The 72,089-nt window shown below is 38.7% G+C and overlaps 3 protein-coding genes and 1 non-coding gene across 5 annotated transcripts; 3 read left to right on the top strand and 1 right to left on the bottom strand.

Annotated features, from left to right (window-relative positions):
* Positions 1-16,099: 16,099 nt before the first annotated feature.
* LOC148861431 (ethylene-responsive transcription factor RAP2-2-like) lies at positions 16,100-17,908 on the top strand. Its single transcript, XM_088984705.1, has 2 exons — positions 16,100-16,671; positions 16,783-17,908. The coding sequence occupies exons 1-2, from the start codon at positions 16,500-16,502 to the stop codon at positions 17,595-17,597; spliced, it is 987 nt and encodes a 328-aa protein (XP_088840831.1). The 5' UTR covers positions 16,100-16,499; the 3' UTR covers positions 17,598-17,908.
* Positions 17,909-35,783: 17,875 nt separating this feature from the next.
* On the top strand, positions 35,784-35,883 carry LOC148861430 (small nucleolar RNA snoR69Y). The gene has a single exon (XR_016096499.1). It is a non-coding gene; the product is annotated as a small nucleolar RNA snoR69Y (small nucleolar RNA).
* A 2,616-nt stretch (positions 35,884-38,499) lies between these two features.
* LOC148861429 (subtilisin-like protease SBT1.5) lies at positions 38,500-41,509 on the top strand. 2 transcript variants are annotated; one of them, XM_088983697.1, is made up of 2 exons: positions 38,500-40,888; positions 40,985-41,509. In XM_088983697.1, the coding sequence occupies exons 1-2, from the start codon at positions 38,968-38,970 to the stop codon at positions 41,353-41,355; spliced, it is 2,292 nt and encodes a 763-aa protein (XP_088839823.1). In that variant the 5' UTR covers positions 38,500-38,967; the 3' UTR covers positions 41,356-41,509. The 2 variants fall into 2 exon arrangements, with proteins under 2 accessions (XP_088839823.1, XP_088839821.1); XM_088983695.1 differs by having other exon boundaries at positions 38,500-41,509.
* A 19,634-nt stretch (positions 41,510-61,143) lies between these two features.
* On the bottom strand, positions 61,144-62,156 carry LOC148861428 (glycine-rich protein). Its single transcript, XM_088941524.1, has one exon. It carries the CDS (start codon positions 61,916-61,918, stop codon positions 61,334-61,336), a length of 585 nt encoding a protein of 194 aa, XP_088797650.1. The 5' UTR covers positions 61,919-62,156; the 3' UTR covers positions 61,144-61,333.
* Positions 62,157-72,089: the final 9,933 nt, after the last annotated feature.

The raw sequence follows: 72,089 nt of genomic DNA, 5'->3' as shown, positions 1-72,089 counted from the left end.
TGTTAAATTTTACGGAAATTAAATCAGAGTGGATCATATTCGGATATCTAACATCCTTAACGGACTCAAATTCAAATTGACCTTTGTGAGACCCAATCGAATCATCATGTCTGATCAAATATAAAAATCATATTAATGGATCAGATTCAGATATACCCCTGATTTGAATCCAATCTGATCCATTTGCATTTCTAACTCGTCGTGTGTGCCTACATGATCCTAATGCCCTTGGAAGGAAAGGTCTTTCTACCTAATGAAGAAATTAAAAGGGTGTTCAGTAGTGTGTAAATATTGTAGATGAGACCGTTTTGGCACTGTACACGATAGGATGTGGTATTCTGTTTTGTGTGGACGATCCCTGTTCACAAAATAGCATGAATAGGGATGGACTACACCCCAATTCATAATTCATAGTATTTTCTCGTGGATGGACCGCACTATGATGTGGACAATTGTGGAAATGATTCAACATAATGTAAGTGCGTTAACAATTTGTGCGAATGATTGTGTAAATTATCTCACAAGTTGTACATGAGATATTTGGAATCAATAGGTATGGTGGGGATAAATCCACACTACACCTGCAGAACACCCCTATAGATGTGGAATCGGTAGGTATGGTTTAGAACCAATATAAACAGTAGTATGGTGTCAATTGATCTTTGCCACAAAGTGTGGTGTAGACCATTTCACGCCCATCGATTTTTCATCCGTATTATAGAACAACCCCTAAAGAAAAGAACTTATCCATCCATTTAACTTGAAACATGAGCGTATAGGGATTGTGTTTGAGCAAGTATAGTAGTAATAGGATAGGTGACCTAGAAAATCCTCCTATTACAAACTTATTTTTTTCACACACAAAAAAAAGAAGGAAATAGGGTAAAAGACTTAAACCTCTCCTAATGTTTCACCTAAAACTGAAACATCCCCTCACTTTTTTAAATTGGACTAAGACCTCCCATATGAGTGTTGTGAGCAGGCAAAAACCTCCCATCCGTTGACTATCCATTCATTTCTATTAGCACATGAAATCATATGCACTTTAAATTTTCTGAAAAATCCAATTTTACCCTTGCAGAAAACTGACTTTGTCTAATGTGGACAAAAACCTCCCCTTTCCTACACCTTCGTTCATAGAAAATGTAAAAGGAAAAACGAGTTAGTGAGGAAGGATGTCCATTGGCATCATCCATAATCACACTGATTAACATTCTATGGATCATGGTTTTCAAAATCGGACCAGACGATTGGATCAGAAAAAACTAAAAACCAGTTAGATGATCGGTTCCGTTTTTCTTTAAAATCGGATTTTTCTCAAAAACCGTTGATTTTGATCAGCAAACCACTGACCTGAATGGTTAGCCGTTCGAACGTTTTTTACCATTTTTTTTAATTTTTTATCAGAATGGACTGACCATTCGATTTGAATGATCGGACCGCTCAACTCGAGAACCAAACCCTTGACCGGTTCATTCTCTGAATCGGTTTTAAAAACCTTACTATGGATATGGATATGCAGCTAATTCGTCAATTTTCTTTAGGCAAAATTTACAAAAACAATCAAAATGTAATCAAACCCATAACATATTCTGACTTCCCATAGATAAAAAACTGATTTTTTTTTCTTTGTGGAAAACCAAAAAAATCACAACAGATTCTGATTTCCCCATATGATTTCTTCATAAAAGAATTGATACCGAACCTATCTATCTTTCGTTAGAAAAGGAACTAATTTTTTTTTTTTTTTGTGGAAAACTAAAAAAGAAATCAAAACAGATTCTGATTTCTCCGTATGATTTCCTTGTAAAAGAACTGATAATTAATCCATCTAACTTTGGTAAGAGAAACCCAACAGTAATATAAACATCAGTTCAAGTTTTCGCTATTCCAATGTTGAAGGTGATGGGGTTTTTTCTCGAAGCTAATTAGACCATTAAATCCCAAATTTAATGCAGGGTTTGTATTAGTCATTTTAATTCTTCTGTTACAGAAAAAAGGTTTATGATTTTGATTTTTGACAGGGGAGGTTCAATTCTTTTACCCAAAGAAATATGACCTCCACATGCATGCCTCTTAGCTCTTACAGTGGGTCCAAGTCAGCAACATTTCGGTTTGGCACGTCCAATGATATTTCCTCGTAGATCCAGGCATTCTGATTGGTTATGTAGCGCGGTTTGTTGTAACCAAGTACCATTGATATTTGATAGAGACAGATAGTCAAGTTTCCCCGACTCCTTTGTTCTATAGGAGCTTCAGTGATGGATCCTTAAGTTTGCTTCTCCCAAAGGATGTCATACTCAAACAAAGAAACGGCACTACTACTATTGCTATTTGGTAATGATAAGGAAGAAAGATTAAAATAAACAAGGTTTTGTGGGGTTGGACTGGACTTCAGCTTGGACCCCATCATCATCTATTGTGTGCGCAAAAATATCTTCATTTGTAAACTTTGAAACCCCCGTCATGACTTTTACAGAAACGTATTGAATTCTCTCACCTAGACTTAGGTGCTACAACTACAAATACCATGTGCTACCTGTTCTTTTCCAAATTTCAACTCTACTCAACCACACCAAACTATCAAATATCAATTAATTAATTGGGGCTTAAATGAATACTTTTTTGGTCCTAGGTTGACCTTAGCCCTCGCTTATATTAGCCTGCCAATTCTTACCCACTAAACAACAATGGTCCAGTGACTCTGTCCATTGACGTGTTTGATTTTGGTAATTTTAATTCCTTATCTAATCTCACGTAATTTATCATTGTTCTGATTTTAGGCTAGTCCAGTCAAAAGAGTTTCCGCCTTTGGGTTCATAATTTGCTATACGGAAGGAATGTGGAAGTGGAACAATGATGAAATGTAGTTGGAGTCCATGAATAGCATGAAAGTGAAATATAGCTAAATTCAATTTCCATGTCTAGTGTAGATGATGAGAAATATACCTACATCCATAAACTAGATTAAATGTAAGGATGGAGCAGCTGGGCCTGGCTGTGATGGGCCTTGTTACTTTCTAAGCCTTACTTTTTTACTTTCATATTGAATGAATGAGATATGGACAAACTCTTTGTTCCATATGTCTCCATGCCAAACTTACTATATTCTACTCCTTTGGTGTAAATAGATTAGGAATCATGTTACATCAGGTTCAGGTTTGGGTTGGGTTGATAAAAGTTAGATTTTAAAAAAGATATTAATGCTGTTTTTTAAAAGTTATATAGGGTCTACGAAAAGTTTATTTTCCCTCGTGGTAAGTGATACTTATTTCTAATGTGGATAAATAACTTTCTCACATAAGGGAAAAATAATAAAATTTCTCTTTTTAATAATGGCTTTTTATGGCTAAAATGGTCATCGACATATTTATCTAGGAAATAAAAGAACTTGGATAAATAACTTTCCGAAAAGTGAACGGAGCTTATGGTTAATGCATATGTCAGATAGACCAATGGTTCAACGATTTAGGTCAAGTTAATGGCCTTTTACTAAAAATTCTGGTTCAACCATCTAGGTCTAATGGTTTAAATGTTCTAAACCACCTGGGTCAATGCTGTTTTAAAAATATTGATTTGAAAAGATGTGACTAGGGATGCAAACAAAATAGATCAGATTTGAATCAGGATATATTCGGATCCGACCCGATTTGAAGGTTCAATAAGGTCCCATGAATGGCTATTTGAATCTGAAGGGTGTTAGGTATTCGAGTTTGATCTAGGAAGAAAATTCATAACAACTTATGTAGAAAAACATAATATATATATATATATATATATATATAGTATTTTTTTCAACTATTTTTATTTTTATAAAAAATTACAAAAAATACAATGTAAATATATACATATAGATCTAGGTTTAATCGAATAGGGTGATCCGAATTCGGTTTCGATCCACAAATGGGTAGAAGCTTATTCGAATCAAACAAAAATAGGACCGAATTCAGATCAGGTCATTATCTGATCTATTTACACCCTTACTAATGACTGTGACTAGTGTTCATGGGCCGGCCCGGCCCCTGGATGGGCTTGAACAGGCTTTTTGGCAAGCAGGCTTAACCTCAGGCCAAAAAACCTGGCTCGCATAAAATTTGAGCCGGGCTCGGGCTCAGGCTTTGCCAAAATAGTCCGGCCTGACCTATAGTTAAACCTAAGTAAAAACCCTATGTGATATCCATTTGAATAATTTTTTTGATTTAAGAAGGTTGTTGATTCACTTGTAGGCCCATTGTTCATTTAAATAGGGGAAAAACATATGAATTAAAATAGATAATATTCATTTGAATAGGGAAAAATTCGAATTTCTTTTATTAGGTTGGGCTTTGGGCTCGAGCTCAGGCTTCGGGCTTTTTATTAGAGCCGGGCTCGGGCCCAAGTTATAGACCCATTGGTCGGACTGGACTCAGGCTCAGGCCTAACATTTTTCTATTAATGAAGAGTAAAAGTCCAACCCAAACCCAATCCGGCCTGACCCATGAAGAGGTATAACCGTCGCCTGTGACCCAACCCGGCTTTTAGGTCTAATCAAGTGATGGCTCCTCCTCGTTTGGGTCGCTATGTAAGGAACCATAAGTCCATAACTCACTTCTTCGGGTGAACCGACTTTTAGCCAAAAAGAAAAAAAAAAAGAAAGAATTATAATCGATAAGGGCAACTTTTTCCCTAAAATCAATAAAAATAACTTTTTCAATATATCAAATAAGGAAAGGAGATATTGTTGATCTCCTTCCTCCTCCCGAACCACCGAACAACGGTGGAAAATCGCGAATTCCAATTTCCAACGCTGGCTCGTTGTGAGGACAGACATTTTATCCAGCAAAATGACACGCCGGAATAAGGCGGAAAGCAGTCGCTACCGCCTACCAGAACGGCTTCCTCATCCACAATTCCATTAACAAAATATTCTTTTACCGAGTCCGGACTCGTTTCATCCGCGCTTCGTCAGTTGTGTAATGCAGCCAAGGGTGCAGCTTCCCCAAAATTACACGTGTGCGCACTCTACAATGAACTCATTTTATGTAAATCTTATATTCAAAAAGTTCAAAACTCAATCAATCATTAATAATATTAATTCCAAAAGTCATCAGTGGATACATTTCTGAGTCTGATACGGAGCGGGATTAAACATTATTAGATAAATTCAATAAATCACTAAATGGATGTTTAGGAATTCGGATTGGACACGATGTCCCTCCACGTGACAAAAATAGGTGAGTTTGTATGCTGTGGTTTCCTGCTTGATGACCCAACCTGTCCTTTTCTTTGTCATCAGCGATGCGAACAATAACAAAGGGGGCCCACCTCGATATGAATGTGCTGAATTCATCATCCCTAGGACGTCGAGAGATACTCAGATACAGCCCACCTAGGTTAATTCTAGACTTTAATCTAAGTCTCGACATGAATGTTTTTAGTCTTGGAGCTAATCCTTGAAATAAAACTGTTTTGGATATCGACTTCGACAATTATCCAAAGTTATTAGCTTCTGACAAATAATAAGGACAGGTTAATTTAAATCTAATTGTTGCATAAAATATTGAAGGCGGCATAGTTATAAATAAATAATGGATTGGTTGATTTATTAGGTGTAAGGTTGGTAGAGGCAGTGACTGAACCTTGTGCATGAAATGGATTTGCGTTGTTTCGGATAACAATCCACAACCAAAGCACTGATGATGCGATAGTACCATTGGAAGATATATAGAACAGTTTTATGTAATGACACAAAGAGTGTATCTTCGTCACAACTTCTAATTTGTTCCTGCCCTTCTCGACCGACATCACCATTCCATGTATATAATACTAGCGAGCATCAGTGCGATGTATGGTAAAATGTGAAGGATTGAATCATTTTATTAATTAATTGATAAAATAATAATTAAAATATGTTATTAATTAATTAAAAGTATTCAAAGATATTGTTAATTAATTTATTATGAATAAATATTTTTTAATAAATTTAATTTTATTAATCATTTGTAATAATTTTAATAATTGTTATTATGTTCATTATTTTTAAATGAAATTTTGATTTACTTTAAATAATTATAAATAATTATAAAAGCTAACATTTTAATTAACTTTGATAATAATTAACAATTATATAGGAATGGTAACGAGGCGGGTTCGGGGCAGGGCACCCCATCCCTATACCCGCCCCATACTCAAGACACTCTACCCCATCCCCACCCCACCGCAATGTCAGGCAAGTTCAAGACAAGGCACCCATTTCTCATTAGGGACGGGGAATCTTCGGATTTTCCCGTCTCATTCTTAGTGTTGGGCAAGTTCAAGGGAATACACCCACTCTTCATCAAGGATGGGGAATCCTTGAATTTTTCTTGCCCCGTCTCTAGTGTTGAGCAAGTTCAAGACAAGCATCCACTCCCTGTCAATCTAATAATCAATTTGATAACAAAAATTAATCAAAATGATATATTGAGTATCAGCCACATGGTATATTTCAAAAATGTAATTTTATTAAATAATTTGTTTTCTTTTTAAATGGTTTACTTAAAAAATTACACTAATTTATCTTATATTTTCTAATATAAATTAATTAATAATTTTGTTTTTTCAATATTATAATAATTTATCTTAATAATTTGTGTAATTATTGGTTCAAATTACAGTTTTCCCTTTCCTATATTCATTTATTTTTAATAACTTTCAATAATTTACAATGGAAATTACATAATTTTTCAATAATTTTCTAAAACCTATCAAATGTAATAAATTTTCCTAAAATTTCCAAAATATTCAAATAATTTTCAATAATCATTTAATACATTTTAAATAAACTTTCAAAAATTTCATATCTTGCAACTTCCAACATTATAATATTTTATTGCATTCGATTATTAACTATAATAATAGCAATAACTAAAATTTTATACTTTTTTATAATTGTTAAATATGATTCTCAATTTTATAGAAAAATTAGTTAAAGAGTTTTCAATTTCTATAAAATGCTGTTAATTAACATTAATATAGTAGTATTTACCCAAAATAATTTAAAAATTCATGATGAGATAATTAATAACAATATTATTTAATTTTTGGTAATTTACTATCCGCACTAATAAGAATGTTTAATTTTTGGAAATTAATAACCATATTTATTAACTTTTGGTGATAAAACTATTTAATGCTCATTGAATATGGGTTGGATTAACTATTAACTGTATTTAAATATTTATTAATTAATATAAATATTTTAAATGAGAGAGAATTGATATAGATTGGGGAGAGAGATTTTAGGAATTTATTGGGGAGTGGGGGTAAAATGATAAGTAATGGCTTTAATGAGATATCTTAGGAGAGAGATTCTAGGGATAGTTTTAGGTAGTTGGTTGGGAATGGTGAAATGGCTCAGTGTGAGTGGTGGTAATGGGAGAGGAGAGAGAAATCAAGGAAAATGCAAGGTGGGGGTAATGGAGCAAGGAGAGGCATGCTGACGTGGACGGTCTTGCTATATATATCTACTAGTGGAGACCCGTGCGATGTACGGGAAAATCTGAAAGGTTGAATAATTTTATTTACTATTAATTAATTGATAAAATAATAATAAAAATGTATTGTTAATTAATTAAAAGTATTCAAAGCTATTGTTAATGTTTAAAATTTTAATAATTATATTTGTATTTAGTGTTGATTTACAGAAAATAATTATTGTTAATTTAATATGAACAAATATTTTTTAATAAGTTTAACTTTACTAACCATTTCTAGTAATTTTAAAAATTGTTATTGATGAGGACAAATTTGGCCCTCCAGTAAAATTGTGACACGTGGCACCTCGTGACAAATAGGAAAACACCCAGCCAACAAACTTACGAAGTTGGTGACCCACCCGGGCACCAGTCTGGCCAACCTAGCGCGACCTGCGCGATCTGCGCGGCTTGCGCGAACTGCGCGGCCTGCGTGAACTGCGCACGGCCTACGCGACCTGGCCGACCTGGACCAGCCTAGCGCATGATCCGACCAAAGCGCCAGCTTGACGACCTGATCTAGACACTAACCCGCCGACTGACACAAGCGCCAGCTTGACGACCTGATCTAGACACTGACCCGCTGACTGACACAGGCGCCAGCTTGACGACCTGATCTAGGCACTGTCCCGCCGACTGACACAGGCGCCGACCTGACGACCTGGCCTAAACACTGACCCGCCGACTGACGCAGGCACCCCTCTGACAACCCGGCCCAGGCGCCGACCTGGCCGCCTGACACAAGCGCCAGCCTGATGACCTTGAGGAGTTCACCGCCGTACCCCGGTTCTGACCGGATGCGACGAGTCTTACCGTTTGGAGGCTTTTCACCCACCTAACCCACGAAGACTCCGGTATATAAAGACCTCACCCCCCAAAGGGGAAGGGGACAGAAAAGAAAGGGAAGTAACCCTGCTCTCTAGCTCTCTCGTATTATCTTCAAAGCTCTCTACAATAAGAGTGCTAACTTAAGCATCGGAGAGCCCCCACTAGGAAAGTACCCCCGGGACATCTGATTCAGTTCTCGCAGGTCCTTCAGCTCCCGCCGCCTACGAAGAGGAGGAAAAGATGCAGTTCTCGGAAGTCCCTCAGCTCCCCCCACCTACAAGGAGGAGGAAGAGATGGAGTTCTCGGAGGTCCCTCAACTCCCGCCACCTACAAGGAGGAGGAAAAGATGGAGTTCTCGGAGGTCCCTTAGCTCCCGCCACCTACAAAGAGGAGGAAAAGATGGAGTTCTCGCATGTCTCTCAGCTCCCGCCACCTACAAAGAGGAGGAAAAGATGAAGTTCTCGCAGGTCCCTCTCCAGCATGGGCAAAAGTAAAAAAAGAGTAGACTACGAGTCGCTCCCAAAAGCCTACGAGCCACATTACTGCTTAAGACCCGGTTGCCTCTCCGGCACGGGCAAATGTCAAAAAAAAAGAGAGTAGACTACGAGTCGCTCCCAAAAGCCTACGGGCCACATTACTACTCAAGACCCGGTCGCTTCTCCAGCACGGGCAAAGTCAAAAAAGAATAGACTACGAGTCGCTCCCAAAGCCTACGAGCCATACTAGTAATTGGATCAGCACTTACTAGCTCATCGACTTACGGGCCAAAAGAAATCTACTCCCTTCGCTGAGTTACTATCAGCTCGGGAGTGGGGGGCTATTGATGAGGACAGATTTGGCCCTCCAGTAAAATTGTGACACGTGGCACCTCGTGACAACTAGGAAAACACCCTGCCAACAAACTTACGAAGTTGGTGACCCACCCGGGCACCAGTCTGGCCGGCATAGCGCGACCTACGCGCGGCCTGTGCGAACTGCGCACGGCCTACGCGACCTGGCCGACCTAGACCAGCCTAGCGCATGATCCGGCCAAAGCGCCAGCTTGACGACCTGATCTAGACACTGACCCGCCGACTGACACAGGAGCCAGCTTGACGACCTGATCTTGACACTGACTCACCGACTGACACAGGCGCCAGCTTGACGACCTGATCTAGGCACTGTCCCGTCGACTGACACAGGCGCCGACCTGACGACCTGGCCTAAACACTGACCCGCCGACTGATGCAAGCACCCCTCTGACAACCCGGCCCAGGCGCCGACCTGGCCGCTTGACACAAGCGCCAGCCTGACGACCTTGAGGAGTTTACCACCATACCCCGGTTCTGACCAGATGCGACGAGTCTTACCGTTTGGAGGCTTTTCACCCACCTAACCCACGAAGACTCTAGTATATAAAGACCTCACCCCCGAAAGGGGAAGGGGATGGAAAAGAAAGGGAAGTAACCCTGCTCTCTAGCTCTCTCGTATTATCTTCAAAGCTCTCTACAATAAGAGTGCTAACTTAAGCATCGGAGAGCCCCCACCGGGAAAGTACCCCCGGGACCTCTGATTCAGTTCTCGCAGGTCCTTCAGCTCCCGCCGCCTACGAAGAGGAGGAAAATATGCAGTTCTCGGAAGTCCCTCATCTCCCCCCACCTACAAGGAGGAGGAAGAGATGGAGTTCTCGGAGGTCCCTCAACTCCCGCCACCTACAAGGAGGAGGAAAAGATGGAGTTCTCGGAGGTCCCTTAGCTCCCGCCACCTACAAAGAGGAGGAAAAGATGGAGTTCTCGCATGTCTCTCAGCTCCCGCCACCTACAAGGAGGAGGAAAAGATGGAGTTCTCGGAGGTCCCTTAGCTCCCGCCACCTACAAAGAGGAGGAAAAGATGGAGTTCTCGCAGGTCTCTCAGCTCCCGCCACCTACAAAGAGGAGGAAAAGATGAAGTTCTCGCAGGTCCCTCATCTCCCGCAGCCTACAAAGGAAAGAAGACCACCTCATGCTAAGGGCAGTCGAATTGCGCCGCACTAGGGAGCTCCAACATTCTCTAAGGCATCGACCGCCCAGTAGGGAGTTCGCCCCCAGGCAGTTCGCCACCAGGGAGTTAGCCTCCAAGGCAGTTTGCCCCCAGGCAGTTCGCCCCAAGGCAGTTCGCCCCCAGGCAGTTCGCCACCAAGGCAGTCGCCCCCAGGCAGTTCGCCACCAGGGAGTTCGCCACCAGGCAGTTCACCCCCAGGCAGTTCGCCCCCAGGCAGTTCTCCACCAAGGCAGTTCGCCACCAGGGAGTTCACCACTAAGGCAGTTCGCCCCCAGGCAGTTCGCCACCAGGGAGTTCGCCACCAAGGCAGTTCGCCCCCAGGCAGTTCGCCACCAGGGAGTTCGCCACCAGGCAGTTCGCCCCCAGGCAGTTCGCCACCAAGGCAGTTCGCCCCCAGGCAGTTCGCCACCAAGGCAGTTCACCCCCATGCAGTTCGCCACCAAGGCAGTTCGCCACCAGGGAGTTCGCCACCAAGTAGCTCATCACTAAGGCACGCCACCACCGGGTCGAATAACGAGGTACTTTGCCAAAAAATTTTACATCACAAAACATTGGTACGTGGCCGAAAACGGTTACGTCAGTTATTATTTTCATTATTTGTAAATGAATTTTTGATTGACTTTAAATAAATAAAAATAATTATAAAAGCTAACATTTTTATTAATTTTACTAACAATTAACAATTATATAGGAATGGCAACAGGGCGGTTTGAGACGGGGGCACCCCATCCTTGTCCCCGTCTCGTAGTCAAGACACTCTACCCCATCCCCACCCCCCATTGTTAGGTGGGTTTAGGGCAAGGCACCCATTCCTCATCAATGATGGAAAATCCTTGAATTTCCCTTTCTCATCCCCAATATTGGTTAGGTTCAAGGCAAGGCACCCACTCCCCGTCAACCGAATATCCAATTTGATGACAAAAATGATCAAAAGGATATACTGAGTATTAAAACACATGGTAAATTTCTAAAAGTACACTAAATTGTCTTTAATTTTCAAAAATATAATTTTATGAAAATTTTGAAAAGTTTATTCAAATTTGTTTTTAAATTGTTATTAATAATTTATTTTCTTTTTAAATGGTTTCCTTACAGAATTACACTAATTTATCTTATATTTTCTAATATAAACTAATCAGTAACTTTCTTGTTCCAATATTATACTAATTTATCTTAATAATTTTTGTAATTATTGGTTCAAATTACAGTTTTCCCTTTCCCTTACTCATTTATATTTAACTATTTACAATTTAAATTACATATTTTTCAATAGTTTTCCAAAATCTATCAAATGTAATAACTTTTCCTAAGATTTCCAAAGTATTCCAATAATTTTCAATAATTATTTAATACATTTTAAATAAACTTTCAAAAATTTTATATATTGTAATTTCCAACATTATAATATTTTATTCCTCGTTCTACATTCGGTTATTAACTATAATAATAACAATAACAAATTTTATACTTTTTTATAATTGTTATATATAATTCTCAATTTTATAGAAAAATTAGTTAAAGAGTTTTCAATTTTTATAAAATATTGTTAATTAACATGAATATAACAGTATTTACCCAAAATATTTTAAAATGTCATGATGAGTTAATTAATAACAATAATTATTATTTTTTGGTAGTTTACTAATAATACTAATAAGAATATTTAATTTTTGGTAATTTAATAACCGTATTTATTAACTTTTGGTAACAAAATTATTTAATACTCATTGAATCTGGGTTGGATTAACTATTAACCGTGTTTAACTATTTATTAATTAATATGAATATTTTAAATGAGAGAAAGTATATATAGATTGGGGAAGAGATTTTAGGAATTTATTTGAGAGTGGGGGTAACATGATACGTAATGGCTTTAATGAGATATTACGAGAGAGATTCTAGGAATATTTTTAGGTGGTTGGGTTGGGAATGGTGACAGGGAACTAAAAGTATTCTAAGTTATTGCTAAAATTTAAAATTTTAATAATTTTATTTTTTATTTAATGTTGATTTACATAAAATAATTATTGTTAATTTAATATGAACAGATATTTTTTAATAAGTTTAATTTTATTAATCATTTCTAGAAATTTTAAAAATTGTTATTATTTTCATTATTTTTAAATGAATTTTTGATTGATTTAAATAAATAAAAATAATTACAAAAGCTAACATTTTAATTAATTTCACTAGTAATTAACAATTATGTAGGAATGACAATAGGGTGGGTTTACGGCGGAGCACCCCATCCCTGTCCCCACTTTGTAGTCAAGACACTCTACCCCAGCCCCGCCCCATCCCCATTGTTAGGCAGGTTTAGGGCAAGGGACCTACTCCTCATCAAGGATGGAGAATCCCCGAATTTCCCCACGCCGTCCCGAATGTTGGGCGGGTTCAAGGCAAGAAACCCACTCCCCATCAATCTAATATTCAATTTGATGACAAAAATGATCAAAAGGATATACTGAGTATTAGCTACATGGTAAGTTTCTAAACGTACACTAAATTGTCTATAATTTTCAGAATGTAATTTTATGAAAATTTTATTCAAATTTGTTTTTAAATTGTTATTAAATAATTTATTTTGTTTTTAAATGTTTTGCTTACAGAATTACACTAATTTATCTCATATTTTCGAACATAAATTAATCAATAATTTCCTTTTAACAATATTATACTAATTTATCTTAATAATTTGTGTAATTATTGGTTCAAATTACAGTTTTTCCTTTCCCATACTCATTTATATTTAATAATTTTCAATTATTTACAATAAAAATTACATAATTTTTCAATAGTTTTCCAAAATATATCAAATGTAATAACTTTTCCTAAAATTTCCAAAATATTCCAATAGTTTTCATTGATTGAATTGGACTGATCCATTTGTAATGGATTCACATTGACTGGTTCGGATTAGACCAAATCCAGTACAATTGAGACCTGGTAAACCAGAAAGTTGAGGGTATTACAATCCTATCATTTGGTTTGTGTGGTGAAAAGTAGAAATTCCATTTGGAAGTTAATACGAGTTTTGTGATTCTTGAGAAACTTCTAGTTCCAGAAAGCTCAAAATGAGTATCTATTATTCTAATTATAGAGAGGAAGCCTTTAAAACCTATCGGTCCAAATACAAGACTCCGCTGGTTTGTAGTGTCAACGTGACGGAGGTGTAAATGAATGAGTGAAAATGGGCAAGTAAAAATCCTGGTTTACTTTAGATTCCGATTTAACCACAGTTCGTATGTTTGTTAAGGCAGCAATTGTATGTAATGCAATTACCCAATCAAGGCAAATATGTACTTTGGTTGGACTTTGACATTGCTTGTTTGAATTGGAAAAATGCATAAAAAATCAATGCAACAAATGCAATCACTGTGATGTTTACCTTGAAAATGAGTAACTGATGAGCCATCAAGGTAAATAGTAAAATAGAGGACCTGTTTGCTCTCATCGGCCTTCAACCTTTGAAACTTTGGCTTAATTTGGAAGGCGTATAAATACAATTTTGTAGTGTAAAATTATATATTTTATATTATTTTATTTATATTATACATATTTGTGTTTATACTCCTTCCAAACTGAAACTGAGCCTTAGCAACGCCTCAATTGTCAACGTAGTTGAACCCATTGATAAGATGAAAACACGCTCCTATTTGAAAGAAATAATAAAACATCGCATCTATTACATGTTTGAAATAATGAAGGGAAAATTTATGATGTGGAAAGATATGGTATGGGAAAATTTTGACCAATCAAATCTCACCCATGAATTTTGATAAATAATACTTAATTGGCTACAAAGTTTATTATTCAAATTGATTGGTCAAAAGTTTTTTGAATATCATATCTTTTCCATATCATAGTTCAACCCTAGAGTATCTTGACTAGGGATAAGAACAGGGAGGGAATGTCATACCCCAATTTCTAATTGGATAGGATAGGGGGTGATTCCAATCCCATCCCATCCAATTTTTAATCCAAAGATACAAAATGGAGATATCCATATGTGATAAAAATAGGACCGAACTTCAAATTGGATCAATTCATTTTGAACCCCTAACTTATACTTTTAAAGAAGGAAAACTATATGCTACCAGAAAGAAAAACATGATACCAGGTGAGCTTCGACCTTTGAACAACCACCCTTCCTGAATTTTGATAAATTCAACCTGATTGGTTACAAGTTTTTCTGGTATCATAATTGAATCCTTCAAGTAACATCATTTTTTACTAAATATTTAAATGTGAGGAATTGTGAAAATAACAAAACTTAATCTCAATCACAGAGTCCGAGTTCTAATTTTCAAACAAGAGATCAATGCGTAAAATGTTGAATTTTTTCCACCAACAATAAATGTAAAAGAAGAAAACATGATATAATTTTCCTTTGAATGTCTGTAAAAACAGAGTCCGACTATGATACAAAAAAATCGATCATGGTAACCAAAACCACTGGTATTATTGGTCAAAGTTCTTCTAAGATATCAGGATTTTTTTTTTTTTTTATTTGTTTAAGCTAAGTTGCTAATTTTTAAATGAATTTTCTTTACTTAAGATCAAACCCTGTTTGGTTTTCCCTCGTTCTTTTATGGCGTTCTACTTAAAACCTAATTCAGTCTTTTTTTGAGTCGAAGAAACCCCCTATTAGCTAATAGCTACCTACCATGGAAACTAAACTAAACCTGCTCCAGTCTCCGACTCCGTGTATTAATTGGCTGAAACGATTTATACATTGGCCTTGACAATGTTTTTTCCTTTCTATTTATTTTTTCTATATTTTGTTATTTTAATTTAAAAGGTCGTAAGTCGTGGGATTTTGGCTTGGTCAACGATCGGACGACCAGAGAAGAAAGGAGCATGCAAATTAAATTTGTCAAAAATGCGACCGGCATAAAATAAACAGGAAATGCGGTTGTGGGTCAAAGTATAAAGATCAACATCAATATCAATCAAATGGATAATGACCGAATCCCATTAAAACTCCAAACCTTCTCGGATTCCCTAATTTTGCTCAAGCCAATAAGCAACTTGTAATTTTTTTAACTGCATTTCCGACACTCGAGTCGTAATTTAATTATTTATATGATCAGAAGTAGAACAGAAGAATGTAATTACTCTCTTAAATGCGCCCATTACCATAATCTGGTAATGGAAAGAGTTTTGACGAATCAGAATCCATCCATGAATTTTGAATTTGATAAATAATAATACTTTATGTAGTTTCACTCTCGTTTACTAATCTTCAATCTTCAAAAGGAATATTTCACTTCATTACCGACTGTGTAGTGCACCACTGGATCTTCCCCCACTGGTCTAAACCTAGTGCAACGCGTTGGACACACAAATTAACAAGAACAGGTGGCTTCCGATGCCATATCATATGTCTACGTGGCAAATAACTGCTTTTGTGCTCACCGGGTCGCGTCTATTACGCGTTTGAGCTTATAAAAACTCTGTATTGTGGGCAAGATTTTGTGGAACCGACCTGGGATATTTTCATGTTATAGAACGTGCTTTCTGAGTTGCAAGATAAAAATTAGCACTACCACGGTAGTATCTGATGTTTCGTCCGTCCTCACTGGATTTAAGTCAATTTTGGCAGGTACTGATACTGACCATACCCTTCATTTTCTTTACCAAAAAAAGAAAAAAGAAAAAACAAACTCATTTATCGTTAGTACACAAGCGATCAAGCGAGAAAAAAAAAATCAACTCTTTATAGTTTATTTATTAATGACCACTACCGCTATCGCTATGGCTTCTTTGGTCATTTCCTAGTTCCTATGAGCCTATGACTCTCTATGAGTGCGTCGTAACTCGTAAACGGATCGAGCCATGGCCCTTCTGGAAGAAAAGGGGCCTTTGTCTTTGAGTCTTGCGCACTACGCAAGATTAAATTGCGGCAAGATAAAATAAAAAAGAATAATAAAAACGATAGACGCGACAAAAGTACTGCTTGTACTGCTGGCACCAGCGGTTCAACGGGTACAAAAGCAACCCCAGCCCCAACCATTTTAGCCTCAACTCATTTGCTGTTCATCAACAACAACAACAACGAACCGACTTTACCTCTCTCTCTCTCTCTCTCTCTCTCAGTTTCCCAGATTTCTCTTCCTTCTTCAATCTCTTCGTTCTATTCTCTGCAAACATTGAAAAATGTGTGGTGGTGCGATCATAGCCGACTTCATCCCTCGCAATAGAAATCGCCGTGTCACCGCTAGAGATCTCTGGCCCAATTCGCCCTTCGCTAAAACTGATGACGACTTCGAATCCGACTTCCGCCGCTTCAGTCAAGAAGAAGAGACCAAGAAACTCCCTTCCCTTGCAGGCGAATCTCTCTCTCTCTCTCTCTCTCTCTCTCTCTCTCTCTCCATTATCTTTACGCTCTGCTTTATTTTCTTCCTCACCTTTTGACTCACTGTGAACTTCATTCATGCAGATGCAGGTGACGGTGCTGCTGGTGAAAACAACGGCAAGAGAAAGCGAAAGAATCTGTACAGAGGGATTCGACAACGCCCATGGGGCAAATGGGCGGCCGAGATCCGTGACCCCAGGAAAGGGGTTAGGGTTTGGTTGGGTACCTTCAACACCGCGGAAGAGGCGGCAAGGGCTTATGACAGAGAAGCAAGGAAGATTAGAGGAAAGAAAGCCAAGGTTAATTTTCCCAACGAAGACGATGAATACTCAGCTCCTAATGCCCAGGTGCCCTCCCATCGAAACCCACAGCCATTGTATAATCAGACCTACTGTGGTGGCATCCCGAAGAATGCGGATTTTGGATTTCCCGCTCATCTGAATCAAGCGTTTCCTGCCAACGGTTACTATGGCGGCATTCCTCCTGTTAACCCAAATCCCATTGTCTTTCTCCCTCACGGTGACATGTCGAGCTCTGCATCTGGATCGGAGGGTGCAGCTTCGTCTCCGAGCATGATGGGTAGCGACCAGGACGGAGGTGACGCTTGTTTTCAACAGGTTAATATGAAGGTGAAGGGGGAGGGGTTATTGGAACCAAAACGAGAAAGCAACAAGGGGATAGTGATAGAAGATGACGAAGTACAGAAGCTTTCGGAGGAGCTAATGGCGTTCGAATCTTACATGAAGTTCTATCACATTCCATTCGATGGTGGTGTTGAGCAGCCCACGGCCGCGCCGAATCCAGCTCAGGAGAACATTGCGGGAGGGGTCTCCCTTGACCTCTGGAGTTTCGATGATGTTCCTGCCGCTTCTGCCGCCATGGTCTCAACAGCTATGTAATGTTGTGCCTCGTCAGTTTTCTCAGGCGCATGATTTTTTTTCCTTTCCTATTTCCTTTGTTATCCGTCGAACTTCTATATAATTTGGGAGAAATTTCGTTTGATGGTGTCAGTATGGTGCATGTAGTTCCATAAGATTTTGAATGTTTTTTGTTTTTTGGTTAATAGATAGATGGATCAAACGGGGAAAGCGTCAATGGGTTTCAATTTTCTCCCTGTTAAGGCTTCTGAATCTTCTCCCAAATTAACTGTATTTAGTTTGATTTCTTTGTATTATTATTATTATGACATTTTATTGTCTTCTTCCAACAATTTCTTCTTTCATTATGTCAAAGTTGAGAGATAGTCCCTGTTATTTATTGTTCATTCTTCTTCCTTGAAGACTATCATTCGCGCTGATAATCTGTGATATAATTACTTAAAAAGATCTGATGGGTCATACTGCTGTGTAATCAACGGATGCAACAGCTTTTCTTTCTTCTGTTTTTTGTATAAAATTTAATAATATCGTTACTCGTTAGGTGTGTGTCTGTCTCCTGTTGCAGACTGCAGGTAGAGATATTTTGATCTCTCGCTTAAAAAATGATTTTTTTGGAGTAGAAAAAAAAATACAGGAATTTAGGGAGGAAGACAAGATAATGAATTGATTAATGGTGGAGCGGTGAAGGTCATAACTCATAATAAAGCAAAAAACGAGTTGGGTGGGGGTGGAGACACGAGAAAAGAAAGATGACGTCATTAGTAGCGAGTGTTTGGCAGAGAGTGAAATAGATTAGGCTGGACTCAATCCTCAAGGCGTGGGACCTGGGACATATTTTTATCCATCCACGCCTCCACTTTATTTCAATCTCCGCCCCTGGCATCATCCATTAACTATCCAACGGCGCCGGTGGTACCGAACAACCGTTGGAGGCGCCCACAGCTTTGGGGTCAGTACTCTTGAATCTTGAGAGTTGAGACTGACCATGTACACTGCACTCAAGTTCAACCATGTGACGGATAACTTGCTTATAATAAACATCATTCATGGTTGGTTTTGTTTTTATTTTTTTTAAATGCCACATCAACCAAAGCGATAGTGTACATATGCCACGTGTCATTATTTGTGGAGCTCTGATGACATTTTGGTGCGTGGGATCAGAATCAATCGGTAGGTCCCACGCAGAAGAATTGGAGGGTGTTCTCCATTTCGTGTTTGAAGCAATCAACGGCCTAGATATGAGTGATCCGCATCAATCAGTGCTGCTAATTTTACACCGCTCACCGCTCACTGGTCAGTGGTCACCAATCACCATCACTGGACTCGTGTCCTGTAACCGTACATACAGGATACAGTACGGAAATATACGATGCAGAATTTAGCCCTCTTTCCCTATAAACCACATCTTGCCCGTGAATGATAATTATTCATTCACGTTCAAGACTCAAGTGGGGCATCCCGTATTCCAGACGGTTATGTTACCTTGTGGATCTACGTAAATGATAATTATTTACGTATCGTGCCGGTGATTTCCCAATACAACCCTGGTAGAGGCGTATCGAATCAGTCACTGGTTCAAAGTTAAAAAAAATGGAGATCCGATGCAGAATTCTGAATTCCTGCCCCCCTATTAATAGTCCCCTCCCTCCTATAAATTATATCCTGTTCATGAATTTGGCATTAATTTATTATCTATTTTAGAGTTATAAATTCTGATTTGGACTGATTGGTCATTCTCCCTAAAAAAAATAAATAAAACATATATAAAAAAGCACCGATATAGATTGCCCGTATCTATTTAGAATAAATCCTTGTCTGGGCATCTCGGTTAAACAGTAATTTGTGTGGTTAATGCATATTCTTTGGCATTTGATTGAAAGATTGTCAAATCTCCAAGGTTAATACATATTTGTGTGGTTAATACATATTCTTTTATCCTATGGAACTAGTTTCCTTGATCATGTTCAAAGTATGTAAATTGGGAAGATAAAAAGGTTATTAGCAAGGAAAATTTGTTATGATCAGAAAAACTAATAGTTTATAACTTTGTATTGATGAAAAACTTTGTAATATGGCTTTTAAATGGAGTGTAAATTCTGATTCAGAGTAATTTAAACTTTGGTTTACTTTTATGTGTATTTGACAACATTATATTTATGCATTGACAAATAACGGACCAATACATATTTACATTGTATATATTTGTATTTATGCTCTTTCCAAATTGAGTCCATTGTCCTTTTCTTTTGTCAAAAGAAGAAAAAGTATGAAAAATATAAAGAATATTAGAAATGTTTTTATTAGAAACAGATTAACATATACTTTGGATATACATCGATGTAGTGAAAAAATTAAGATGCGTATAAGTTGCAAAAATTGAAGTATAAAAAATGCATCAACAACATAAAAAATAATATAACAAAAATCTTAATTCTTAAAAAATGGGTATAATTCTTGTTAATATTTAAAAAGTTATAAATTTCAATAATGAGTTACTATTTGAAAAATAATAAATGTACACTAAAAAATGTTATATGTAAAATTGGTGTCGATGTTGTATTTATGTTCAGTTGTTTAACAAGGAGTTACAACTCTTTGAAGTTATTTTGTAGTGATTTAAGTCCAGGATGTACAACATCCAAAATCATATTTAGTTCGTTTTAATTTTGATTTATTATTGATAACCAATGGAACCGCCCTTAGAAGTTGCTCCATGTTTCACTGCGTCAGAGGTAAAATTGAGCAAGCTGCTACCCATCTCGGCCGGAAATTACAATTGAAGTTCGACTCTTTCGATAATGAATTGCTACATGTCAGAGATAGACAGGCACGATGTCCATCTTCAACCTCTCTGTGCCCTCTCACATTTTTTTATTCTCTGAATTCGAGTGGTAGGGATGATAGTTTTCTCCATTTTCCATCTCCACGAAACCCAACCCATAGGCCTCATTGAAGAATATGTATATATGCGTATATGTATGTATATACGTGTATTTGAAGATAATGGGTCAATCCAATTCAACACAACCCATGGCACCTACATAACTAACTAGGTTAAATTGTACAACTAGATTTGTATATCAACTAACCAAACAGAGTAAATCTCTGAGATTAATCTGTTGCATCTTATCTCCTTGATTACCAATATAAATACAATAACCGAATCACCAATTCTATGGTCGGTTTTCCACTCCAAATTCTTGTGTCGTTGATGGTATCAGACCCTCGCCAATCTGAAACCATGTCCACTCAATCCGTTGCAGTCACCTCAACAAATGCCCAGCCATCTTCTGTTGTAAAAATAATAAAAAAGGCAGAATAGAACTTATTGATAATCACTTTCCAAACCGAAATTGCAGTGATATGATGTAGAATCTCAAAACTGGGAATTGTAGGGAGAAGGAGGGTTGAGTCGTGTCACTTGGTCACTCTCCTTAAAACCACATTTGCCCCCTATGGTGCAACCGGATGATCACAAATTGGTCGCTAAGATAAAACAGGCCACAGGCTACTGGTAGGCGTGCACTCGCTTACCATACCTCCGTGAACCACAAAAAAGATGATGCTCAAATTACATAGAAGACAGAGAAGAAGACTTGTTGAGAATTGATCTACGTGAAACTGGGTCGACCAACATCATTTTTGTAGACTGGTCTCAAACCCGAATGGATACAAAAGTGTCCTTTTAGACAGGAGCCTCTTCAAAACAGTGCACCTATTCGAAGAGGCACATGGAGGAAGAAGAGACACGAAAAAGAGAAAACGTTTTTGTTTGAAAAAAAAATTGAAATTGAAATAGACATCTGTTCGAGTAGATGCAAAACATTTAATTAAAAATTCAAATTTGATAAAAAAGTAAAAGCGATTCGGTGCGATGCGCTTGCGCACACGCACACGTGCCCATGCCCCGGATCGGCACACACGTGTGAAAAGCACCCCCCCCCCCCCAATGTGGGACAAGGAGTCTTCCCATGCACTAAAGGGTGGGAAGATGAAAAGACAAAACCAAGAGAGGGAGGAGAGAGATTCTTGAAATTTTGAATATCCCTACAACAACTTCCACACCTATTGTTTTTGGAAACGATAGTTTTCCAACTATCGTTCTAGTAAATTTGGATGGTTATAACTATTTGCTTTGGAAGTTTCAAATACTTCCAGCACTAGTTAGAGCAGAACTAACGAGATATGTGGATGGTCCTCTCCCACGACTCTCTCAGCATGTTTTGGATAATACCACACTCAATCCAGCTTATTAATGGTGGGTCAAACAAGACCAAGTTATGCTCAATTGGCTCCTTGCCACTCTCACCTAACCAGTGGTTGGATGCTCTACATGTTGAGAAGTTTGGCACACTTTGGAGAAGTTATAGGGGTCCAAATCAAAGGCTTGGATCACTCAACTTTGGAACCACCTTATACTTATGAAAAAGGATGGTGATTCAATGCACATTTACCTTTAGAAAATCAAAAACAGTTTGGCCGCCGCTGGGTCGTCTCTTGTAGACTTGGATATTTTTCACTAAGCTTTGAATAGGCTCGAGGCTGATCACTGCTTTGATGAGCTCCAGGCTCTCTTGATCATTGAAGAGATCCGAATCGAATGTCATATGCAGCCTTTGCCTCCATTTCCCTCTGCTAATTATTCGTCCATGTACAGATTATATATTCAATTTATAGTTTGAATGGTTAGTCAATTAGCTACGGTTAGTTAGTCTGTTAGTATAGATGTTAGTTTGTTGTACAAGTTGGTTAGTTTGTTAGATTAGCTCAGCTGGAGTTTACTATGTAGCAACTTTGTATAGGTCTGATTCTTGTATACATAGTCAACATGTATCTTGTACAGTTTACGTTGAAGTAATATAGAGAAATTTTTTCCATCTTCTAGTTTTCTTTTTCTCCAAAATTTTTCATTGTATCAGAGCAAATCGATTCAGATCTGCCTGTACCTCCACCTTGTTGATTCTTTTGAAGATTAGATAGTAGAGTTTTGGTTTTGTGTCAGCTGAAAGAATGGAAGTGATTGAAGATCTAGCGGTTGTGGTTGCATCTCAAACTGGAACTACAATTGTGCACAAGGAAACGACAAGTACCTTTAATGGAGATCCAATAGCTTTGGTGAACTTGGATCATTCAGGAATGCAACTTGTCACGACTCCTTTAACAGATAACAATTATTTGTCTTGGAGTAGATCGATTAAGATAGCCCTAGGAGCTAAGGTGAAGCTCAGATTCATCGATGAAAGGTGTGTGATGCCAGAAGAAGATTCTATTGATTATGATCAATGGATTTGTGTGGATTGTATGATTAGATTATGGATTTTGAACTCTATTTCTAAAGAAATAGTGTAAGCTTTTCTCTATGCATCAACTGCTAGAGAACTTTGGTCAGAGTTGGAAGAGAGATTTGGTGAATCTAATGGACCTCATATTTACTAGATCCAAAGAAAAATAAATACTATTTCTCAAGGAAGTAAGTCAGTGGTAAGTACTTCAAAGCTGAAGAAACAGTGGGATGAATTGGTCTGTGTGCAACCAATACCACAATGTACTTGTAAGAATTGTAACAGGCTAATGCAGTTTTTAATGGGCCTTAGTGATGATTTTGATCATGTAAGAAACCAGATCTTGGTTATGGATCCCCTGCCTTCAGTTAACAAGGTTTATTCAATGATTTTCGAGTTGAGAAGCAACAAGAGGTTCATCTTAACTTGGTTGAGAATGTTCAGAACTCAGCAATGTTTGTAAGAGCATCTATGGGAAGAGGATTTGGTGCTGAAAGAGGAAAGCATAAGAAGTCAAGTTATAATGACAAAAAGAATGAGAAATAAGAGAAGTTGTCTTGTGATCACTATAGCATGGGCGGTCATAATAAGGATACATGCTTCAAATTGCATGGTTATCCAGAGTGGCATAAGAAATGTAAAGGGCAAAGAAGCAAGGTTACAAGAGGAAGAAATGTGGAAAATATGACTGATAATCCTTTGGATGTTAACATGGATCATGATGTTGGCAAAACAACTGATCAACAAGTATCTTTGTCAGAGATGATTTAACAGGAATTGTCGAAGATGATGAAGGGAAATGCTATTATTGAAGGCAATCATGTTAACTTCACACATGTTGAGGATTTTGTGGGTAAAAATTCTAGTATTGCTTTTCATTTTGCTTTACGTTCATTTGATAATTTGGATTGTGGAACATGGATAATGGACACGAGTGCATCAAACCACATGTGCATTAACCCCAAACTTTTCATAGATCAAAACCAGTAACACAAATTACTCCAGTTTTTCCACCTGACGGATCTGTTAAATTTGTTCATCAAATAGGTGATATGCATCTTAGCCGTAAACTGACCTTGGCCGATGCTCTTTATGTCCCTAGTTTCAAATTTAACATTCTTTCAGTAAAAAAACTTTCCAAGACTGCACAAATTAAATTTGTATTTCATCCTGACAAATGTATTCTACAGGACCCTCAAACTGAAGCTGTTGTAGCAGTTGGTAAAGTGGTTGGGAGTCTATACATTTTAGACAAAACTTCATTCCATGATACTACATTTTTTGTTTCTTGTAATAATCAGATTGACTTAGTTAAATCTTCTTTTGATTCTATTTGTAACTCAGTCAATCTTCCTTGTACTGCTACTGATGATTTGAATAAAGATTCTGAACTTTTGTGGCATAACAAGCTTGGTCATGCCTCATTGATATACATTACCTTTTTAAATGGTATTGATACAACACTGTTTTCACCATGTGATGTTTGTCACAAATCAAAACAACATAGGCTGTCTTTTCCACTTAGCAATATTAGGTCAGATTCTATTTTTGATCTTCTGCACATAGACTTATGGGGATGTTACTATAAAGCTTCTATTACAGAAGCACATTACATGCTTACTGTGGTAGATGATTGTAGTAGAGCTACTTGGGCCTTTTTACTTGCACATAAACATTAGACATTACTAGCAATGAATGTCAAACTTTCTTGTATCAATTAGGAATTGTGCATCAAAAGAGTTGTATTTATACTCCTCAACAAAATGGCATTGTTGAGAAGAGGCATAAACACCTCTTACAAATAGCTAGAGCTTTAATGTTTCAGGAAAATATGCTTATAAAATTCTGGGGCCATTCTCTTTTAATGGTAGCTTATATCCTAAATAGGTTACCTATTAGTCTTTTAGATTGGAAAACCCCTTATGAAATGTTATATAACAAAAAACCAGATTATAGTCAACTTAAGTGTTTTGGTTGCTTATGCTATGCAACTAACACTAGGCCACATAAGGATAAATTTGAAGATAGGGCATATAGGTGTGTTTTTGTTGGATTTGTCATAGGTCAGAAGGCATATAGAGTTTATGATTAAGATTCTCATCAGTTTTATACTTCTTAGGATGTGGTTTTTCATGAAAATATATTTCCTTTTTCAAATGTTACTAATGATAGCAGTGAAGTATCATTACATATTCATTTTCATGATCCTATTGTCTTCAATTCAAATCATTTGCCAACAACTCCTTTAAACTAGAATGTTGATCCTGCTATTGATCATATTCTTACTATTTTTCCTTCTACTGCTAATGAATCTATCCATACTGACATTATTTTAGATCCTATACAGCCTTTGAACCCCATTCAATCTTCATCTGACACACATCATTCAGATATTCCCATTCCTACTTTAAGGCATAGCACTAGACAAAAATTTAAACCAGTATGAATGAATGACTTTGTGTCTAATGTAACTGTTTCTACTAACTTGCCTACTGTTATTACAAATTCGAATACAACTACATCACTAGGTTCTTTAGCCTATACACCACCAACATTTCCCTACCATAAATCACCTCTTTTCACTAACACGTATATGTCTTTTCTTGCCAATGTGTCATCTATTCCTGAACCTAGTTCATATTATCAAGCAAGCAAAAATGAAAAAGTGGATTGAGGCTATGAACAAAGAGTTGCAGGATTTAGAATCAAATAACACATGGGAGTTGGTCCCTCTGCCACCTGGAAAAAAGGCCATTGGATCGAAGTGGGTTTATAAGGTAAAGTATTTGCCAGATGGTACCATTGATAGATATAAAGCGAGGTTGGTAGCAAAAGGCTACCATCAAATTGAAGTAGTTGACTACAAGGACAACTTTTTCCAACAGCCAAGCTTGTTATAATGAGGATATTTTTGGCTATTGCTACTGCAAAAATTGGTCTTTGCATCAATTGGATATTAATAACGCCTTTTTACATAGTTATTTGATGAGGAAGTTTTTATGCAGCCTCCTTAGGGTTTTACCAAAGCAAAACCACATGAAGTTTTGTTTGTTGAAGAGGTCTCTATATGGTTTAAAGTAGGCTTCCCGCCAATGGAATGTTGAGTTTTGTGCTAAACTTCAAGCTTATGGATTTACACAGAGTGCACATGATCATTGCTTGTTTACAAAGAGCACATCAAGTTCTTTTTTTAGATTTTGTTAGTATATGTCGATGATGTTCTTGTCACTGGCACTCATGAAAGTGAAATTCAAAAGGTTAAACAGTTTCTATATGATACATTTACTATCAAGGATATGGGGTTTGCTAAGTATTTTTTGGGCCTTGAGATTGCAAGAGGGTTAGGTGGCACTTATATTAACAAAAGGAAGTACGTGTTAGACATTTTGCAAGATGCTGGTCTTCTTGGAGTAAAACATGCTGTTACACCATTGCCAAAGGGGCAACATTTTTCTATTGTTGGTGTTCCTTTGGATGAACTAGAGAAATGTCAAAGGCTTGTTGGCAAGTTACTCTATCTCAATTTGACTAGCCCTGATATTATTCATGTTGTTCAACAACTTAGCCAATTTGTTCAGTCTCCTACCAAGGCTCATTAGGAGGCAGTTCTTCACGTTCTCAAATACCTCAAGGGAACCCCTTCAAGAGGTTTGTTCTTTCCATCTACAAATGATTTTTCTCTTAAAAACTACTATGATGCAGACTGGGCGGCTTGTAAGGAGACTCGTCGATCACTCACTGGCTACTGTATATCTCTAGGTTCTTCATTGATTTCTTGGTAAACCAAGAAACAATCCACTGTTAGCAGATCTTGAACAGAAGCGGAACATCGAAGCCATGCTACTACTGTTTGTGAGCTGTAGTGGATCAGTTACATATTACAGGAATTTCAAATCAATTTTCTTTTGCCAATTCCTCTTTGGTGCGATAATTTAGCGGCATTGCATATTACTGCTAATCCGGTCTTCCATGAGCGTACTAAGCACTTGGAAATTGATTGCCACTTGGTGCGTGACAAGTATAAAGCTGGTTTCGTTCTTCCTAAACACATCTCTACAAAGTTACAGCTTGCATATGTGTTTACTAAAAGTCTTGTTGGCCCTCAGTTCCATTCCATTGTTTCCAAGTTGGGCTTGGTTGATTTTCATCAATCCCAAGCTCCAACTTGTTTGAATGGTTAGTCAATTAGCTACGGTTAGTTAGTCTGTTAGTATAGCTGTTAGTTTATTAGATTAGCTGAGCTGGAGTTTACTACGTAGCAGCTTTTGTATAGGTCTAGTTCTTGTATAAATAGTCATCATGTATGTTGTACAGTTTACGTTGAAGTAATACAGCGAAATTTTCTCTATCTTCTAGAGTTCCAACCCAAATCCCCAGTAGGTTGAGAAAGATTCCAAGGATTCTAACAGTAGTGGAAGCCTAAATATGATAATAACCCCTATAAGATCTGTTGGAGTTGTAATAACTCAGTTTTCTAGTGTCACCATCGCTACAATCGACAGTTCAAACCTAAGCCCAAGAAGACGAGAGCAAATCAGCCCCCCACAACATCCTACAACACATCCCCGCCATGTATTGGGAACATCTCTCGATGATAATACCCGAAATGATGATATCATCAATGGAAGGTGTTCTCAATACACGGCAAGGATGTGTTGTGGAGGTTGTGGGGGGCTGATTTGAACTCCAAGAAGATCACTGCACCCAATGACTCTACACCAGTAGCTTATAATGCCTCCCTCAATGCTTTAAATGAGGATGATTGTTGGTACCTAGATTCTAGGGCAATTAACCACATGACCTCGGATTTGAGCAAACTAAAGTTGCATTCTGAATACACTAGTCCCAATCAGGTCACTGTTGGCAATGGTGAAGGTTGGACAATTTCTCATACTAGTTCTATCTTCCTCTCGTATTTACTTTTGAAAGACATACTACATGAGCCAACTATTCGATCAATGGAATCTGCTTCCTGTGGCTCAATTTGCTTCTAATAGTGATGTTTATTTTGAGTTTCACCCTCATACTTGTGTTATTAAGGATCGACAATCGAGAACACCTCTACTTCGAGGAACTACTAAGAATGACTTCTATTGTCTACCTTTTATTTATGAATAAAGCTGATGAGTCGAATAAGGTTGCACTTCTTGGTATTCGAACTTCCATAAAACGTCTCGAACATCCGTCATCGGTAGTAGTTAAACATGTAGTGAGTATCCAACATGTCTTCATCTTTTTGTTCATCTTATCCAAAAGGGAAAAGACATCGGTTGCATCTTTCACCAACCAATTTAGGCTGTTTAACTAAGGCTCTCAATGGCAAGACTCCCTATGAATTGCTTTTTGGTAAGATTGTCGACTACAAATCTCTGAAAACCTTTGGCTATTTATCCTTTCTATAAATTCGACCTTACATGAATCACAAGTTGGACTACAAATCCAAACCATGTGTTTTTATAGGCTACATGGTTTAAAGTATCGATACGATACGCCCCGTATCGGGTGTTTCGTATAGTATCTTTTGAAAACTATATGCTCCGAAACACATGTTTCCAGGTGTTTCGGAACCCCAACTTTTTTTAATAAAAAAATCATATTTTTAGCTTCCCAAAAAAACCAAAGTTTGAAAAAAAAACTAAAAAAAAGTTTTGGGCATTTCTAAGTACCGATACGATACTGCCAATATGCGTATCATATCAATATTTTGAACCAATATGGGCTATAGTCCCCTTCATTGGGGTTATAAATGTTTGGATCATGAAACTGGTCACTACTTCATTACTGTGCATGTTGAGCTTAATGAATACTCCATCCGTTTCAAAGACTCAAGTTCTCCTCTTCAGGCCCATCCACTATAGATTCTGTAAGGCCCACAACACCATAATTGTCGCCAGTTATATTGCATCCATCATCTAATGGGCCTGCTACTAATTCAGCTCATGGGCCCATGCCCAATCTGAGTTTGTCTTGGTCCAGCCTGGATTCGTCTATTTCATGTGCCCCTGCACGTCACCTATTGACAACACGGGCCCAAAATGTTCATCCTATGACTTCACGGACCAAAGGTTGTATTTTTCGGCCGACGAAAAATATCCTTTGGTCTTTACTAGTCTAAGTATCCTCTACCTGAGGTTGAACCCACGTGCTTCTCATCTGCTAATCGAAATGCCCATTGGAGAGCTTCTATATAAGATGAATTTTGGTGCATTACTACAGAATGGTACAAGGGATTTGGTCCAACCCAAGCCCAATGCTAATGTTGTGTCTGCAAAAGGGTTTATCGTATCAAATGCAAACGCAATGGCACCATTGACCGTGACAAGGCCCGACTGGTTGCCAAAGGATACAACTAGTGTGAATGCCTCGATTATAGTGAAATGTTAAAATGATTAAAGAACTATTGATCGAAACGGTTTAACCATTAAAATTTTTTACCCAATTAACGTTCCTGGGTTGTTTTCAAACTATTTCCAATTTTTTTATTTATTTAAAAATAAAAAAAAATGAAAAAAGAATCTTTCATATCTCATAAACTTGTTCGATTATTCCCGATGGCAAAAATTAGTTAGGGTTTTTAGTTTTTTCCATTTTGATTTTGAGTTTTTTAATTTCTATGATTTCTTTTTAAGTTGTAACAAAAAAAAAGTTGCAACCCCAATAAAAAAAAATGGATGCAAGACACGAGAGATTAAACACTAACCTTATATTAAACTCTAAGATACACCAATGCAACTAACGATTTGTGGTCTGAGAGAAATTTAGAAAGATGAGAGAAATGTAAGAAGAGGGCAAATGGTATTGTAATGGTGGTGATGATGAATATGGAGATAGGCATTGGTGGTGGGTGGTTCTTTCTTCTTCTTCTTCTCAAGGCAAAACAATTCTACAACAATGATTGGTAAACATGGTGACAACCACCTCTGGTGACTCTCCCTTTTCTTCTTCTTCTTCTTCTTCTTCTTCTTCTTCTTTCTCACTTCTAGATAGTTGAACCGTTGACCCAAAAATCGGAAGCCAAAGTGGTTGCATTTCTGGATCGATTAATAAAACCTTGATTTTAGTCAAAAGAAAGTTCCACAATATTACTCATATTTTTAATAGTAGTGTAAATATAGAATTATAGATGTGTTCAATTTTTATTTTCTATATTTTTTTTTGTATTTTTGTGTGTAAAAATAAATCTGATATTTCAAACTTACTTTTTGTTTAATATGATAAGCACATGATATTACAAATGTGCTTGAATGCTTTTTTCGTTTTTGTATTTTTATATTTTATTATTTATATATGACACGAAAGGTTAACAAATTTAACTCAAAAGATGAACTATTTATTATTAATTTTTATATTTCATTTTTAGTTAGTTCTAAATTATGCATCTCATTTTCATTATCAATAAAAATAGTTTTTGTTTATTACACTTGTTTATTTAATTTTATTAATAAAAATATCATAAATGTAACTAATTTTTGTTATATTTTTGTAAATTACTAGATTTATTTCTATTTTAAAAATTTTATTACCTAATTATGACTTCATAAGTTGATCAATTTGATTCGGATGGTTGAATTGCTTAGCCACCATGTTGATAAAGAATGATTTTGTTTTTTGTTAGTTTTAAAATATATGGTTTTATATTGTTAAAAATATTGACATAGATCTAATTAGTAACATTTATTAGTGAAAAATAACTTTAAAATATAAGATTTAATAAGAGCAAATAAGATTGAATACCTTAAGAATAACACTCAATGAGAGATGATTTAATGATGTGGAAAGTAATAATTGAAGCTTCACTTTCAACCCTTACAATAATTAGAGATGGATTAAATACACGAATGTGGCCATTATAGAAGCCATTTAAAACTACTATTAAAACTATAATAAAATGAGTTTTATATCATTTCCCAAACAAAGAAATTGAGGGCAATTTTAATAAAAAAAATATGACATTGCATTCACACTTTTATATTTGACTAGTAAGTGTGCATGTGCTTTTTCATGTGGCAATTCTAGATAATGATAATAATAAGAATAATGTACCAAATTTTTTTTATAAAATTCATGTCATTATATTTTTTTATATTTTTTGTTTTTAACTATTAATGGGATGCAGATTGCAAAACCCGAATCTGATTTCTTAAGCAGATCATATTGAGCTATAAAGTTTTGGGTATACTTTTTTATTAGTATATACTTTTCACCATTTATCTTCTTTGTATATATTTTTTTGTTTATTTTTCAAAAAATAATGTAAGACTTAAAGAGGGGAATTGAATGAGGTGAAAATTCTACTTCAAACTACATTTTAAGTCTCACAATTACATAGGGATGAAATTCAAAAAATGGGTATTTTAGTCAAAAGAAAGGTCAATAATTTTACTCATATTTCTAATAATAGTGTAAAAACGATGCTATAGATGTGCCCAACTTTTCTATATATTTTTTTATTTCTATGTATGTAAAAATAATGTTATTTACATGTGCCTAAATGATATTGTTCATGTGCCTAAATGTTTTTTTTTTTGTAATTTTTGTGTTTTTTATATTTTTTGAATTTTTATTACTTAATTATGACATTAAAGGTTGATAATTTTGAGCCAAAAGGTGAACTATTTATCTTCACTAAATAGGAAAATAATTTCATTTTTGGTGAGTTTTAAATATGTATTTCATTTTCATCATCAAGAAAAAGAATTCATGTTTTTTACACTTGTTTTTTTTTTTTTAATTTGATTGATAAAAAATTATCATAAATGTATCTATTTTTTCTACATTTTTGTAATTTTCTATATTTATTTATATTTAAAAATTTTATTATCAAACTATAACTTCATGGGTTGGCCAATTTAATTTGGACAGTTTAATTGCATAGTCATCAGTCATCACGTGGATAAAGAATGACTTTTATTTTTTAGTAAGTTTTAAAATATATGGGTTTATATTGTTAAAAGTAATGGACATAGATCTAATTATTAGCATTTATTAGTGAAAAAATAACTTAAATGTGGATTTGACAAAAGAGAATGGGAATTAATAATATAAATACAAGATTTAATGAGAGGGGATTAAATGAGGTGAAAGGCTTTAATTGGAATTACATTTTCAACATTCATACTTTTTATATATACTAAGAATGACCCCCATACCATGTATGGGATCATTAATCTGAATTATTTCAAAATTTTTAATTATTTATATCAGACATTTATGTTAGGCTTTTTATTTGATTTAAGAGACTTACCATGTTTTATCTAGATAATGACCCCATACTAAGTAAGAGGCAACTAAAGTATCATTTAATTTGAAATTTACTATTTAACTAAAAACAATTAAATTAGAAAAATTAACATGGGTCTTACATCTTTGTAATTGACAAAGCACAGGGCTAGCATCCTAATATTTTTTTTCATTCATCTATTCTAATAAATTTTGTTTCACACCAACTTTTTATGTTATAAATTTAACTTATTATTTTATTTGATATTTTTATATAAATTTGCTATTTAATATCAGAGATTAAATAAAGTTTTGTTTGTAATTAATAACCTACTTTATGGATCTTACATTATTTGATTTTTGAGTGGATAGACACATGTTTTAGAAGGAAGATTGTGTTTTAAGAGCCTTATGACATTTTCAACTGGGTAGAGCTGGTATGAGTTCAACCCAAGTAGGCCAAGATAGTCCAAGTAAAATTCAAACATAAGTTTTATTAATTTTTAATTTTATCAAACTTTATAATAAATTTAAATTAAGAAAAAAATTTTAAAACTTAAAAAAAAATGCATTGTTTTATAATTTTATCAATACTAATAATAATAGATAATTATTTTATATTATATTTAAGTAATTTTTATTTTGTTTTATTATATTTTTAATTAATTTTTCATATTTTTCAATGCACACCCTTTTTCTACTGGATTACAAACAATCAGCTTTGAAACTTTGTTGACCTCTTAGGCCCACCGACCAATTCTCGATTTAGCCCATTTTGGGACAGATGGATTAACCATCCCACCAGCGCTAATGGGCTAATCCACTACTTTGCCATTCGAGTTCCCATACTCCACACATTCGTTAGTGCTCTTAACCTTGTATCTCCCATTCTCGATTTAACTGCATTACTTTTTAGCATTTCCAACACAACTCAATATTACCATTCACCACCTATCCTCTATCTTCTAGCAAATAGGTTGGGCTAGTTCGGTTTTAAATTATTTTTTACCGTTAATGTTGCTTGACTCATCATCTCCTTCCTCACAACCATTATTCCACTTCCAATATTCCTTTGCAACTTCTACTACTTCAGGTTGCTTATTTAGATGAAAAATCTTTCTTCTTATATATTTATATATATATATATATATATATATATATATATTTGTTTTTTTCGGTAATGATGCATTAGAGGCTTGTTGCTTGTTATAGTAAATTCTACCTTAAAATCAAATTGTGATTCCTTTTCCTTCTGTAAATAAAATTGATATCAACAACCCAATTTAGACAACTCAAACTCTGAAATGAAGATGAAATTAATGTTAAATGTTTACCTACGAAACTCATGGAATAGTGATCGTTGCATGAGCATTACAGATAAGAGCAAGTTAACCAAAAGCTCAACCTTGCATGAATGATTAAACATAACAATGGCATATTTCACATTATTTTCATCTAAACATTACAAAAAAAAAAACAGATTGACATAGTTAACACCATTAAAGAAAAAACAAATCGTCCCAGTAGATCAATTTCTATGGGGATAAAACTAAAACAAGATTCAATTTACATGTTTCCTTGGAACATCTATTCAGAGTTCCAATTTGACCCCTTGTCTTTCTTAGCTTCGACACTATCCATTGAACCACTTGGAATTTCTCCATATCAACGGCTTAAATATGCTTGTGCAAAGGTTTCAGCTTACTTTTGATAAAGTTGCACAATTTGTTTTTAATATGCTTCCTCAAATCAATTCTAACCAGTAAAAAGAAAAGCCAAAACCAAACCGCCATGAACACACACTGTAATAGGTGAAAACATAAATACTATATAATACATGAACTTAGAAAATGGAATATGAAAAGTCCTTCCCTCCTACCATAACAAACCTTTCTACATAGAAAAGATAAGGACTCATAAGCAAAATCTTTGATCATTGGAAAAGAATAGCACAACAACAGATTTACATGTGGATACCCTAGCAGAATCTCGTTTAGAAGCTTTTTCTATCATAACGGATTTTGCTCAAGAAATTCGACAATTGCACTCTTCTCCCATCAAGATTGCCTTTTGATGCAATCCACCATCTTTGAATCCTTTGCCCTTCTCTGCATCGTTGGCTTTGGATTTTGCATGATTGTTGCACTGTTGGTGTCCATTCAAGTGTCTTGAAACCCAATTGTTTGATTGCATATAGAGCAATGGTTGTGCTTGAAACATTGGGAATGCGAAATTTACAAAATGTCTCTTGTTTTTGCAATGGCTGGTTGTAATCTGACATGGGTTGGAGAAAGAAAATGTGCTTCAAACATTTAGAATGCCAGATTTACAAAACGTCTATTGTTTTTTGAATGGCTGCTTCTAATCTGATATGGTTGGAGAAATAAAAAATAACAAATTCAAAAAAAAAAAAAATCAATAGCGAAAAATTGAGACATAACAAGTTCAAATTCCTTTGACTTGCTTACCTAATTACCCTTCTCCTTCCACTTGAAACAGGTAGAGACTAAATCAATTAAGAATTTGTATTTGATTAAGACTCAATAGCAGTTACCTCTTTCTTAGTAACGACCTTAGTTAGAGTGGGTCTTTTTTTGTGTATAAAGATAACTTTTTGTTTGAAAGTAGTGTGGGAGAAACTAATTCTGAGTGGAGTTAACCGATTTAACTCTTTTTGAGGAGTGGGTTTTCTCTTTGAAAATGGAAAAAGCCCACTCCTGAGATGCTATTTACTGAAGTTTTAGTATTCCTGGTCTTAGCAATACTGGGCCAACGTTCCTCATTTTTACCTCTTCTAGTGGGCATGCATTTTGGGCCATCATGGGCTTGTATGTTAAACCTTCTAGTTGGTCAGCTGCCTTTATATTTTAGCCCAATCCATACACAGAGACTCAAGAGACTCAAGATGTGGTTATATATCATGTCGGGTGTCTTAGGCCAGCCTCTAACCTCTGTTTTCATCAAGCGCAGGAGGCTTGATATCTGGTCTGGCCCAGAGCTTATCTCCGTTCATCCACTGGGAAACGCTCAATCGCAAGTACATTGTTAACTGCTAAGCAAAACGTTTAACCCAAAATCCTAATACTGTGGATGTCTCCTTTGGATGGACCGATGGACCAGATCTCATTTGGATGGATCCGCATCTCAAGTCCCAACCTACATCCACAGTCCCACCGAAATTGATAGATACGTATAAACCCTAACCCTAATCATCGAGGCCTCTCGCTTTTTAAAAGGGTGGGGACTGAAGAGGCATCGCAGTTGGCAAGGCCGTCATTGCGTCGCTGATGTTTTCCAATGCTTCTTGTTTTTCTCTACTGTGTGCGTGGGTGTTGTTTAGACTAAGAACGGGTGAAGAGCTAAGGGTCCCTTTAGTTTGTTTATGGTTGGAATCGGAATGGAATGGTTTATTTCCATCGTTTGTTTGGGTTAGAGTTGAAATGGGATTTTATTCTCGAGGCAGGGGAGGGAATGAATGATCATTCCTTTAAATGAGAAAATGTTGTTCTACAAGGAATGAGAATGTTGTTCCGATTCCAGACTCTTATTCCCGATGCTCCTTACAACGTCAAATGAAATGGAGATTTTTGTTATTTGCTTTGTTTATCCAATTTTTGTGTTTTGAACTTTTAACAATTATTATTATTATTATTATTATTATTATTAATTTTTTTTTTTATTTCCTATTTGCAATGGGAGAGGTTGCGAATGCAATGATGACAAGATTTTTAATCCCAGCTCATTATGAGACCTTCTAATCGGAGGTCTGGGAAAACATCTCCATTCCATTTTCTCTGAGCCCAAACCTCTCTCTTGCTCCTGTATAGTGTATTCCTTCTTTTTCAATATCTATTTGTTCCCTTTGAATTCTTTCTTTTATTTTGTGATATTAATACTCTCTTTCGTTCAACTACACTTTTGTTTTTTTTTTTTTTTTTCTTTTTTCAAAATCGTTTCCTTTCTACTACAATTAATCTCAATAAAATCATCATGGTATCTGGGTTTTCACGATCCAAAGCTATGTATAGAGTGTATGAAGTCAGACGTTGATAATTGTTTGTTTGATTTCCGATTTTAGGTGTTTAGGGTTCAAACTTATCTTCTTCCCAAAACTCAACTAAGATATAAATTTAAGAATAATGTTATGAGCTTATGACAATGACTATTAACATTTTGATCACTGAATAATCTAAAATTGGCAATTTGAAGATGCTCCAGAGATTGAATCAGAGTTATGAGCTGGACAAATCGATTCACTAGCTAATATAAGGAAGGAATCATGAATTGATGGGAAATTGGTTCTGGGTTCATCCCCCAATGTGGCAATTAGAAATCACTCCGATATGCTAACTGGTCGGGATTTGATATTTGTTATATTTGCTTTATTAATTTCCATCAAAGATGCTATCTGGTTATAAGCCTAGTTATGATCTGACTGGATTGTAGAATGATCAAAACCCAAGTGTATGGCATGTTCCTTCTATCCGGTTGGTGAATGGTGACACACATACGACCTAATTAGTTCAAACAACCCTAACCTATTGCAATAATGTGAGTCCTACCCAAGTGGGGCTTTGGAGTTTGACATGAATTTCACCGGCCCAAGCCCAAACCAATTACCACGTTATTACTAGTGGGCCTGGGCTGATATGGAATTATGGACCCTACACTGCCTCCCGATATGGGTAATCTGTTAGCTCATTTGGTATGTGTCCATCAGTCCATGGGAAAGTGGAAACACTCTAATACAGAGCGTGTTTACTGTGATCTCATGTTCAGACGTTTTAGCAGTGGCGTGCACCATGACCATTTTCCATTAGTAGTTTGCTCCAAACAAGAAAGGCTAAGTTTGAGAGTGTTTAAAAATAAGTATTTATTTTAATAAGCACTTATTGTGGGGTAAGAATACATTAATAATCACTTATTTACGATTTTGAAAAGGGTAAATTACTGAAACCTCCCCTGAACTTTTTGACCATTGCAGAAATTTCCCCTAAATTTTGATAATTTCCATCACTTCCCCTGAATTTTGTGACATAATTATAAGTAGACCCCCTTTTGTTAAAATCTTTTAAAACGAGGCATGGAAATGTACAAGATACCCATACAGTTACTTTTCACCAAAATGTTTTTTTTTTTTTTTTAATTTACTTTTCTTATGAATCACTAGCCATAACCCTTCCACACTCTTTTCTGAAATTGATTTATTGTTCAAATTTGTCTTTCATATCTATCCCTCAAAGGTAAAGCTGTAATTTTAAATTTTCTTTTTTTATTGTTATTTTTTTTTATAAAAACCTGCTTCAATAGTAATTGATTACATGGGTATTTTGGATTTTTGCCTCTTATTTGCAAATCATAACCATAGGGGGTCTGCTTGCAACTGTATCAAAAAGTTCAGGGAGAAAGAGGAAACTATAATTTAGAAACCTGAACCAAAAGGAATTTTTTCAGTTAAATCAGTGTATAAACTCATGGAAAGGAGGAACAAACGGACATTAACGAACCTGAGAGTTCGTGTATATGAAATTTGAACTGTCTACCAATAGTAAAATTCTTTATATACCTAGTTCTCCGAAACAAAATATTGAAAAAAAAAAAAAAGATTGAGAAATTGGGACTAAGGAATGACGTTAGATGTTGATTTTGTGGTGAAGAAGAGGACACAAATCATCTCTTTCTCCAATGTGAATAATCCAAACCAGTTTGGGTTACATTTAGGGATAAGCTTCCCTCAAGGCCTCAACTATACCAAATGAAGATATTAAAGATTGGTGGGACAGAGTGGTTATAAATAGATCTAATATGAAATACGATACTCCTGTAGATCTGGCAAATTATAGCACTATAGAACATTTGGAAGAAAAGAAATGAGAAAATATTCAAGAATGGTAATATTCCCGCCTATAGTCTACACTGTCTAGTTGACAAAATCAATTTTGAGTATATGGAATCCAGAAGGGTCCTTACTACGAACCAAATTAACAATAACATATTATTCATCAGTTGGACGGAACCGGGGGCATGGTTAAAATAAATTTTGATGCTTTAAAAGAAGAATGACGGTAGGTGTGCAATTGGGGTGATTATGAGAGATGACAATGGATACATACTTTGGGTAAGTTGTAGGGGTTAGGGGATTGCTCAATCAATGAAGCTGAAGCGTGGGCAGCTTTGGAAGCATATTGCATTGTGATTAAGTTTAAGCACCTAAGGTTCATCATCAAATGAGACTCAAGCACCATCATCAGCAGCTTATGCCCCGCGGACTTCAGATAGCTGATGCTCATGTGACACTTGGGGTCACTTCACCAAACGCCATTCTTTTTTTTAAGAGCTGTTGAGGGGAGATGATTACAATTATCAAAGTTTAGAGAAAAATTTAACAACTGTCACAAAGTTCAGGAAGATTTAAACAATTTACCCTTTTAAAAAATACCTATACTTTATTACTTCACTAAGTGATTTTCACCAAACTCTCTTAAGTGCTTATTAGAATAAATACTTATTTTTCACATAAGCACTGCAAAGTCCAAACTTAGACCTACTAGCAATAAAAATGCCCACTTTTAAGTAACGCTTTATTAACAACACCTTCAATAATAAGAATTGGGACGTGCGGTCGGTTTGAGGCGCCTTGTGCAAAGAGCAGCAGATTCCGTCCCTTAAATAATCCCTGGTCTCTGATTCTTACCTCCCGAGTCTCATGCCTTATGTTCGACATTCTGTTATGCATGTAATGAAGTCTTTTTCTAGTCGTCCTCACTACCTGAAGACTTAAAGTTGAAGATTTGATTCTCTTCTGAGGCATTATAAATTCCCTTTACCTACATAGAACATTTTACCCATATTCGCCTCTTCTCCTTTTGTTCAGTTCCCTGGTGTTCCATATGGAACTCTTTTGGTTTCTGGTCTTTGCTAATTGCCTCGCCCTCTCCGTCTCTGCTGCAGAAGATAATAACACCAAGAGGCAGACCTTCATCGTCCAGGTTCAGAATGACTTGAAACCTTCTGTGTTCCCCGATGTCGAGCACTGGTACAGCTCTACTCTTCGAAGCCTGGCTTTTAACCCACTAGCCTCTCAAAATCCCACCTTTCACCAAGGAGAAAGCAACTGTTACGATTTGCTTCATGTCTATAAAACTGTATTCCATGGCTTCTCTGCAAAGCTAACCTCCCAAGAGGCTCAAGAAATCAAGAAGCGCCCTGGAATTCTCGGTGTCTATCCGGACCGAATTCGTCATATTCACACGACTAGGTCGCCTCAATTCCTTGGGCTTGTCGAGAACGGCACAGGCGGTCTACTGGCTGATTCCGACTACGGATCCTCCGTTGTGATCGGTGTTCTCGACACTGGCATATGGCCCGAAAGGAGGAGCTTCGACGATAAGGACCTTGGACCCGTGCCTGCCCACTGGAAGGGCGAGTGCACCGAAGGGCAAGTATTTCCCAAGACCCTTTGTAATAAGAAGTTAGTTGGCGCCAGATACTTTCTATCTGGATACCAAGCCTATGCCGGAAAATTAAACGAAACCACCGAATTCAGGTCGGCAAGAGACTCTATTGGACATGGAACTCACACGGCATCTACGGCAGCGGGCAGCGACGTCCCGCAAGCCTCGATGCTGGGATATGCCACCGGTCTTGCCGTTGGAATTGCGCCAAAAGCTCGAATTGCAGTGTATAAGGTATGTTGGGACATGGGCTGCTTCGACTCTGACATACTCTCCGCCCTTGACAAGGCAGTGAAAGATGGCGTCAACGTGATTTCCCTATCGCTTGGCGGGGCTGTTCTTCCCTACCACCAGGATCCTATCGCAATCGGTGCTTTCGGTGCAATGGAAAAAGGAGTGTTCGTATCGGCTTCTGCCGGAAACAACGGTCCTGACACAACGACCGTCACAAATGTAGCTCCCTGGATCACGACGATTGGAGCAGGAACAATCGACCGGAGATTTCCTGCCGACCTTCTATTAGAGAACGGCCCTGTCATCACCGGAGTTTCTTTGTACAGTGGACCGTCCTTACCCGAGAAGACATTTCTGCCATTGATTTACGCATGGAACGCAACGGTGATTCGTAGAAACCGGACTATTTTGGGTCGCAGTGAAACTCTAAATGCAGTTCTTTGCACGCCAAAGTCGTTAGACCCAGAGCTTGTACGTGGAAAGATCGTTCTGTGCGACTACAGCGGGATTTCACGTGCCGCAATGGGGGCCGCAGTTCAGGAGGCAGGTGGAGCCGGGATGATTGCGACCAACGTTTTCCCGGCCGGCGAGGGTCTCGTAGCCGATGCTTACCTTCTTCCCGCCTTAGCTATCATAGAGTCGGCTGGGCGCATCCTCCGTGAATATATCAGCTCTTCACATAAACCACGAGCAACGATCGTTTTCCATGGGACCCAGTTGGGTGTCAAACCAGCACCTGTCGTCGCTTCATTCTCGTCACGAGGGCCCAACCCGAATTCACCCTACATCGTGAAGCCCGACGTGATCGCCCCAGGTGTCAACATCCTAGCGGCATGGACCGATACAAAAGGCCCCACAGGGCTACCATCAGATACTAGGCAAACGGAGTTCAATATCATCTCAGGTACGTCGATGGCCTGCCCCCACGTCTCGGGCCTGGCGGCTCTGCTTAAGGGGGCGCATCCCGACTGGTCGCCGGCAGTGATCCGGTCTGCGCTTATGACCACCGCTTATATGCATGACAAATCGGGGAAAGGTTTGCTAGACGAGCGTAACTACACCACATCAACAACGTGGGGCGTAGGTTCGGGACACGTTGACCCTGACAAGGCCGTAGATCCAGGTTTGGTCTACAATCTTACGGTGGATGATTACTTGGATTTCCTCTGTGCTTCCAACTACACACGTCATGATATTCGATTGATTGCACGAAGGGCAGTGAATTGCAGAAGAAAGGAGAAGGTGCCAATGCCATGGAATGTAAATTACCCCTCGATTGCCGTTATTTCTGAACAATCTGGACCGTCTAAATTCACGATCGAGGTCACTAGGACTGTGACGCACGTTGGGAACGGTGCATCGAGCTACGCCGTAACGGTTGAGAATCCACGAGGGGCCGTAGTGACGGTGGATCCTCCAAAGATGGAATTCCGCAACAAGGGCGAAAAGCAGAGCTACAAAGTGAAGATATCAGCAGAGAAGGTGGAGATGGCGCCGGGAAAATCGAGTGAGTATGGAAGGTTGACTTGGACAGATGGGAGACACTTGGTGAGTTCACCCATTGTAGTGCAGTGGTACCAATCTTACTGAGATACACAACTACTACTCACATTTAATTAAAAAATACAGATGGGAGACACTTGGTGAGTTCACCCATTGTAGTGCAGTGGTACCAACCTTACTGAGATACACAACTACTTCTCACATTTAATTAAAAAATACAAATGGCAGCTTTCGTGAATAATTCAAACAGTTTAAGATGAAAGTAGTCACAACCAATTCTGCCATAATTAATCAGAGGATGCTGTTAAGCATATTGAAAGGAAACGATTCAAACACATAATCTTCATGGCAATCTCTATTGAGCGTGGGTGTTAATTGTTAAATAGATGGGTGAGTTAAGTTGCACCTGTTATAGTTCGATCATAATTCATCCCAACCCATCCAACTGGCACCTTCTCTGAATTGCAAAATACAGTAGTAAACTAGTTTAAGGAACTCACTTAAACTTTTAGGTTGAATGGGTTTTTGAAATGGTATCAGAGTTATTTTATAATTAATTAAGTTTTAGCACAATATATGCGTGAGCTTAAACTTATTTACGCTTCAAGCATGTAGGAAGGGGATGTATTAGAGAACATCAACTTTAGGAGAAAACAAAGGCGACAGTCTCCACCTATCCATCTTATACAGTTGAACTGGAATCGGGATTATTGTCATTAGAGTATAATTCCAGGTCAACTGTACAGATAAAAATCATCCAGCTTGAGAAGATAGACCAACAATAAACTCGTCCTGATGCATACAGTTGTATATCCAGTTATCATTGTCCAAAATCTCAACTCAAACACTTCCACAGGATAAGCTTGGTTAGATCATTGTCGATAATGGAGAATTACCCAATTGCAATTGTAACTTGATGAGGGCAGATTTGGCCCTCCAGTGAAATTGTGACATGTGGCATCTCGTGACAACTAGAAAAACACCCAGCCAACAAACTTACGAAGTTGGTGACCCACCCGGGCACCAGTCTGGCCGGCCTGGCACGACCTACGCGCAGCCTAACGCGCGTCTGCGTGACCTGCGTGCGGCACACGCGACCTGCACGGCACGCGCGACCTGTGCGGCCTAGCGCACGGCCTGCGCGTACTGTGCACGGCCTGCGCGAGCTGCGTGCGGCGTGTGGCCTGCGCGGCCTGGCCGACCTGGACCAGCCTAGCGCATGATCCGGCCAAACCACCCATAAGGCGCCCACCGACAAACCTGGCCCAGACACTGACTCGCCGACTGACACAGGCGCCAGTTTGACGACTTGGTCTAGACACTGACCCACCGACTGACGCAGGCGCCCCCCTGACAACCCGGCCCAGGCGCCGACTTGGCCGCCTAACACAAGCGCCAGCCTGACGACCTCGAGGAGTTCACCACCGTACCCCGGTTCTGAAAGGATGCAACGAGTCTTACCGTTTGGAGGCTTTTCGCCCACCTAACCCGCGAGGACTCCGGTATATAAAGACCTCACCTCCCAAAGGGAAGGGGATGGAAAAAAGGGAAGTAACCCCTGCTCTCTAGCTCCCTCATATTATCTTCAAAGCTCTCTACAATAAGAGTGCTAACTTAAGCGTCGGAGAGCCCCCCATCGGGAAAATACCCTCGGGACCTTTGATTCAGTTCTCGCAGGTCCTTCAACTCCCGCCGCCTACAAAGAGGAGGAAAATATGGAGTTCTCGCAGGTCTCTCAGCTCCCGCCACCTACAAAGAGGAGGAAAAGATGAAGTTCTCGTAGGTCCCTCATCTCCCGTAGCCTACAAAGGAAAGAAGACCACCTCATGCTGAGGGCAGTCGGATTGCGCCGCACAAGGGAGCTCCAGCATTCTCTAAGGCATCGGCCGCCTAGTAGGCAGTTCGCCACCAGGCAGTTCGCCATCAGGCAGTTCACCCCCAGGCAGTTCGCCACCAGGGAGTTCACCACCAGGCAATTCGCCACCAGGGAGTTCACCATCAGGCAGTTCGCCACCAGGCAGTTCGCCATCAGGCAGCTTGCCACTAGGCAGTTCGCCACCAAGCAGTTCGCCACCAGGCAGTTCGCCACCAGGCAGTTCGCCACCAGGGAGTTCACCACCAGGCAGTTCGCCATCAGGCAGCTTGCCACCAGGCAGTTCGCCCCTAGGCAGTTCGCCACCAAGCAGTTCGCCACCAGGCAGTTCGTCACCCGGCAGTTTGTCACCAAGTAGCTCTCCACCAGGGGGCTCGCCACCGGGCAGTTCGCCACCAAGCAGTTCGTCACAAAGCAGTTCTCCCCCAGGGAGTTTGCCACCAAGTAACTCGTAACTAAGGCACGCCACCACCGGGTCAAATAACGAGGTACTTAGCCAAAAAATTTTACATCACAAAACATTGGTACGTGGCCGAAAACGGTTACATCATAACTGTATCTTTCTTTTTTTTTTTCCAAATAAAAGTAGATATATTAATTATTTAACATCAGTGCAACATTAGATCGTTCATGTGAACTCTACTTTATATTTTGGAATGCCAAGGTGAGAGCTTTACAAGATCATGTGAACTCCCTATGAACCAAAACTTTACAAGATCAAAACATCTTAGATGTGCAGGGAAAATGTCTGCGTGAACTTGATCCGTAAGCTTATCAAAAGCTTATAGATAAGCTTATCTAGAGCCATTAAGCTTATCTATAAGCTTTTTGGCATAAAAAACATGATATTTGTTTCGACGGTAGATCTCTGGCTTGTTGCAGTCCTTGAATCACAGCTCGAACTTCTGTATCATAGCGCTGTTGATTGCTTTAATTTGGTAGCCTCCTGAAGCAATATAAACATTGGTTGAAGTATGTTAGAGAACATACCCAATTCCTGTTGTACCTGTGTTGGGGTTATATGATCCATTTATCCATAAAGGGTTCAACTATGATATGAAAAATATATGATATCCGAAAAACAACTAATCAATAAACTGGAATCATAAACATGGTAGCAAATAAGGTATTATTTATAAAATTCATGGATGGGTTTTGATTGATCAAAACTCTTTCCATACCATATCTTTCACGCTTCATAAGTTTTCCCATAAATAAATAAAAAGAAGCATTTTTGCTTTCATGAGAAAGGCTAGATGTTGATGATGGAACATTGAAATGCAAAGTATTCTCTTCATAGTCTCATAGGTTCCCATTACCCTTTTGATTTGATTTAAAATGTCTAGGGCTGAATTGGGATATTATTATGCAACTTGTCTTTACGAGCCATCCAAATATGATGCAGTGCTAATTGGAACTGAGAGATGTACATATTCACTTGTTTGTTCAGCTTGAGAGAAAGATCAGATAGCCATTTAGTGATGAATATGTGTAATGGCCAGATTGGAACCCCTTCTGGGTTAATACCAATTTGTACGGCACAGCACAAAGCCCTAGTATAGGGGCATTTGAAGAATAGGTGATGAAATGATTCTTCTGAATTTTCACATAGGTCCCGGAGTTTGTCCATTGGGCCTGCTTATCGTTGGTCAATATTCCATCCCATAGGGCCTTAAGAAAAATTTGATAACGATATGGAATTTTGGTTTTTGAAATATGTGACCTTTTGAAACTGGTTATTGATGAGAACAGATGGATACTGTAAAAAGTATAATATGCTGACTTAATAGTGTAAACACCTGAATTATTCTTTTTCCATAACAAGGTATCAGATGATAGGGAGGGATTAGATTGTGTTTGAAGAACGTGTTCAATAGACTCCTGTCATAGAACTGGAGTAAAGAGTTTAGGTTCAAAGTTCTATCAGGTTGAATAACTAGAGAAAATTCTATATTAATACCCTGAATTTAGGGATAGTTTTAAATTAGTACCTGAAGTTCAAATTGTGTCACAACAGTACTTGAACTTACAAAAACTGTCAAGTTGGTTCAAAACTGTTAAATGATAAGTGTAATGACATAAACACCTCTTGCAATCTGAAGAAGAGACGTATTAAATTTCTCAAAATGACGAAGCTGCCCATATTTGAACCTTTTTTTGCTTAGACTAAGCAAACTGTTCATTCCAAGTACTGGTGTTTTGTTCAAAGCTGCAGTGTTTGCCGCCGGTGGGTTTGCATGGGAAATCGATGCCAAAGATCAACAACGATCAGAAATTGATATTATCCCCTATATGATTAGGGTTTTTGCCTATTTACACTCAGGTAACTAAAAAACGTAGTGTTTTCACTTCGTCGCCACTGCCGGAGTAGATGAAATTGTCGCTCGTCGCCACAACAACTAGGGTTTGCTCTAGATTTTATACATTAGTTCTCAACCTTCTCTGTCTCTCTCTTTCACTCCCCTCTCTCTCTCTTCTACAACTTTTATTTGGCTTGTTGAGTTCACAAAGAGGGAGATGATGAAATAAGGCTGCGCTCATTGTTCTCTGATCAGCTATTCTTTGGATAGTCTAGTGCCAAAAATAACTGGGCTGGCTTGTTGAATTCACGAAGAGGGAGACGATGAAACCGGGATGCACTCATTGTACTCCAATCAGCTATTTAACTGGGCTGGCTTGTTGAGTTCACTGAGAAGGAGACAACGAAAACGGGCTGCGCTCATTGTGCTCTAATCGGCTATTCTTTGCATAGTCAGGTGTCAGAAATAACTAGGCCAACGGGCATTACACCAAAGATGTGCAAAATCCTCTTAGAAGAGATCTATGACTGCCTACAAGGTAATCCTCTTGACACCGATTTGGTTGTCGCACTGGCCTCCTTAGATGTGCAAAATCTCAGGCATCTTGAACCGTAAATGGAAGTAGGTGAACAGATCTAATGACAAAACATGAGTTAAAAGCTGATTCTTTTCTTCTTTTATCAAAATGGAGCGAACACCAGGGTTGGGAAAAAAAAAACAAAAAAAAAAACAAACCCAATAAACGGAGCTTACCTTGGAGAGATCAAGAAGAACATTTTCTCTGAGATCAAGGTTGCTGAGTTCAAGCACCAACTGCTCGGCTGATGCCATCTTTTGATCTTTGCTAGCTTGAATAGTATCGAGGTTCTCTTCAATGCCAAGCACCAATGCACGCAATGGCCTCTTATGCCTTTCATGTTAATACCAAAAAAATCTTGATGATGAGGAGCTAGTTAGAACCTAAAACAAGTACCAAGGATATTTCCAGCCTTCTCTTCTCATGTCCGATTTATTATTTACAAGGGAAGTGCCAAGGCGGAGGCGGGGCCTAACTAGCAGCAAGAGAGAAATGTGTTTGGGGGATTTCCGGCATGGCAGCATCTAGCCAATAGGGTGAAGGTGGGATCTTTGGCATGGCAGCAGCTGTGGCCCTCAAAGATGCATAGGTTGGTATATGTGTTTTGAGGTGAATGTGTAAAACAGAGCGCTGGTTTATTCTTTTTCGTCTCATTCATTGAGAAAACTCAACAATATATACATGGTTACAACCATCAATCTCCTAAGTTTATGGGGACTTAAACATATCTTTCCTATCGGAACTATACATGACACACATGCCAAGGAACTCAACAAACATGCCTTTCCTGTCAGACTTAAACATAGTTCCTATCAGAACTATACACGGAATGGATTCCTAATTTCAGCATAATCCTAACACCCCCCCACCTCAAGTTGGAGCATGCAGATTGTAAAAGCCCAACTTGTGGAGAAAGTACTCAAATTCTCTGCAACCAAGTGCCTTTATAAAAATGTCAACCAACTGAACGGTAATCGACACATAAGCAGGACGAATGCAACCATTTTGAATCTCAATACGTACAAAATGGCAATCAACTTCAATATGTTTCGTACGCTCATGAAACACTGGGTTTGCTGCAATATGCAAGGCTGTCTGACTATCACAATATAATCGCATTGGGTTTGAATGCATAACTCCAAGAGCCAACAGTAATCCTTTCAGCCATTTTAATTCACATGTGGCAATGGCCATAGAATGATACTCTGCTTCCGCTGAAGAACGAGCCATAGTGTGTTGTTTCTTAGTTTTCCAGGAAATAGGCAAGTTTCCAAGTAGGATAAACTATCCAGACAGAGAACATCAAGACAAAGGACAGCTCGCTCAGTCTGAATCACACCATGCATATAACTATAAGTCGTAGTCTAAAGACAAGAGAATTCCTTGACCAGGGTTTCCTTTCAAGTAGCGCACCACCCGCAATGCGGCCTCCCAATGTCTTTCCTGTAGTTGCTGCATAAATTGTGACAGAACATGCACACAATAAGACAACTCTGGACGAGTTGCTGGGAGATAAAGAAGTTTGCCCACCAAGCGCCTATATCGCTCAGGATCAGATAAGAGAGGCCCATCTGTCAAGGCAAGATTGTGACTTTGCTCCAGAAGAAAATGAGCAAGTTTTGCACCAAGCAATCCAACTTCAGAGATAATACCCAAAGCATACTTACGTTGAGACAGAAAAATTCCTGTTGAGTTTCGGCCAACTTCAATGCCCAAAAAATATTTCAATGGTCCTAAGTCTTTCATATGAAAGCAGTCACTCAAATAATTCTTAAAGACTTGAATTGCCATACGATCATTACCTGACACGATAATGTCGTCCACATATACAAGAACAAGCACATGCACCCTGTCTTGATGAAAGGTGAAGAGGGAGTAATCTGAACATGATTGTTGAAATCCATATGTCTTCAAGGTTGTGGCTAATTTAGCAAACCAACATCTCGGTGCTTTTTTCAATCCATACAGAGATTTTCGCAACCGACACACCATACCTGGTTTATCTGACTGGAACCAGGAGGCATTCACATGTAGATTTCCTCATGAAGGTCACCATGCAAGAATGCGTTATGCACGTCCATTTGATGAAGCTCCCAATTTCTAGTTGTTGCGACTGCAACAAGGTGCGGACAGTAACCATTTTTGCAACTGGAGCAAAACTTTCATTATAATCAATTCCCTCAACCTGCTTGTTCCCAAAAATCACATGACGGGTTTTGTCTCTTTCCATTGTACCATCAGCATTATACTTGATTTGATACACCCATTTGCATCCTATGGCTTGTTTTCTAGATGGCAAAGGCTCCATAGTCCATGTCTGATTATTTTCAAGTGCATGTATTCTTTCTACATTGCATCTCTCCATTTCTTGATGCAAAGAACATGTCGGTCTCTATATCATACAAGCTTCATCATTTCTTTCTAAAAGGATATCCAACAAAAACACACTGTCTGCTTTGACTGACAAATTTATCCCCTCCATGTCCATGATTGTGCGCATATGCTAAGCAACCAAAAACTCGCACATTATCATAAGGAGATCGCCCAAATAAAACTTCATAGGGAGTCTTTCCCTTCAGTAGAATGGACGGTGTCCAATTAATCAAATAACATGCGGTCAAGACACATTCCTCCCAAAAATCAAAAGGCAAGCTAGTTCGAAAGCGCAAGGCTCGGGCAACATTGAGCATGTGGCGGTGCTTGCGTTCAAACCTCCCGTTTTGTTGAGAGGTCCCGACACAAGTGGTTTGATGAATAATATCATGTTCAGCAAAATAACTAGCCAAGCAGACAAACTTAGTCCCATTATCAGTAGGAATCACCTTTACAGGTTTGTTAAATTGCCTTTGAACCATAGCAAAAAAATTTCGAAGGACTAATGCCACTTCTGTCTTATCAACCAGAAGATAAATCCAAACGCCTCTAGGAAAGTCATCTACTATGGTCAAGAAATAATGAGCACCACAAGAGGCCACAGTTCTATAAGGACCCCACAAATCACAATGAATTAACTCAAAAATATCGGATGCTTTATTATCACTAGAAACAAACTCTTCTCGACATTGTTTATCTCAGAAGTATACATCACAACCCTTAATACTATCAATATAATTATTCTTAGTACTAATAAAAGGCAGCAACTTAACAATTCTATAAAAGGCCCCATCTTTTGATTCCAAATATCACACATCTCGCTCTCCGTAGTCTTCATTGCTCTTGTTGATACAATGCTCCGAAAATAATAGTCCCTCTCACTGCTCACCCGCTCGAATCAGCATCCTCATAGTGCGGTCCTGTATCACACAGAATTTATTAGTGAAATGAACAATACAATTCGATTCCTCAATCAATTGCGGTGCAAAAATTAAATTGCAATTCAAACTAGGCACATATAAAACATTAGTCTGTTTCAGATGATCGTCCAATGCAATTGTGCCTTCTTTCTCTGCTATTGTCGCTTTTCCATCTGGCAGCTCGACAGAGCATGGAATAACATTTTTTATGTCTCTCATCAATTCGAGGCTTCTTGTCATATGATGAGAGGCCCCTGTGTCTATTATCCACTCTGACAATTTTTGTTTACCACTTAGTCGTTGACTCCCTTCTATCTGTGCGTTCAAAAGGTTGAGTAACATGTTCCACTACTCACTACTCAGTCCATTTAACCCAGTCTTGTTCGCATCAATTGATTCTCCTTGAGACGCATTGCCTTGCGCAAAGACTTTGGCTGTATTGGCCTTGACATGGCCGCCATAACCTTTTTCTCCTGCCCTTGCTTCTTTTTCTTTGTTTTCTGCCATACCGACCACCGTGTCTGAAAACCCTCAATCGGCGGCAGAATCGCCACAAAAACAGAGAACCGGATCTCCCTAAAACCTGCCGCAGAACTTCGACTCGCTGAAAACCCGTTAAAGATCCAAATGTTCGTGAGTTTTATCCGGAACTCCCTAAAGAAGCAAAACTCTATGTTGGCAATTTACCTTATGACATAGCATAGAAAATCCATTGCCACTATGCCTGTCAAATCGTAGCCTCTTCACAGTTTCTCCCTTTCGTTCTTGAAGTGGGGGAAGAACCAGGTTAACAATCACCGCTGCCAGAAACCAGCCGATACCACCCGAGAATCCCTACCGCACGATCACCATTCCTCGACTTCCAAGTCCGAACCAGACGGTGCCTCCCTCCACAAGAAGGAATGTGATTCGTAGGCTTCGAAAGTTACCGATCGGATCTCGAAGTGTTAAGAATCATTTCCCGTTCGCCTCCTATTCCACCACTCCGTCGATGGAAAAGTTGTCGAAGAGCCCCACCGCCTCTCCAAGAAGGAATGCCGGAACTAAAGATGGTAGGAGTAAACTCTTAATTCGTCTTCGGCCTGGAGGAAAGGAAGAATCCGCGTCGAAGAACAAAACTGACGTTGCTGCTGCTGTTGAAGGAAAAGAAGTAAAGGAACCGATTTCAAAGCCATGGAATCTGAGGTCGATCTTCCAACAGCCTTAACGCGTGATTCCTCTCGAGACCGTCCTGATCCAGTTGGAGGGTTCTTGGGTCCGGCAGGTTTCTATGGTTGCATGGATCAGAGGAGATAGGCCGCCAAGAGGAGACGACGACATGGCTCTGATACCATGTAAAACCAGAGCTTGGCTGGTTGGTTCTTTTCTATCTCATTCATTGAGAAAACTCAACTATATATACATGGTTACAACCGTCAATCTCCTAAGTTTATGGGGACTTAAACATATCTTTCCTATCAGAACTATACATGATATACATGCCAAGGAAAGGAGGAAAGGAGATAAGAAGATATACACGGAACGGATTCCTAATTTCAGCATAATCCTAACAGAATGACAAATTCTAGGTGTTTGTGAAGCCCTTGTCACCTCTAATCTCTTTTTTCCTGCTATGCGAATGAGAAGCCTTTGTCACTGTTAATCGAAACCCCTTTGATCAACCCTGGACTATTCAGCTTTAAGTAGAAGCCTCGTTGGAAGGAGAAGGGGTGATATCGATCTCTTCTCTTGGAAGAGAACAGGCCTTAGATTTTCCCTTACCCAAGCTATGGTGCCGAGCACTAGCTCATAGAAGTGACTTAAACAGAGTAAAAATTTAGAGAAAAAGATATTTGATGCCCGTTTATTGATTCATCTCAATTTTATAGAGGTTTACACATGCCACGCTATAGTTATGCTACAATGATTGAGGAAATCATTTCTATTATAATTTTATATCAGTCACATCCGCTCCAATAACTTTTTGGGCATCCCAATTAGTTAGCCATGGTGCTCTATTTAGTAGCCACATGGCTCTATAATCCCTCGAGCTGTATCATTCCTCCCCTCTCAAGATCAACCTTGTTTTCATGGCTAGTCCCTGGATTGCGTTGACGAAGGGAGTATAGCTTCTCCCAAGTGGCATCCATAGGGACAATTCCTTCCCATTGAATCAGCCACTATGTAGAGGCTTTGTTACCACTCTTGACCATCCTATGATCGAGGACTGCTTTCGGAATGGTATGGAGGACATCCTCTAGAGTGTGTGGGGGTAGCCTGGGTATCGTATGGCTATTTTCCCCCACCTTAGCCTTAAGACAATAAATGTGGAACACTAGGTGTAGGTGGTAATTTTCTGGTAATTTCAATTGGTAAGCTACCAGTCCAATTCTCTCAATTACCTCAAAGGGCCCATAGTAACGAGCAACTAGCTGCTAGTTCTTCGTCAATGCAACTGAAGTCTGCTTGTAAGGTTGTAACCTCAAGGAAACTGAATCCCCCACATTGAACAAGCACTCGGTTCTTGCCTTATCTACCATCTTCTTCATTCAAGCTTGTGTTATTTTCAAATTGTCTTTGGGTTGTGTTGAAATAGCCTCCCAATTTCTGAGCTCTAGGTCTACTACTACTAAATGGGTAGTTCCGAGCACATACTCTAGTAGTGCAAGTGTTGGGTATCCATACAGAGCTTCAAATGGAGTGGCTTTAGTGGCAGAGCGATAGGTGGTGTTGTACCACAACTCAAGGAGCTACAAAAGCACCTCAAGTAAGTCTCCAATGTCTTGTTCAGAACTTCTGTCTGGCCATCTGATTGGAAATGATAAGAAGACCCCATATTGAGCTTGGTTCTCTACAACAAGAATAGCTCCTTCCAAAACTTGTTGGTAAATGAGGGGTCACAATCACTTGTGATAGAGAGAGGCAGTCCATGTAAATTTGGAGACTCCATCAATGAATGTTTTGGCCACATCTTGTGCAGCATAAGGGTGAGAAAGAGAAAGAAAGTGACCATACTTGGTTAGTCTATTGGTTAGTCTATCAACATCGGACTTCCTATGGAACATTGGCAGTTCTTCAATGAAATCTAATGAAATGTCCATCCATGCTTGGTCAGGAATGGTTAATGGTTGTAGGATCCCAGGGGTAAGAACACTTTCTATTTTATGCCTTTGTAAAATTCCACACCCTCGGATCCAATCCCTCACTTCCTTCAAGTATCCCTTCCACTTATAAGTCTTTCTTACTCTATGCAAGGTGTTGTAGTACCCTACGTGACCTCCCGTTGGTATGGAGTGAGCTTCTTCATAGATCTTCTACCTAAAAGTCGAGTCAGGGCTCAAAACTAACCTTCCCTTCTCCCACAGGAGCCCTTGCTACTAAAGACACCTTGACTGTCATGCTCCCTCTTCCTAAAGGTTTTGCACTATTTTTTATATGTAAGGATCAGTTGCTATTTCACTTTTTAATTCTTCTATCCATCAGGGAACTAAAAACAACAGAGCTAAGCATTCATTCTCTTCCCTATGTGACAAAGCATTTGCTATGATGTTCTCCTCGGCCCTTTCTATAGCAAATCTTGAAATCATAACTCAAGACCTTGCTGAGTAACCTCTAATAAGTTGGGTGGTTATCCATTGTTGTAGAATGAACCCCAGGCTCCTTTGAGATGTTAATATCTTAAACTACCCTTCTAGTAGTTATGGCCTCGAGTGGTTGACTGTTGTCACAACCAATAAAAGTTCTCTGTCATAAGTTGACATGTTGAGTTCTATTCAATAATCCATTGTTGTAAAATGCTAATGGTTATCCTTCCTGAGTAAGTACAGCCCCTAAAACATCACCACTAGCATCACACTCTACTATAAAGGGCTTGCTAGTCAGGAATGACCTACACAAGTGTGGTAGTCATAGCCCATTTAAGGGCCTGAAAAGCTAGTTCTTCTTCTTCTCCCCAACCCTAAGCTCCCTTTTTAAGTAACTGAGTAAGGAGCCTTGCAATGGTTCTATAGTTTTTAACAAACTTTTTGTAGTATCCAGTGACGCCTAGGAAACCTTGTAGTCCCTTAACTAAGGTGGACTTTGGCCAGTTCTGCATCCCCCCAATTTTTTCTATGTCAACCTCTACTCCTTGGGATGAAATAATATGCCCAAGATAGCTAATCCAGTTCGTACAAAACTGCACTTGCTCTGCTTTGCATATAATTGGTGAGTTTTTAGTAGGTTAAGTGTTAACTTTAAATGCATGAGGTGCTCTTCCTTGCTTCGACTATATAGCAGAATATTGTCAAAAAATACTAGAACAAACTTCCTTAAGTAGTCCTTGAATATCTGATTCATCAAGGCCTGAAAAGTGGCTAGCACATTGCATAGCCTGAATGTTGTTTTGGGGATGTTTGATTCCTTTACACGCACCTGATGATACCCTACTCTCAAATCTAGCTTTGAGAAAATTTGGACTCCATGAAGCTCATCAATTAACTCATCTATGATCAACAAAGGAAACTAGTCCTTCACTATGGCTTGGTTGAGGGTTCTATAATCAACACACATACGCCAACCTCCATCTTTCTTTTAAACTAGCAACACAGGTGAAGAAAAGGAACTCCTACTTTATCTAATGATCCCTTCCTACAACATTTTATGATCTAACTTTTCAATTTCTTTTTTTTTTTTTTTTGGAAGAAGGGATACCTATAAGGCCAAATATTCACTAGTGTTTCTTCTTGAATTAGTGGTATAGCATGATCCTGTAGTCGTTTAGGATGCAACCCATTAGGCTCTATAAATACACCTCCAAACTCCAATAATGGAGGCAATACTTCAAGGTCTTTAGTTAGGGAAGTTGTCTTGGCCTCCGCTTGGACCAATTGCAGTAAGAAGAGTTGAGTGGTCTTGCCAACTGCCTCGGTGGCCTCCTTAGAGTGTGAGTTCCCTTGGTGTTTGTATATTGTAGGGATGGTGAAGCAAAATCCCAGAGTATATGCCCTAGAGTCTCTAATTACTGTACATCTAAAACTGCATCAGAGACTTGTAAATGTAGGAGATGGAAGTCTAATGAAATCAAAGCCCCATGTGACTTAATCTCCACTCCCTTACAACTTTTGTACCCTCAAAGTTTCTCGTCGCTGGCTACTTGGACTTGGAAAGTGTTACCCGAAAACAACTCAATCTCCACTCTTCTGATGATTCTAGGGTCAAGGAAATTGTGGGTGGATCCACTGTCCACCAAGATGGTGAGTGGTTACTGTTGTAGGTGACCCACAACCCTCATGGTCCTAGGAGAATGGGTACCCGATATGGCATAGAATGAGGTCTCGAGGTCATCTGCACTTCCCTTCTCGTTCGGATCTTCGGCCTATGTCGGCTCCCCTCCTTTTTCCTCAGTAAAACCTGAAATCCAAAACAATTTTTGGGACCTGCACTTGTGTTGGGGAGTGTATTTTTTGTCATAATGGAAACAGAGGCCCTTTTCATGCCTCTCTCGAGCTTTAGCCGGAGTGATTCTTTTAATCTCTAATGGGCATTGAGCAGCCTATGTAGGCGTGGTCCCAACAACATCCGGTGTAGGTTGTAGCTTACTACCTTCATTGCACACAACTCTACGCTTTACCATCCATTCCTCCTCCTCCAGTAATGTTATCCTGAAAGCCCTCTAGATCATGGTCGGCTCAAATTTCTCTATCCCAATCCTAACTTCAAGTTTCAAACCAACTACGGAGCAACCAATGAGGTAACCTTCAGACAACCCCTTGATTCTAGCCAGTAATCATTGAAACTCCTCCATGTAGCTCTAGACTCCACTGGACTAGGTGAGCTTAGAGAATCGACCAGCAATGTTAGAGCCTTAAATCCCATTGAACCTATTGTTGAGAGCCTTAACAAACCCTAATCAACTTGGATGTGGGTGATGATCCTCGAACCATGCTACCATTCCACCGCCACTCCTTGGAACCCCGGAGTGGCAATTGAGATCCACTGGTCCTCTACAACTTCTTGGACTGAAAAGCATTGTTGGATTAGTAGTAACCATCCATGGGCATTGCTGCCTGAGAACATAGGAAGCTTGATTTTTAAGCGGCCTAATGGATGAAGCCATCGAGTTACCCAAGTTGCTTGTCCCTTCTTGGTCCCTACTCTGTTCACCAGAACTCCCCCCTTTGATACTAGCATCCCTGTTACTTTGTTGTTTCAAGGCTCGCATGCTTTCTAGTAAGGCTACAACTTGGGCCAAGTTGGCCCGAAACCAACCCAAAAATGTTGGATTGGTTGGGTCGGGTTGATGCTCAGGTTAGGGTTAGGGATAGGGCTAAAATTTACAAACTTGGTTTTACTTTGGATTGGGTTAGGGTTGACTCCTCAGGCAACCCTATTGTTGAGAGCCTTAATAAACCCTAATCAACTTGGACGTGGGTGATGATCCTCGAACCATGCTACCATTCCACCGCCACTCCTTGGAACCCCGGAGTGGCAATTGAGATCCACTGGTCCTCTACAACTTCTTGGACTGAAAAGCATTGTTGGATTAGTAGTAACCATCCATTGGCATTGCTGCCTGAGAACATAGGAAGCTTGATTTTTAAGCGGCCTAATGGATGAAGCCATCGAGTTACCCAAGTTGCTTGTCCCTTCTTGGTCCCTACTCTGTTCACCAGAACTCCCCCCTTTGATAGCTAGCATCCCAGTTACTTTGTTGTTTCAAGGCTCGCATGCTTTCTAGTAAGGCTACAACTTGGGCCAAGTTGGCCCGAAACCAACCCAAAAATGTTGGATTGGTTGGGTCGGGTTGATGCTCAGGTTAGGGTTAGGGATAGGGCTAAAATTTACAAACTTGGTTTTACTTTGGATTGGGTTAGGGTTGACTCCTCAGGCAACCCGACCCAATACGAACCCAATTCTATAGTACATATCATATATAAATATATGCTATATATGATATATCATACACTGATTTGTTTAGATGCACGATAGTTATAAAGCCCCCACCTTTTGTTTAGATGCACGACCCAATACGAACCCAATTCTATCTCCTCTCTTTTGTTTTCCACTCATAGCTTGTTGCCCATAAAAGATCTATTATAAGTCATAACTCATAATAAAACTATAGTCATTTCAAACATTTTTTTTCTGAATTTTGCACTTAAAGAACCAATAAAAACATCAACAAATAAATACTAATAAAACGTAGGATTAATATATGTAGTGAAAGTTGAGTTAAGATCTGAGATTAAGAAGTACTACAAGATTTTAAAGGATGGGAAGAAGATTGGGTTGGGCCTAACCCGAGCCCAAAACTTTGGGTTGGGTTAGGGTTGAAGGAATTTAGTTAGAGTTAGGGTTAGGGTTGGATAGGTCAAGATGGGTTAGGGATTTAGAACTTAGGATTGGGCTAGGGTTGGCCTCAACCCGACCTAACCTAGCCCAACTTGCATCCCTACTTTCTAGGATCTCAATAAGTTTGGTGTTGAACCCATCATGACGCCTTTCCAAGCTAGTCATCCGATCATTGAAGTTAGCCATGGCGGAAGTGGACAAACCGTGCCGCTCTGATACCAAGTTGATATCAAACTCTTCTCTTGGAAGAGAAGAGGCCCTAGATTTTCCCTTACCCCGAGCTATGGCTGAAACAGAGTAAAATTTAAAGATATTCAATGCCCGCTTATTGATTCATCTCAAATTTATAAAGGTTTACACGTATCGTGCTACTGCTACAATGATTGAAAGAGTCATTTCAGTTCTAATTTGCTACTGGTCACGTCCTCTCCAACAACTTTTTGGGCATCCCAATTAGTTAGCCGAGGTGCTTTGTTCAGTAACCACGTGGCTCTATAATCCCTCAAGCTGTATGAAGGGGAAGATTTGTCAAGAGTAAAAGACCGTGGCCGACAACCCATGGACGCCATCACTCTCTCTCGTCTGAAATGCCAAATCTGAAAACCGCCATGACAATGATCGTCGTTAAGCTGAATAATCCTAAATTTCCCAAATTTTAAACTAATCTAAAAAGAAGGTAAAATGGTCTACAAATTTACTTAAAAGGGTAATTCTAACATTTTAAAAATTTCTAACCATCACATGTAGTCACATGAGAGAGATAACAGACAAAACACTTAACGGCAGGAACCCACTTTACAGTTTTTGAAAGTTTAGAGACTACAGTGACAATATGAATTTCTGGTACTAACTTGAAACTAACCCTAAACCCTAAAGTTGAAGGTACTAATCTGAAATTTTCCCCTAATATAAACACTTTTTTGCGAAAACGAGGCAAAGAAAGAGGTAGCCGACCCCAGATTAATGGGAAGAAATGGTCTACAATGAAGATCAAGGCACTTCACGAGGCACAGTAACGACATAAGATTCATAAGCAAATCACGTTGAATTTCCATTTTCATAATAAAAAGATTAGAAAAAAGTGCATGAATCACGAGTGCAAAAGTAGTCAGTAGCTTTCCTATGTCAACTATCAAACCTCAGGTGTATATTGATAAAACACAGAACTAACAAAAGGTTGATAAGAATGATGAATCCATTATAAAATTCATCAAATTATTATTTGTATTTTGCAGCAGGAAACATCAGTTATCTTCTAAAACCAACTAGTTCGCATATCTACAGAGCTTTCAAAATTCTCATTTATCTATCAGTGTTTCCATCAATGGCTTGCAGAGATGTTGAGTAGGTACTCTCCAGTACCACTTCTCTATCCCACAACTACTTGGCATCCTTTGGATCATCTGGATTTTGGAAATCACGAAACTTCAGTAGCTATCTGGGAAAATCCAGCGCATGCGCTACAAGGCTAAGATATGGTCAGTGATCAGCACATGTTCCACCCTAGTAATTCCGTCCCTCAAGAAATGTACAAGCCACTTTAAGTCATTTATATAAGAAGGATTACAACTTACCATTGTATATGGCTTAGCAAGACAGCAGCCAGATACTATTGGCTCAGTTGGGAAGGATTACAAATACAAATATATACGGTACAAATGCATATAAAATAATACAAAATACAAGCATTTGCACTCTAAGACGACGTAGACAATGAAATAATACAAAATACCCTGCAGAGATGTTGAGTAGGTACTCTCCAGTACCACTTCTCTATCCCACAACTACTTGGCATCCTTTGGATCATCTGGATTTTGGAAATCACGAAACTTCAGTAGCTATCTGGGAAAATCCAGCGCATGCGCTACAAGGCTAAGATATGGTCAGTGATCAGCACATGTTCCACCCTAGTAATTCCGTCCCTCAAGAAATGTACAAGCCACTTTAAGTCATTTATATAAGAAGGATTACAACTTACCATTGTATATGGCTTAGCAAGACAGCAGCCAGATACTATTGGCTCAGTTGGGAAGGAGTACAAATACAAATATATACGGTACAAATGCATATAAAATAATACAAAATACACGGATTTGCACTCTAAGACAACGTAGACAATGAAATAATACAAAATACCCTGCTAAGTCAAGCCCATGGGCAATGAAACATCACGTCTAAGACGACGTAAACAATGAAATCACTCACCCTTGTCGATATAGCTTTTAGTCACAGGGATCTTCTAATTTCTACTCTGATTTATTGCAAATTTTGGAGCAGACGAGGGCGAATTATATGACCTGGCTGAAGTTGCAAAAATTAAACAAAATACAGCAAAAGTTTCTGCAATGGTAAGAACAAAAAGTAAACCTCCAAAATTTATTTCAGTCACGCTGTCTATAGATGACACCAAATACTGTTGCAAAGGGTGTTAGGGATGAAAAGGATAATTTTGAATGATGACCGTTTGGGAGCAAAATTATAGGTGAACAAATCAAAAACAAAAGCTTATGAGTTGATTGATAGAGTGGACTCTCATATTGCTCATTGGAAAGCTAAGTTGCTTTCACAGGTTGGAAGAACCACACTAATTAGAACAGTGGCCCAGTCCATAGTGAACTATACCACATGTCAAATGTTCTCCTTCCGAAGAAAATAACAAATAAATTAGAACAGGTTCAAAGAAGTTTTTGGCGGAAAGGTGAGACTGAATCATATAAAATGCATTGGATATAATGGGAAAAACTATGTAACCCAAATAGGGATTTAGAATAGAAGTTGAAATGGTATTGACCAAAAAAAGAAGAGTAGCTGAAATGAACAAGGCTATGTTTGGGAAGCAGGTATGGAGGCTAATTACTGAAAATGATGCATGGTGAGCTAGGGCAATTAAGGAGAAATACTTGATAGGAAGGTCAATCTTTAATCTCAAACAGACTTCATTTGATTCAATATGGTGGAAGCACACAATACAAGTGCTAAGAGAAATAAGAGTTATGTTGGCAAATAAAAGATGGAAGGCAGATAGATGTTGACTACGACCCTTGGGTGCCCACTTTATTTGGGGGAGTTTCTCGCTGTGGAAGAAAGGAAAAAACTGCAAAACAGAACACATAAGGTGCATGATCTTCTTCTCAGTCAAGCAGGCAGTGGAACACACAGTTGTTGGGCTTCACCACAGAATCTTTCCAGCACATTTTACAGATTTACCAAAATAGCAATTTAAATCAAGATCAATTTAAAGTAAATGAGTTACAATATATTTGCTTCAATATGCCAATGCAGGGCAAGGAGCAGAATTGAAGCTGAATGGTGAGCTGTTATAAGAGCCCTGGAGCTTCCCCAACATAAGAATTTCAAGAAGGTTCCCATTTTGTCTGATGTTGAAGCTATTGTGAAGCAGATAAACCGGCCAAAATTGGAATGTTATTGGACTGAAAAGACACTTAAAAGACTCTGTGAAGAACATGAATTCCCTACATGTCAATAGGATAAACAATGCCATGGCTCGTCATTTTGCTCTTTCAGCTTGTAAAAATAAGATGTATCTATGTACTGAAATTCCAGATCAGGGAATTCTTGTAAATATGTTTATATGTTTAATGAAAGGTTGATGTTTGTTAGAAAAAAGGGAGAATTATATGGTCAGGAAATTCACAATCTTTTGGAATCCTATCTACACCAAGATGTAATATGGTGCTCCCTGATCAGAACTATTTCTGCATTTTAATAGACACCGGTCACACTACATAAAACATAAAATTGAGCACACTTCACTAGGTAGTTAATCATGTCTTCATCCGCGAATGTTTTAATCTAGTGAGCAAAGCAGAGAGCAACAGGAAACAGAACAGATAATCCGGATTCACTCAGTCAAGGGAAAAGGACACAAAAGGCCACCAAACATGTAACTTACGACCAATATACCAATAAAAATTGAAAGGTAAAGCTTAACTCTCAAACCTAATGAAACCGGAACGGAAAAAACTACACATATTAAAAACAATGAAGGTGATATTTTCCACATACAGCTTTGATCTCCTCTTGCCTTAAACCAATCAACTTAAGTTTTTATAGTTGCATTCTGCAGAACCCAGGCGGAATATTCAGAAACCATGATGGTAATATTCTAGCCCTTATTCTCTGGACCTAGATTAAGTTCTTGGGAAATATGAACATTTCATGATGGAGATAAAGCAATTGGACACGGGGTTGAGAATAAATTACAACTGGAGACCGACATCAGCCAACAGTATGGCTGATGCTTTGGCAAGGTAAGGGAACAACCAGAAATCAATTGTAGAGGGGAGAGTAGCAAGTACTAGCCGTCTAGCCCAAACACGATGGTGCCTGGCGTATCCTTTGCGTCATTTTTATTACTTAAGGAATAGTTAATTTATATCTCTTTGTTCTCCCCTCTTCTTCTTTTTTTCATGTTAAGAAGGTACTGCACATTCTTGCATTGGTGAACACAGGAATAAGAAACAGATCAATCTCAGGAACATAGACGTCACAATCAATATATTGAAGAAAAGGAAGAATATATATTCGAATATAAAATAAAGTACCATACTACTATCTTTACAGGAAGATATGCAGGGGAAACAATAGGAACTACAGTATTTGAAACATATATACATATATACATCGATTCAAGAATTTCCATTCTCCTCGATACCTAATTAACAATATGCAAAGCGAAACCTTGACCGCTTCAGCAGACCGAAACTAGTCTCATCGGGACCTTCTCCCTAGAAGGATCTCCAATGCCACCCGCCAGAGTCCGAACCATCCTCTTGAAGGCAAAATGCATGCAATTAGAAAGAACGATCCAACAAAGTACCTCGTATACGAAATCGAACGCAGGATCAGAAGATGCTGACGATGACGACTCCTCCCAATCAGATCCTCCGAATCTGTCGAAATTCCACCCTCTACCACCATTGCCGCCGCCACTGCCTCCGCCAAACGGGCCATCATCGCCGTCACCGAAGAACCCATCCTTCTCGCCGCTGTCAGAATCCCCCGTCAGAGATCTTCTCCTCGTACGTCTCTTTTGCCTAGTGAGTGTCCGGGGAGCCGCTCTGTAAGAGTTCGATCTGACTGTCGGCGGAGCCATGACATCCACAGGAGAAAATCCAGCAGAGATTGACAGAACGCCAGCGAGGGAGGAAGCATCGCATAGCGCAGAGAGATAGTTGTTGGAAGTGCAATAATGGCGACGCAAATGAAATTTGGCAACCCCTAGACCTTGCTTTGCGGCTACTGTAACAGCGTCTGCAATGGCGGAGATCTCCATGATTTCGAATGGATATCGCAGAAATTCGATTGATTTCGGATATTTTATGTTAACCAGAGAAATTCGATTCGGATCTCTGAAACGGATTAGGATTTCGAGAAGATCAGAAGATAGCGAATAAAGCCCTAATATTTAGGGGGAGAAAAATGAACCAGGGAAGACGAACACGAAGGACGACCTGGGAAATGGGATGTAATGACCGATATTTGAGTGGAAGTCAAATTTGGAAGGCAACCATTGAAATCCCTCCCTTGCAGCAGGGAGCCACGCCACGAATGACGATACAAGTTTGAAAGACAAAAATACCCTTATAATTGGAAAATGACTTGATAAGTGATAACTGATAACCCAGAAGCCACCCAATGACCAAACCGAAACCACGGATCCAAAAACAAAGGATCACAACCCATGACGAATCAAAGGACTCTATCCTATCGTAGGGGTGTCAACACTATTCGAAAATCTGATTTCAAATTTGATATTTAAAATAATGGAATTGAATTTAGATAATTCAAATATTTAATTATTTGAATTCAAATATTTTATTCTTATCGAATAATTAATTGAATTCGAATTCGGATATATCCTCATTCGATTCGATAAACATTTGAATTTGACCTATTATTTAATTATTATATATACTATATAAAATATGTCATATAATTTATATATAATAATTAAATTATATAAATAATTTATATATTTTATATCAATAAATATTTATTTTATATATTTATTAATTATTAATTAATCAAATTCAAATCGAATCGGATATTTGAATATTTAATCGGATTCGAATTCGGATATTAATTTTTAATATCTGTCGGATATCGAATTGAAATCGAATATTGGATTTTCTAATCGGATTCGAATTCGGGTATTGCATTATCCGATTCGAATTCGGTCCATTTACACCCCTACTCTGGCCTCTAGTCTAAGATTCATCACTTCATAGATCATATAATTAGGGCCTGTTTGGTTCACGGGAATAAGGGTTTGCAATCGGAATCCCATTTTCATTCTGGAATGGTCCCCCCATTTGAAGGAATAAATAACCATTTCGGCATTTCCTTCCCTTCACTTGGATTGAAATCCCATTCCCATTGATTTTAGGGAGAATGACGGTTCAGCCTGGGGTCAGAATTTTTAGGCCCAAAGTATGGCGTAAGTGTATAAAGTGTTGGTTTTTGACATTTTGAATGTTTATGGTTATGTAGTGGAAATTAGAAATCTGCTTTGGGTATGTCCGTACTTTTCTGTTGATTTTAATTAAGGAAAATTTCCGATTAGTACCCTATATTTTGGAATTAGTGCCATTTTGGTCTCCCTAGCTTTAAAACACAATAATTCAGTACCCAAACTTTCAAAATGTGTCAATCCATTACCTGTCGTTAATCAATCATTAACCAGCCATTAAGCGGCATTTGAGGAGATAAAAATGTCCTTCAAGTGTCATCTAATTTTCTTTATTAATCATCCAAATGTTGACAAAAAATGAATAGTCCCAAATCATTTTCTCTTGTATTCAAAAAAGTTGGGGTCATGTCCCAATGTGCATTCTAGTGACCCCAACTTTCTTGAGTAGAAGATGCAAGGATTTGGGACTATTCATTTTTTGTCAACATTTGGATGGTTGATAAAGAAAGTTAGATGACACTCAAAGGGCAATTGTGCTTCTTCAAATGCCACTTAACGGTTAGTTAAATGACTAGTTATTGGTAGATACTAAATTGGCATGTTTTGAAAGTTCATGTATTGAATTATCGCATTTTAAAGTTCGGGGACCAGAGTGGCACTAGGCCCAAAGTACAAGGTACTAATCAGGAATTTTCCCTTCTAATTACTATGATGATTCTTACTTGAATCAAATAGATAATGGGAATAGACCACTTAAATAATGATTCTGATCAATTTTGATTATGATTCTAATTCCGATTTCATTTCCTATTGCGAGCTAAAGAGACCCTCAATCTTTTGCTTTTAGTATGAGGTATTGGCTAAAAACTAAAACCCATTTTTGGTGATGGTTGCCGGTTTTGATAGGCCAACCATCTTCTCTAGTCTAAACTAAAATTGACAACACCCATATTTTGCAAGGTAAACTCGGTTATTTTTTAGAATTTTATTCAATCCAACCGAGCTTTGTTGCATGATATTTAAGGTGGTGTTCTATAATTTTGATGAGAAATTGGTGGATGTATACTAGTCTACACTACACTACTGTGGCAGGGACCAATCAGCATCACACCATAGTCTACAATTGTTCTAAACTTTAGACCATATCTTTTGATTCCACACATCTCATATACAACTTGTTACATAGTTGACACACCACACTATAGTCAACAACAATTTTGAACTGTGGATAAAGTGTGTGGATTGAAATTGTCCACACCCATAGGGGTGTTCTTTTGATTCCATGCATATCATATATAACATGTGAGATAATCTATACAGTCGATCGTGAATTTAAAAATTAATTACTATTTAAAGTTTCATCATGAAGATAATAGATAAAATCCCTAAATAAATATCCGAACTAATAATATTGGAAAAATACTAATAACTAAACTTGTAGAAGATAAAGGAAGAGGGGAATACCAGCAAGTGGTGTTGTTGAGAGAGGGAGGATTATCTGTTATGTATTCTATATGAAACACATTGGATTGGACAACATCATATTGGCACTATCTGTGGGAATCGGCACAAAAAGCTTAATTCCAATCTTCTCTTTCTCTCTTCGTGCACCGAAAGCGATCGTGCATTCCAAAAAAACCTCTGATCACTCTAGTGCTCACTCCCAATCTTGGGGATCCCATTCTTGACACAGCTCTCCCTCGTGAAGCTCGACCACAAAACCAAGGACCCATGGCAAACCCCTCGATCTAGTGTTGAAGAGTCAATCGAGCACCACGACCAACCCATTAAGGAGTAGCCAACCATCTCCAATATAACTAGGATCCACGAAGCCCCTTAAGAAACCTAAGAGCTTGGAAGTGCCTCAGTCAACTATGCTTGGGTTGCCTGAGCCACCAAGTCCGAGACCTCGGGCACCTAACCATGAAGTATGTGACCTCAGCCATCCTAAGACTTCAGCCACTTAACCATCAAGCCCGAGACCTCAGCTAGCTTAAGACTAAGGCCACCTAGCCATAAAGTCTACGACTTCAGTCATCCTAAGACTTTGGCCACCTAGCCATCAAGCCCAAGACCTTAGCCAGCATCAGACCAAGGCCACCTAGCCATGAAGTCTGTGACCTCGTTCATCCTAAGACTTCGGCTCCCTAGCCATTAAACCCGAGACCTTAGCAAGCATCAGGTTGAGGCCATCTAGCCATGAAGTCTATAACCTCGGCCATCCTAAGACTTCGACCACCTAGCCGTTAAGCCCGAGACCTCAACCATCACCAAATCGAGGCCACCTAGCCATGAAGTCCACTGCCTTAGTCATTGTAAGACTTTGACTACCTAACCACCAAGTCCGAGACATTGCTCAGCATAAGACTAAAGGCCACCTAGCTGTTAAGTCCGCGACCTATGCCATCCTAAGACTTCGGCCACTTACCCATTAAGCTCGAGACCTCAATTAGCATAAGATCAAAGGCCACTTAGTTGTTAATTCTGTGACTTCGTCCACCTAACCACCAAGCACGAGACCTCGATCAATATAAGATCAAATGCTACCTAGTCGTTAACTCCGTAACCTCGGCTAGCCAAAGACTTCAACCAACCTAGGAGAATCAAAGTCAACCAGGGATTGATGTTGGTTCCATGGGAACCTCGACTCTTTCTTTGGTTTCCTCGACTCCTTGACCTCATCTTCGAGTTCCTCGGCCTCGGCCAACTAGACCTCACCTTCAAGCTCCTCGACCTTGGCTAACTTGGCCCCACCTTTAGTCTCCTTGACCTTGGCCTCCTTGGACTCGGCCAGCTCGGCCTCACATTTGGTCTCTTCAACCTCAGCCTCATCTTTGGTCCCCTTGACCTCAGCCTCAGCCATGCTGACATCTATATTCAGCATGAGGTCGACAACCTCTTGTTGAGGATTCAATACAAACTCACTACTCGAAGCGGAACTATTGGAATGGGATGAAAAGGAAGAAGATGACGAAGAGGAAGACATCACACCGAAGCAAAGAGCATGGAACACCTGAAGCATCAAACCCAGTTCAACCAAGCTTTGACTATCTAGATAGATATACTAAGTTCATCAACCGAGCACCTAAAGAGCTCTTTCACTAGACCATGACTGAGCACCTCACTCATCGACTTTAGAACTAGGAGACAGGTGTTCCGGTGGTGCCCTAGCTGGTTGGAGCTGCCACATGGTCACCTCTGTGGCCAACATCCTTAGACCACGTCAACGCACTGCTCACCTATAAGCATGGATAACTGTGTCACTAAAGACCTCGTATAGAAGTGAAGTCCCACACGGATGAGGACAAGAAACCTGTCGGGGATGCTAGAGCTCCCCAAAAACCTCGATGGGCGACCTCGTCCCAATGACTCTGTAATGAGTGTGTCTAGGTAGAACTCAAACACTCAGTTATTCAAAGGCATCTCTCCTTAAGGTAAAGGGGCTTCAACTCTCAGAACTCTCTAAGTGCTCTAGTTCTCTTGCTCACTTACTATTCTCTTCGGCTAGACCCAACTCGGCCCAATTATCTACATCACCCCATTACTGACTTGAGCATCAAAGTGTCTTCCCAGGGACCTCATCCCCAAGCTTCTAACTCTACCCTGTATGCAGATCTCCTCAGTGCACGACCTCATACTTCCACCTCGACTTCATCTAGTAGTAGGATTATTTGTTGCAAGTTCGGTTCGACACACCTCGTATTGTACAACATCAAATCTGTTCAAATTGATTTTGATTTTGATGGGATCCAACCTAAACCTAGTTCGTTGAAATACCTAGTTAAGGATGTAGAAATTATTTTTAGCAAGAAATCCATGACCCTTTTGCAGCACCAAGATTACCACAAGCATGTAATAATTTCATGATATTGACATGATTAGGTAATACACCAACATATTGCACCTCTCAGAAAATTTTATGGATTCAATAAATAGCCCATTCTTTGAACATGCTTAACAATTGTAGAGTGCACTTCTACACTTCATACGACCAAATCCTTCACAACTATGTCATCAAAGATTTGCCTTGCAATCACCATATCATGGAGCGAATATGATCCCAACAAGGTTGTAATAGTAGATAACCCTATATTTAACCCAAGTTTAATCTATATTTTATGAATTTCTTACTTCATGTCTTCCTAGCCTAAAAACATGTCTTATGATTGTGTCACATACAATAAAAGGTTGATGTAATGTTTTAGAATTATGTTTATTACAAAGCCTTTTTAAAAGTTCACTCCAATTCAGAATTCATAAATTAATTCTCTAAATGTATTTATCCTACCCCCAATAAATAGGGCTCCTTGAATTGTGAATCTTTTCCCCCATTGACAATGTCCCGATCTATATGATTGCATTATAAATTCCAAGATAGGCTGAACCCAAATTACCCCTTATTATAAACACTATCATGCTTGCATTTGCAATCACTATCCAATAGTGCAAATTAGACTCAAAACCATCATATATTTGGGCCTCCACTTTTTTGAAGTATTAATTTAACAAGGTTTTAAAAACTGACCTAGAAATGGAATCATTCTGATCACTAGTTTCTGGGTCAATGATTCGATTGTCCGAATCAACAGTTCAGGTGATTTAGTGTTTTATTAAGAGAAAGTGACGAATCTGGCTTTTGGTATTTGGTTGAGAAAGAAAGAGAAAGGAGGAAGAGAAATAAAAGAAAGAGAGAGATGTGGGAGTAGAAAGGGAAAAAAAGGAAAGGAATGAAGGAGGAGGGAAAAAGGAGGAGGAGGAGGAGGATCACACGGCGTTCACCGGTGACGGCAACAACGACTGCAACGACAACAATAACGTAGCATCGAGTCTCTCTCAAATCCGAGATCTAAGAATTGAGATCTCATATCTGTGACCTGAAAATTAAGATCCCAGATCATTCTTGTCTTAAAGATCTCTCTTCAATCTCCTATGCCTCCTTGTTAAACTACGAACCATTGTCTGTGTCAGCTCAGCACCCGATTTTTGCTCGGTCCCCTCTCTAACCCACTCCTAACACTCCAACTGCCCAATCAAACCCTACAATTCTCTCCAGAACATGTCAAAACCCTAAAAGACCAATTTTCAACTAAAGCACCTTCAAATCCACTGTTAAAACTACATATTCCCTTTATAACGGCCACGATTGTGCCCCATCACCACACCTATCACACGATTAGACCCCATCATATGAAATAAAACCTATAAACATCCAACCACAACAAATTTCTGCCATAAGTTCATTGGTTTCACCATCCACCTATCAAAGATTCCATTTTGACGAACCAAACGCTATGACCAAAACCCGTGATCCAATTCTTAACCTTAAATTCCTTGATTTTATCACCTACCCATCGAAGATTCCATTTTGACGAACTAAACACTATGACTAAAACCCATGATCTAAGTCTCAACCTTAAATTCCTTGATTTCACATCCAGGCATCGATGATTCAATTTTGATAAACTAGATACTACGACCAAAACCCACAATCCAAATACCTTGGACATGATCAAAACTTTCATCAACCTCCTGATTGACCATACATCAAGTTTCAAATCACAAAATGACCATTTCACCCTTCATTTAAAAAGATTCCAAATAAATCATTCTTATTGGTGACCACTTTCTAAATTCAAGATATCTGTCGTAACATAAAATCCAACACCTCCAAACCCGTCAAAACCTCCATTAACCCCCCGATCACTTATCCATTGAATGTTAGGCATAAAATCCCCATTTTACCCCTCTTATAAAAAAGATTCCAATTTAAGCCCTTTCATCACTCGCTACTCCCAAGATTAAAGATCTCATCATGACACTTCTTCCAAGGCCCCCAAACCTTACCAAAATCTTCCTTAACCTTCTGATCGCCTATCCACCGAATTTCAGACATAAAGCTCCCATTCTGCCCCTCCTAAGAAAAAGATTATGATTTAAGCCTTTTCATTAGCCAGATCACCCGTACTTCAAATTCCCTCGATTTGAACACATTTGAACCAATCATATCTTATCAATTCTTCCAAGACATTCAAAAATCCGATCTTACAAAATTTTAACTCAAAATTCCTTCATCCACCCATTCATTAAGAAAATATTCCATTCATACGCATCTCATTAGCCTAAGCACTTGGAAACCAGATCCCCTTCATCTTAACATATCTGAACCGATCAAACTACATCTTTAAACTCCCAACGCATAATAACACCTTTGATCCAATCAAATCTTATCAATTCATCCAAGACATTCAGAAATCCAATCCTACAAAATTTTAACTCAAAATTCCTTAATCCACCAATTTATCAAGCAAAGATTCCATTCCTACGCCTCTCATTAGCCTAAGCACTCAAAAACCAGATCCCCTTCATCTTAACACATCCGAACTGATCAAACGGCATCATTAAACTCCTAATGCATCATAACACCTGTTCATAAAATTTCAGCCCCAGATTCTCCCACTCATCCTTTTATCAAACAAAGATTTCATTCCAAAACATTCTATTGACCGAAACTCCTAGGACATTGACCCTCTAAGACTGATCGGACCTCATCATCAAATCATAGACACCCCCAAATACCCACCTGGGAAATATCAGTCCAAAATACCTCCATTTACCCTTTAATCGCACTAAGATTCCATTTCAAGGTCCCATATTAGACGGATTACAAATATACTTAATATGGGCCCAGTTGGCTCAATCTAACCTTACCAATCACCTCAAGCTACCCTAAAATCCTACCCTGAGAAATTTCATGCAAAACAGACCTTGTTTGCCCTTCTATTACATAGATTGTTTTGAAACTCTAAATTGATCGAATCTAACCCTGTCCAGATCTAACCAGTCCAAGTCTAGTTGGGTCAATCTGACCCCAACAATCAACTCAGAATGTCAAAAAACCCCACCCTATGAAATTTCAGCCAAGAATACATTCATTTAAAAAGATTCTTTTTCAACCAATCTCACTGGCCCTCACATGCACAACCCAACTCCGCAGTCAAATCCATCCTAACCCTCTAATCATCAACCCAAAAACCCCGTCGTTGAACCAAAACCCCGGTTTGACCCATGGACCGATTTTGACCCGAATTCACGAAAATTACCGAATTACCTTCGTATCCCCCAAAATTACCAAAATGCCATTTCAACCTAATATTTAAACTTTCTTTCATTCGAAAGGGGGGAGGAAAACTGTTCATCGTCTCTTAGAACCAGAGCGGCGGCGGCAAGAAGGAACTCTCGACGCAGAACGAACAGCGGCGGAGAACTGGTAGCAACCGTCTCGACCTTCGGCAAGACCTCTCTTTATCCCCCTTCTTTCTCCTTTTCCTTTTCCCCGTTCTCCCCTGTCACCGCCTCTGCAACTCTTGGCAGCGGCTCCTTGGTCCCCCTCCTTCTCTCATTTCTCTCTCCCTCTCTCATATTCTCTCTCTCTCTCTCTCTCTCTCATTTTTTTCTCTTCCTCATTCTCTCCCTTTCCCTTTCTCTGTTCTATCACCGCTGCTTGTAGCAGCAGATTCAAACATCCCCCACTTCCCTGATTTTAGTATGAGATTTCACCGCTACAGGAAGTAGCGGTAGTGTCTGTCCCCCACTCTGTCAATCTTCTCCCCTCCCTGCATTCTCTCGATTGCTCCCACCATCTCATTTCGGCCGTCCCTAGCATTCCACTGTACAAGAATCAGTTCGGTGTAGCCTCTTCTCTCTATTCACCGCTGCAACAACCGAAACAGAGCACACCGCTCCACGGCTCCTCTATCTTTGGCCAATCTCTGTAACTGACGAGAATCCAAGATGTCAATCGGTCAAATGAGCATCAATATATTGAATCCCCGTGACTTCCATCAAGAACAGCTCGAGACTACCTTCGGCTGGATTTCAAACAGTGACAACACCCTGTTTTTCTTCCCCAAAACAGCTTTCTTTCACCAGAGAAGAGTATCAGCTTAACTCTCATTTGTAAACCGTTGATGATTGGAAAGGGCTCACCATCGTTGAACCAACAATGACTCCCTCAGATTCGATTAAAACACACACAGTTATCTATCCGACAGCAGCTCTGAAATCTGATTCGAAGGCAACATTCAACGGAATGTCTCTGTTTTTTTTTATTTGTTTTTCGGTTCAACTCCATTCGTTTGTGTTTGTTTCTTTATTTTCACTTTTCTCCTTGACGTTTTAAATATGAACCCATGATAATTGAGTAGGTCATTCGTTGCATGGAATTTGTATATGCTCTTTAGGGGTGAACAAAAAAATCGAAAAATCGAACCAATTGAAACTGAACCTAAAAATAAGTTAATCGAATCGGTTGGTTCGATATCGATTAACCATTTAAAAAAAATGGTGGTTAACTGAACCAACCGATATATACAATAATGTATAGTTATATAATATTATATATATTATATTATATATTATATTTTTTTTGAAAATCTAATTAAAAAGCCAATTATGGCAGAGGGAGCGGGGGACTTTTTAGTTTTCCCTTAATCCCTTTCTTTCCCTCTCTCTCTCTCTCTCTCGGATTCTCATTTTCTCAGACATCCACTCTCCATCTCTCCTAGTTCTCTCATCTCTAAGCTCTCTCAGTCTCTCGGACTCTCTCTCTTGTTAGATAGTCTTGTATGCCCTTAACTTCAATCGGATTTGATGTACTTTTGTTATTTAGTGAAAATAAATTAAAGTGCATGTTTGATTCATGTTTGGTATAGTTCTGTGTAAAATCCTAAAACTGGACACTTATAGAAACTTGTGTTACTTTTAAATGTTCACAGTCATTGGATAAGTCTGGGGAGATTTATCGTGCCAAGGTTGATACTGATGTGCCACCAAGTGTTGGGATGGCTTGTTTCGGCCATCAGGGTAAGACCCAAGGCACATGCAGTATGGAATTGTTTGAACCCTTGAACCGGACCAGATTTCCAGTATTGCCCTAGACCTTTGAGACAGATGGGAAAAAACTGAAAAATTACACCTGACCCCTGGACTCGATGATGACACATCACTAGGTGACGGATCGGGCTGTCTTTGATGT

The sequence above is a fragment of the Nelumbo lutea genome, chromosome 4 (assembly GCF_056320005.1).
Source record: "Nelumbo lutea isolate HS-2025 chromosome 4, American lotus-T2T, whole genome shotgun sequence".
NCBI classification, from domain to species: domain Eukaryota; kingdom Viridiplantae; phylum Streptophyta; class Magnoliopsida; order Proteales; family Nelumbonaceae; genus Nelumbo; species Nelumbo lutea.
The sequence above is the reverse complement of the archived record's forward strand: the minus strand, read 5'-3'. Positions and strand labels throughout refer to the sequence as shown.

Excerpts from the sequence above, each read along its gene's own strand:
- LOC148861431 (XM_088984705.1), top strand. The coding sequence starts at position 16,500 with ATGTGTGGTGGTGCGATCATAGCCGACTTCATCCCTCGCAATAGAAAT. Across the intron at positions 16,672-16,782 it reads GAAACTCCCTTCCCTTGCAG|ATGCAGGTGACGGTGCTGCT; the intron begins GCGAATCTCTCT and ends TCATTCATGCAG.
- LOC148861429 (XM_088983695.1), top strand. The coding sequence starts at position 38,968 with ATGGAACTCTTTTGGTTTCTGGTCTTTGCTAATTGCCTCGCCCTCTCC.
- LOC148861428 (XM_088941524.1), bottom strand. The coding sequence starts at position 61,918 with ATGGAGATCTCCGCCATTGCAGACGCTGTTACAGTAGCCGCAAAGCAA.